The following is a 60948-nucleotide window of genomic DNA, read 5'->3' as shown; positions in this document are numbered from 1 at the left end:
CAGTCTGTAGGTCCTTTCTGCTTCTCGTGACAAACTAGTGAATTTACTGACACGTGAACAACAGCTGTTCAGCTCGTCAGGACTCCCCCCTTGTTCACGGAAGAAATTCACTTACTTAATTTAAAAAACCAAAAAACAGGACTGGCTGGCTCACCATTGTAAAATAATACTCTTCCTGTATTATTTTTTTCTACTGAGGACTTCTCAAAGTATCAATATCACGATATTTTTATAAAAAATGTATCTATTTATTCTTGGATTGTCCATTAAAAAGAATCAGATTGCAGCAGGTACATACAATAATTAGTTATAAAGTAATTGTCCATTTGTCCATAATTTGCTTAATTGTTGAGATTCACCCATCTTTCCTTGGATCCTGGCTGGTAAATCATGTCTTTGTCCAGCATGTGTCCAGGCCTACATGTCATCTGCTTCTCAGCATGAAGATTCTGTGTCTTGTGGGGTGGGCAGAGTAAGAGAGCCCCCCCTTTCTGTACCATGGGCTTTTATAGCCAGTCATATGGACACCTGTTCTACATATGGTAGTGAACCAAAAATACACACACAAATAGCGCATGTCAACTAGACACGATGGCTGAGGCATAGAACTCAGAAAAATGATTATCGATTAACATTCCAAATGAATTTCCATAATTAACCATTTAACATTTCCCCCTTTTTTGAGAATAAAAGGACTTTAACTGAAATTTCTCAAAAGAAGATACATTCATCAATCATTTTTTCTTTCCTTCTTCCTTGGCAATATCATTAAATTTCCATAATAATAATAATAATAGTAATAATAGTATCAATATCGGATTATTGTTATATAATGATGTGAATTCATGTTATGGTAAGCCGTGACTAAAATTCATTTAATATGTATAATTATACTTCCCTATATCTAAATTGAAGCAATCGCGGGTTCAATCGTCATCATCTGATGTCATCGGGTCGTCGTCTCGTCTTCTTCTTGGTTCTTTTATAACAGTCTTTAGGTGAAAACTCCTTTGAAATAAATTACAGCATGTAGATATTGTACAGTCCATAATTGTGTTCATTATTGTTCAGTCCATAAACTGTACTCTTTATTAGAAAGATCATGTGTGTCAGTTGATAAGAAAACAAAGTCCATGGATCAAATGTAGCTTTAATATCTGTGCAGTGTCACCTGGACTTACGTTGGATCGTCTTTGGAATCTTCCGTGTGTCCGCACTGGTCTCGTGTCACTTTTGGAACAGATGTGACGTCTTTGGTCAGTAAAGCAAGGGTTAACTTGACACTTTCCTGCTTTATATAGCACCATAACCAGTACTCAGTCCTTTATATACAGGACACATATGCCAGGTATTACCTGTTCACCAGCTTTCATTGAAGCGTTGCAGGTGATAAGAAACCACTGGAACGTGATGAAACTTAAACACAACACAGTACATATAGGATCATCGTCCTCTGCCGTCCTGGTGATCAGTGGTGTGAATTGTATTGTATGTAATGGACACAGTCTATTATAACACTCAGCATTCACACCTGTTACCTTCTGAGACATCCGGATATCAGTTGCTTCTTCTTGTAACTTTTGAGAATCTCTTTGATTTATAAAAATTAAAAGTCTTTATTAAGATAGAATTCATAATTGCGATGTCTTGATTGAAGTCTTCATTCCCTAATCTGATACCAAATCTGGCAGTTTTTCCTAACCTATAATATCACAGCGTACCATAGCAATCAGTAATACCATCTAATTATTATCAAAATATTAAAATAAATTATGTTTGGAATAATAAACAATAATAGATAATAATTCATTATCAATCAAGTTCTCCATATGATAGAACATTTTTATGTCATAGGTGTAATTACCTTTTCCAACCCATAGGTGTCAGTGTATTTTTAAAAAACAAGTTTTTATATCTTTATTAAACCAATAATATCAAAGAATGTATACTCCTGAACCAAAATGAATAAATATATGAATATATGAATGATTGAATGAATAAATGAATGAATGAATTGTTGTGTTTACTCAGAAAATGTAAAAATTTTTTTCCTTAGCAATATATATTTAATGAAGCAATACTCTTGTATTAGACATTACTTTATTAAATATTAATGAGTTTTCTCAATTGAGATATTGAACTCAAATAAAATCAAATGAGAATTAAAAAATGAAAAAATAGAAAAATAAGAAGTATAAAGTAAGAATAAAATTTTAAAAATGGAAAATAAAATTAAGAGTAAAAATAAGAATAAAAATAAAAATAAGGCCTTTAAATTTTAATGACAAATGCAGAGTAATTATATTCTCCATAAAAAATACCCTTATATCTCCATTATCTGGATGATTTCATATTTGTCCTAACCTTGTACCACCAAAAAATATTAAATTATGCAACTTTGCATGTAATACCCTTCTTAATTATACCATAGTACCTTATTATTATTTCTTCTTTATTAAAATGTGTGGAAAATAAGTATTGATCAAAATTGATTATGTAATCAGGAACAAAAACACATTTTCCCCCTTAATACCAAAAATATTATTTTATAAAATTTATGTATATATCAGAACCAAATTAAAAATAATTATTCTTCTAGAAATATTGTGCATAAATTTCATATCGATGAGTAGCATAGATTTGACTAAAGAGAGGTGTGTACCTATTTAGGTAACCATTAAAAATAATATTATAGTTATTCAAGAATATTATCATGTGGAAAATTATTCTAAATATAAATTTGCTTTGTAAACCATTTTGATCTGTGGTTGCTCTTATCCACTATTAGTTAAATCAAGAAATAATAATTATTAAAGAAATATAGAAATATATATATGTAGATACTGTAATACCTAATTATGTATTATTATTTCCTCAGAATTAAATATATTTTTGTACCTTCACATAAAGAAACATTTTTTTTTTCAAACATACAAACATACGAGGCCTCTGTCACATCAATCACACTTAGCAGCTGCTGATTTACTCAACTGTCACCTTCACTCTGACATTCACAGATCTGTTCAACTCAAACATTCCACATATGAAGTTTTATATATATATATATATATATATATTTAACCCAAAATTGTTGTATCCCAATTTATTAATGCGCATTACCATATCAATTGAATATCTTTATATTTCTTTGAATATTCCCCAAGTACATATTATATAATATGAGAGTAAGTCACTGGAATTTCAGACACTTGAAAAAACTCTTGTCTTAGATTCTTTTTTCACTGGCTGCCCGGTCTTAAGTTACATCAGTTGAAAATAGAATGAATGGGATCCTATACTATTAGCTCAAAGTTCAAAGGCCGCAGCTGTCACACGTCATGCTGTAAAGCTACTTTAATTTGCACGAACACTTCATGCACAGAAAATATTAGCAACACAAAAGAATTAATAAGTATTACATATATATTATAGTTCAACTAGATATATTGTTATTATTTTAAAATGTTATACACATAAAATCATGCAATTTTTTCACTTCCGGTGTGAATAAAGAAATAAATCCATTTTTAGAGTTCTTTGATCAAATCCTGCTTTGGAATGAAAACTCTAAGGAAATATAAGAAAATAAAATTAAATATCAAATTCATACAGAAACAGAATTATTTAAATATCTTATACATATATTGGTTGGTTCTAATGTAATTCAAAATATTGCTACTTAAATTTATATATATGAAGTTCTAATTTATTAATTAATATATATATATATATATTATAAACGTATATATAAATACAATTATACGCAATCTCTACTTAGACAAGTGTGTATATATATATATATATATATATATATATATGAACTATTAGAAACTATGTAACTACAATTTTACTGTATAAGATTATAAATAAATATTGAGACATTGTATTACATTTTGATACAACATTATAATTACAGTTTTTCCTTAGCCACTCCCTAAACCAAATCTTCTGTCTCTCTCAAATATCTCCAGGAACGCCCTATTTAGGAAAGACATTTTTCTATCCTTCAAAACCTCAGAGAGCTGCCTGTTCTTCTGTCCACATTCCATGACGTCACTGTGAGTTGGTCGTCTCACCTGTCTCTGTCCATCAGTTTCAGCCATTTTCCTTTTTAGAGAATCACAGTTCTGACTGAGAATTAACTCATTCTGTGGAGAGATGGATCTTTGCACTGGCTGATATGGCTTATAACATATATGAAATCTTCTGCGTATTTGATAGAGTTCACTATGGGGATGACTCAGTCTAGGAGAGTTTGATATTGGCTTTTGGTAAGATTTTACCTTTCCTGGTTTTATAAATTTAGCTTGATTTATTTTCTTTTCACGATTCTCATGTTTTCTAACAAAATCCAGCATCTGCGGACATTCAAATAATGAATTTTTTTGTGATGCCATAACTTGGGAAACTGAATTTAGGAATTTGAATTTTTGTACAAAAGTTGTTATCATATGTTGTACTTTTCCATTTTTGATGAGAGCTTTGTACAACCGTTCAAATATGGAAATGAATGTATATGTACATTCCTTCCTACCAATCCTTCGTTTCTGAAGATCTTCTATGTTGGGAAAATCCTTTGGGACACAATAAATTAAATATCTTAATCTGTCCGAATCATTTTCCCATCCATTAGGAGAGTCATTTTCACAGGGAATTAAATGTAAACGTCTGGACAATGTCACAGGAATCCATATTTTAAATAATTGATTCCTCTCCTCATTGGATAAATCAAACTTATCAGAGAAGCTCTCAAATGTCTCTGAATTTCTACAGGCATGGATTTTGACATCATATTTTGGCATGATTTTGTATAATTTCAGCAAATTTTTCCTCATTTTAATTTGGAGTTGAGCCTGGGTAATTCCAGAATTCTCTGATATTTTTAGTGGCTCTTGTACGTCCGTTCCTCCTACGTCACTCACGTCTCCTCCCACATCACCTAGTATGTCGGTTTCTCGTATGTCAGTCATGTCTCCTCCCATGTCAGGTTTCTGTATGTCCGTCTCTTGGTCAGACCCAAGGTCACCTTCAGTTACAGACACGTGTCTTACTTCTTGTTCATTTTCCACATTACAGTCAGAATCAGTATCACCGTCTGACACTTCTACACTATTTTCCTGCTTAGAAATCTCTAACACAAGACTATGAAAAAAATCTACCAAATGTAGATTATTTCTCAATTTCTGTTTGTCTCTTTTTACCAATTTAGAAGTTAACTTTAAATTCTGCAATTCACATTCTTTGTATAAACTGAGCCACAAAACTTCTATGTCATCTCCTATATTAACTTTGAAATTAATATTACTTTGTTTAGCAAAAGAAGAAATTATATCCATATTTTGCTTACCTTAAGATTCCTTGGCTTCTCTTCATCAGCACGTCCTGTCTTCAGTTCGTCTGATTCTTTTCCTGTGTGATTCTGTTCCTTGTTAGTACCTCTGCTTCCTGTCTTTCCTCAGTCTGTAGGTCCTTTCTGCTTCTCGTGACAAACTAGTGAATTTACTGACACGTGAACAACAGCTGTTCAGCTCGTCAGGACTCCCCCCTTGTTCACGGAAGAAATTCACTTACTTAATTTAAAAAACAAAAAAACAGGACTGGCTGGCTCACCATTGTAAAATAATACTCTTCCTGTATTATTTTTTTCTACTGAGGACTTCTCAAAGTATCAATATCACGATATTCTTATAAAAAAATGTATCTATTTATTCTTGGATTGTCCATTAAAAAGAATCAGATTGCAGCAGGTAAATACAATAATTAGTTATAAAGTAATTGTCCATTTGTCCATAATTAGCTTAATTGTTGAGATTCACCCATCTTTCCTTGGATCCTGGCTGGTAAATCATGTCTTTGTCCAGCATGTGTCCAGGCCTACATGTCATCTGCTTCTCAGCATGAAGATTCTGTGTCTTGTGGGGTGGGCAGAGCAAGAGAGCCCCCCCTTTCTGTACCATGGGCTTTTATAGCCAGTCGTATGGACACCTGTTCTACATATGGTAGTGAACCAAAAATACACACACAAATAGTGCATGTCAACTAGACACGATGGCTGAGGCATAGAACTCAGAAAAATGATTATCGATTAACATTCCAAATGAATTTCCATAATTAACCATTTAACAGAGACCGCCTGGGAATGCCAGGTGCTGTAGGCTTTTGCTTTTTCCTTCCTTCCACCAGCAGGGGGCACTCTCTTCTATGCCTTTTTTCCATTCCCTTTCACAAGTGCACACATTCATTCTCTTTTCTTTTTTTCATTTGCTTTCTCTCTTGCGCTATTTCATCTCTGCAAAATACCAGCATCCTTCTGATCACCGTGGGCCTCCAGCATTGTTGCTTCTTTACTTTTAATACTAGGCTCCTTTTCACCAGGACCAGCGTCTCCCGCGTGCCTGGAGGCAACCACCAGTAAACCCAAGCAGAAGACCTTTGCAGGCAACACGACCCTCCCCCCTGAAGAGCAGCTCAAAGTCACTGGCAACCATCTCACCCTCTTCCTTCATTCACCCCTGGATGTCTCGCTCCGCCCCCAAGTTACGGGTCCAGCTTGCTCTTTCTGTAACATTAACGCGATGAAGGGTTTAGCCTGCAGGAGACCCTGCGCCGAGACATTTTTGAAGACACCTGATGCGGCGGGTGAATCACTGCTAAACAAACCACACCTGTAGGGAAGGCACAGCCTTTGCATGGACCCTTCGGAGCCCGCCCCATCACGGCCAGATTGCTCGCCAACAAGCGATCCTAGGAAAGGCTGGCCAGGCGATGGATCGTGCAGCGCCTACTGGCCATACCACCTTGGATACGCCTGATCTCGTCTGATCTCGGAAGCAAAGCAGGGCTGGGCTTGGATAGTACTTGGATGGGATACCTCCTGGGAACACCGGGTGCTGTAGACCATTTTGATGACGTTTTGCCCTACTGCCCAGCTCGGCTAGCATGGAACGGCGCCTTGCCGGACACCGACCTTAAGTAACTTAGATGATGGAAGCCCCAAGGCCTCTGAGCCAGTTGGCAGCTAAGTACGCTACCCCGCCGCCCTTCACGCAGGCCTGACACCGAGCTCCTTGTCACGGCTAGGAGTGCTTATTGACTCCGCAGCTCGCCGTGTGGAAATGATGGCGTTAAAAGCACCCGGGGCCGTGAAGGGGCCAGGCTTACAGCAGGTGCCCAGGGAAGGTTTTGGATGCCGGCCGCCTAGCGAGGGCCAGCAGAAGTAACATGTTTCTCTGCAAAGAAGCTTGTGTAACCAAGCCAGACGGCTGACAAAGAGCTAACCTCAGTGCAAGGAAGGCAAGGAAGGTGCGGAAGGAATTGGGGAGGGGGGGGATTCCTGCTAGGGCCCTGAAATCATCAAACAGGCAGGAGAGTCTGACGCATGGTGACGTAGAGGTTGTAGGGGCAGATAGGGGGTGTTGTCACGTGCGAGCACGTGTGCATGCTGGCTTGTGTGTGAGAGTGCGCTTCCTAGGTGTGGCGCACTGCAGACAGTCAAAGGGATTGTTCCCTTTCATTAAAAGTTAATCCCCGGCTGCAGGCTATTAGAAAGCAACTAACCGCGCTCTACTCACCCTACCCGGGTCTACTGTTGAGTCTCGCCTCTGCTCCCGGCCTGTGGCATTGGCCGTGAAGCTGACGTTCCATCGAGAGCGCTCCAGCCGATCAGTGAGATCAGTGGCTCTGAGTGGGGCGTTCTGTCTACAAGACCTTTTAAGGAAGCCAGCAAAAAAATTGAAGAGAAGGGAAAGCACAAAAGGACCTGGTCTTGCTGAACACTGGAAAGGGCATCCGGCAGCCAGACTTCAAAGTAGAAAAGCAGCAAGTGAGAGGCTTGTCTGTGCCTTCAAAGTAGAAAAGCAGCAAGTGAGAGGCTTGCCAGTGCCTACGGCCAAACCACCCTGAACACGCCCGATCTTGTCTGATATTGGAATCTAAGCACGGTTGGGTCTGGTTAGTATTTGGATGGGAGACCACCTGCAAATACCAGGTGCTGTAGGCTTTTGCTTTTTCCTTCCTTCCACCAGCAGGGGGCACTCTCTTCTATGCCTTTTTTCCATTCCCTTTCACAAGTGCACACATTCATTCTCTTTTCTTTTTTTCATTTGCTTTCTCTCTTGCGCTATTTCATCTCTGCAAAATACCAGCATCCTTCTGATCACCGTGGGCCTCCAGCATTGTTGCTTCTTTACTTTTAATACTTGGCTCCTTTTCACCAGGACCAGCGTCTCCCGCGTGGCTGGAGGTAACCACCGGTAACCCCAAGCAGAAGACCTTTGCAGGCAACACGACCCTCCCCCCTGAAGAGCAGCTCAAAGTCACTGGCAACCATCTCACCCTCTTCCTTCATTCACCCCTGGACGTCTCGCTCCGCCCCCAAGTTACGGGAAAGGCTTGCTCTTTCTGTCACATTACCGCGATGAAGGGTTTAGCCTGCAGGAGACCCTGCGCCGAGACATTTTTGAAGACACCTGATGTGGCGGGTGAATCACTGCTAAACAAACCACACCTGTAGGGACGGCACAGCCTTTGCATGGACCCTTCGGAGCCCGCCCCGTCACGGCCAGATTGCTCGCCACCAAGCGTGTTACAACTCTCCTGTTAGTTTTTTTTTAGTTTGCTGGTCACATGACCATTTTGCCTATTTAATCCGGCTCCGCCCTCCTGGCTTTGCTGGACTTCATTTGTATTTACTACTGTTGAGCTAGCTTGTTGCTCTGTTGCTGTTCTCTGTTAGTTTTGCTAGGTCTTCTGACCCCTATGCCTTTTTGTTGTGTGTTTGTCTTTGACTGCTACTATTTCTGCTAGGAGGTGTCCAACTTTTCCCAGTCCCTAGATCTTGTAGGGATCCCTCCCTCACATCTATAGGTCTGCGTTCAGACTAGCCGAGGACTTTAGCGGGTCTGATCGCAGGATCAGGTTCCCCGTTACATCGTAGGGATCTAGTTTAGTTCTATTGTAGGGATAGATCTCCTTTCTTTCCTTAGTCTCTGTAGCAGATCATAACAGTAATTCCAGCCATAAAAAAAAAAAAAAAAAAAAAAATTCTCTAAGGAAAGACCTCCAGTTTTCCATCATGGTCTCGGTGCAAGATTTGGCTCAACGCTTGCAGGGACTCTCTCTGGAGGTGACCAAGCTCCAACAACACGTGAGTAGCTGTTCTGGAGCGCATTTTGTGGAACCTAAGGTACGTCTGCCTGATCTATTTTTTGGCAAACAACAAGATTTTTTTTCTTTTAAAAATGCTTGTCTATTATATTTTCGTTTGAGACCCGGATCCTCTGGTGATGAATCACAGCGCATAGGGATCATAGTGTCACTTTTGCGCAAAGATCTTCAGGGATGGGCCTTCTCTCTCCAACCTAGTGATCCGTGCTTTAGATCAGTGGATAGTTTTTTTGCTGCTTTGGGTTTGTTGTATGATGATCCTGATCGTGTCTCATCTGCTGAGTCTGAATTAAGACGTTTGAGGCAGGGATCAGGTAATGTGGAAAAATTTTGTTCTCACTTCCGTCGGTGGTCTGCCCAGGTGGGGTGGAACGATTCTGCTTTGAAAAGCTTGTTTCTTGCAGGGCTGTGTGAAAGGGTAAAGGATTTACTGATTGCTTATCCCACACCTGGAAACTTGCAGGAGGCAATGCAATTAGCTATACGGGTGGACAGGAGACTGCGTGAAAGGGTTAATGAGAGCAAATCCTCTGCTATGTCAGCTTCGAGTCCTGAGAGGTTCTGTGCTGACAATGGAGAGCCGATGGAAATTGAGGCGATGGCACCCCGCTCTCAGGAAAAAGACCGCCGACTTTCTGAAGGCTTGTGTTTCTATTGCGGAAATTCTGGTCATTTTATTAAGAGCTGTGTGCTTCGTAAGAAGAAAGAAAAAAAAATGGTCAGTCATGCTCGTATTGCCTGTTTAAATTCTAAGGGAGTATTCCTATCTGCCACTACTGCTGCTCAGGATGAATTAATTGAATTTCGGGTATTTGTGGATTATGGATCTACTCTGAATGTGATTGATGGGGGATTCTTGGAAAAACTTAGATTAGAACCTAAAACTTTGACATCCCCTATTGCTGTGGTTTCTGTCGATGGCTCTCCCTTGAAGAGTGTTACTCACAAGGTCTGTGAATTTCCCTTCACTATTAATGGTATTCATCAAGAGAATTTGGATTTGGAGGTATTGGATAATTTGCCTTCTCCAGTAATATTGGGGTTACCCTTTTTAAAATTGCACAATCCTGTACTGGATTGGTCTACCAATGAAATTAAGTCCTGGAGCCCTAAGTGTTATGACAAGTGTTGTACCGGGCACATTGCTGCTGTGGATAGAGGGGAATTGCCTGTACCTATTCAGGATTTTTGGAGAGTTTTTTCTGAGGAGGAGTCGCAGGTTTTGCCTCCCCATAGAGACTATGATTGTACCATTGAATTTGTCCCTGGCGCGACTCTTCCTAAGAGTCGTTTATTTAATCTTACTATTCCTGAAAGAAAGGCTTTGGAAGAATACATACAGACAAGCTTGGCCGCCGGTCACATTAGGCCTTCCAAGTCTCCTGTGGCTGTTGGATTTTTTTTTGTAAAAAAAAAAGATGGCGGTTTACGTCCTTGTCTGGACTTTCGTGAGATTAATAAAATTACTGTACGCAATCCTTACCCACTGCCATTGATTCCTGATTTATTTAACCAGTTAGTGGGGGCCAAGTGGTTCTTTAAAATTGATCTCCGGGGGGCATACAATTTGTTGCGCATGAAGGAGGGTAATGAATGGAAGACTGCTTTTAACACTCCTGTGGGTCATTTTGAGAATCTGGTTATGCCTTTTGGTCTCACCAATGCTCCAGCATTTTTTCAGAATCTTATTAATGATATCCTTAGACCTTTAATCGGCAAAAATGTGGTTGTGCATTTGGATGACATTTTGATTTAATCGCCGGATCTGGAGTCTCATTGGCGGAGCGTACGTGAGGTATTACAGTTATTAATGGACAATTCGCTTTTTGCTAAGCTGGAGAAATGTGAGTTCGCTGTACAGAGAATTAGTTTTTTGAGCTACATTATCTCCAGTGAAGGTTTTGAGATGGACCCGGTTAAAGTTCAAGCTGTGCAGGAATGGCCTAGGCCTATTGGTTTGAAATCGATACAGAGGTTTTTGGGTTTCGACAATTATTACAGAAAATTCATAAAAAAAATTTCTATTATTGTCAAACCGCTGACCGATCTCACCAGGAAAGGTGCTAATGCGGTTCAGTGGACTTCTGAGGCCATTGAAGCTTTTGTGTTTCTAAAGGAGAGGTTCACCTCTGCTCCCATCCTTATGCAGCCTGATGTGACTAAGCCGTTTTTGGTTGAGGTTGATGCTTCTTCGGTGGGGGTTGGTGCGGTGTTGTCTCAGGAAAACAAGGATGGAGTACATCCCTGTGCCTTTTTTTCAAAAAAATTTTCCGAGACTGAACTTAATTACGATATTGGTAATCGGGAATTGCTGGCGATTAAACTCGCATTTGAACACTGGCGTCATCTCTTGGAAGGTGCTGAATTTCCCATTCATGTTTTCACTGATCATAAAAATCTGATCTATCTTGATGCTGCCAAGCGCTTGAATGCCCGTCAGGCTAGGTGGGCACTTTTTTTCTCGCGGTTTAATTTTTCCGTTACTTACATCCTGGGTACCAAGAATGTTAAAGCGGATGCTTTGTCTCGCAGCTTTTCTCCCATGGTCGGTGTTGAGGAGGAAGAGGAGTCCATTTTACAAGAAGGTGTTGTGATTGCTGCTTTGGACTCCGTTTTGGAGGATGAGATTCTTAAAGCACAGGAGAATGCCCCATCTAACACTCCCCATGGGAGGTTGTTTGTGCCTAGGACCTTTAGGAGAGATTTGTTTGTTGAGTGTCATGAGTCTCGGTTGGCAGGTCATCCAGGAATTTCTGAGACCAAGAGACTTGTGGGTCGCAGTTTTTGGTGGCCTGGATGGCAGAAGGAAGTCATTAAGTGGGTGCGCCAATGTACTGTGTGTGCAAGATCCAAGTCTTCGCATGCTCCTGCTGTGGGGTTGCTTTGCCCTCTGGAGGTTCCTAGTGCACCTTGGACACATCTGGCTATGGACTTTATTACTGACCTTCCTCCCTCTGAAGGTTTCACGGTCATCTGGGTGGTCGTGGACCGTTTTAGCAAGATGTGTCACTTGGTTCCCTTCATCAAACTGCCTTGCGCTAAGACACTCGCTAAGGCCTTTGTCAAGGAGATTGTCAGACTACATGGTGTTCCTACTAACATTGTTTCTGAAAGGGGACCTCAGTTCGTGGCTCGTTTTTGGCGTGCCTTTTGTGACAGGTTGGGAGTTCATTTGTCGTTTTCATCCGGATATCATCCTGAGTCTAATGGCCAGACAGAAAGGAAGAACCAGGATGTTGAGCAGTTCTTGCGTTGTTTTGTGGCAGACAATCAAGAGGGGTGGTCTGAATTTCTGCCACTTGCTGAATTTGCTCTTAACAACCATACATCCTCTTCTGCTGGGTGTTCGCCTTTTTTTTGTTGTTCTGGGAGACATCCGTCTTTTGGGTCATTTTCCAAATTGGTTTCGGCTGTGCCTGAGGAGGATAGTTTTTCCGGTGATTTGGAGAGAGTTTGGACGGATGTGCGTGGTAATCTTCAGGAGGCTAACAAAAAATCTAAGAGGTACTTTGATAGGAAACGGCAAGAGGTTTTGTTTGCGGTTGGTGACATGGTTTGGTTGTCCTCTAAGAATCTGCGATTGAGGATTCCTTCTAAAAAATTGGGTCCCAAGTTCGTAGGGCCCTTTAAGGTACTTCAGATAGTTAACCAATCTGCTGTTAGGCTGGAGGTTCCTACGTCCTGGAGGATTAATACGGTGTTTCATGTTTCTCTGTTGAAAAAACCTGATGTGTCGGATGGTGACGCCTCTGCCACTGTTCCTCCGGTGGTGGAGGACGGGGAATATGAAATTTCCCGCATCCTAAATTCTAGACGGTATAGAGGGAGTTTGCAGTATCTCGTCGCTTGGAAGGGTTTCGGACCTGAGGATAACTCATGGGTGAGAGCGGATTATGTTTCTGCCCCCAGACTTGTCCGAGCGTTTCACAGCAGGTTTCCTGGTAAGCCTGGGCCTAGGGGATCCGGAGGATCCTCTTAGAAGAGGGGGTACTGTTACAACTCTCCTGTTAGTTTTTTTTTAGTTTGCTGGTCACATGACCATTTTGTCTATTTAATCCGGCTCCGCCCTCCTGGCTTTGCTGGACTTCATTTGTATTTACTACTGTTGAGCTAGCTTGTTGCTCTGTTGCCGTTCTCTGTTAGTTTTGCTAGGTCTTCTGACCCCTATGCCTTTTTGTTGTGTGTTTGTCTTTGACTGCTACTATTTCTGCTAGGAGGTGTCCAACTTTTCCCAGTCCCTAGATCTTGTAGGGATCCCTCCCTCACATCTATAGGTCTGCGTTCAGACTAGCCGAGGACTTTAGCGGGTCTGATCGCAGGATCAGTTTCCCCGTTACATCGTAGGGATCTAGTTTAATTCTATTGTAGGGATAAATCTCCTTTCTTTCCATACTCTCTGTAGCAGATCATAACAAAGCGATCCTGAGAAAGGCTGGCCGGGCGATGAATCAAGCAGCGTCTACTGGCCATACCACCTTGGATTCGCCCGATCTCATCTGATCTCGAAAGCAAAGCAGGGCTGGGCTAGGACAGTACTTGGATGGGAAACCTCCTGGGATCACCGGGTGCTGTAGACCATTTTGATGACATTTTGCCCTACTGCCCAGCTCGGCTAGCATGGAACGGCGCCTTGCCGGACACCGACCTTAAGTAACTTAGATGATGGAAGCCCCAAGGCCTCTGAGCCAGTTAGCAGCTAAGTACGCTACCCTGCCGCCTTCACGCAGGCCTGACACCGAGCTCCTTGCCACGGCTAGGAGTGCTTATTGACTCCGCAGCTCGCCGTGTGGAAATGATGGCGTTAAAAGCACCCGGGGCCGTGAAGGGGCCAGGCTTTCAGCAGGTGCCCAGGGAAGGTTTTGGATGCCGGCCGCCTAGCGAGGGCCAGCAGAAGTAACATGTTTCTCTGCAAAGAAGCTTGTGTAACCAAGCCAGACGGCTGACAAAGAGCTAACCTCAGTGCAAGGAAGGCAAGGAAGGAATTGGGGAGGGGGGGGGGGTGATTCCTGCTAGGGCCCTGAAATCATAAAACAGGCAGGAGAGTCTGACGCATGGTGACGGAGAGGTTGTAGGGGCAGATAGGGGGTGTTGTCACGTGCGAGCACGTGTGCATGCTGGCTTGTGTGTGAGAGTGCGCTTCCTAGGTGTGGCGCGCTGCAGACAGTCAAAGGGATTGTTCCCTTTCATTAAAAGTTAATCCCCGGCTGCAGGCTATTAGAAAGCAACTAACCGCGCTCTGATCACCCTACCCGGGTCTACCGGTGAGTCTCGCCTCTGCTCCCGGCCTGTGGTATTGGCCGTGAAGCTGACGTTCCGTCGACAGCGCTGCAGCCGATCAGTGAGCTCAGCGGCTCTGAGTGGGACGTTGTGTCTACAAGACCTTTTAAGGAAGCCAGCAAAAAAATTGAAGAGAAGGGAAAGCACAAAAGGACCTGGTCTTGCTGAGCACTGGAAAGGGCAGCCGGCAGCCAGACGTCACAGTAGAAAAGCAGCAAGTGAGAGGCTTGTCTCTGCTTACGGCCACACCACCCTGAACACGCCTGATCTCCTCTGATCTTGGAAGATAAACAGGGTTGGGCCTGGTTAGTACTTGGATAGGAGACCGCCTGGGAATACCATGTGCTGTAGGCTTTTGCTTTTTCCTTCCTTCCACCAGCAGGGGGCACTCTCTTCTATGCCTTTTTTCCATTCCGTTTCACAAGTGCACACATTCATTCTCTTTTCTTTTTTTCATTTGCTTTCGCTCTTGCGCTATTCCATCTCTGCAAAATACCAGCATCCTTCTGATCACCGTGGGCCTCCAGCATTGCTGCTTCTTTACTTTTAATACTAGGCTCCTTTTCACCAGGACCAGGGTCTCCCGCGTGGCTGGAGGCAACCACCAGTAACCCCAAGCAGAAGACCTTTGCAGGCAACACGACCCTCCCCCCTGAAGAACAGCTCAAAGTCACTGGCAACCATCTCACCCTCTTCCTTCATTCACCCCTGGACGTCTCGCTCCGCCCCCAAGTTACGGGTCCAGCGTGCTCTTTCTGTCACATTACCGCGTTGAAGGGTTTAGCCTGCAGGAGACCATGCGCCGAGACATTTTTGAAGACACCTGATGCGGCGGGTGAATCACTGCTAAACAAACCACACCTGTAGGGACGGCACAGCCTTTGCATGGACCCTTTGGAGCCCGCCCCGTCACGGCCAGATTGCTCGCCACCAAGCGATCCTGAGAAAGGCTGGCCGGGCGATGGATCAAGCAGCGGCTACTGGCCATACCACCTTGGATACGCCCGATCTTGTCTGATCTCGAAAGCAAAGCAGGGCTGGACTCGGACAGTACTTGGATGGGAGACCTCCTGGGAACACCAGGTGCTGTAGACCATTTTGATGACCTTTTGCCCTACTGCCCAGCTCGGCTAGCATGGAACGGCGCCTTGCCGGACACCGACCTTAAGTAACTTAGATGATGGAAGCCCCAAGGCCTCTGAGCCAGTTGGCAGCTAAGTATGCTTCCCTGCCGCCTTCACGCAAGCCTGACACCGAGCTCCTTGCCACGGCTAGGAATGCTTATTGGCTAGGAATGCTTATTGACTCCGCAACTCGCCGTGTGGAAATGATGGCGTTAAAAGCACCCGGGGCCGTGAAGGGGCCAGGCTTTCAGCAGGTGCCCAGGGAAGGTTTTGGATGCCGGCCGCCTAGCGAGGGCCAGCAGAAGTAACATGTTTCTCTGCAAAGAAGCTTGTGTAACCAAGCCAGACGGCTGACAAAGAGCTAACCTCAGTGCAAGGAAGGCAAGGAAGGTGCGGAAGGAATTGGGGAGGGGGGGGTGATTCCTGCTAGGGCCCTGAAATCATAAAACAGGCAGGAGAGTCTGACGCATGGTGACGGAGAGCTTGTAGGGGCAGATAGGGGGTGTTGTCACGTGCGAGCACGTGTGCATGCTGGCTTGTGTGTGAGAGCGCGCTTCCTAGGTGTGGCGCGCTGCAGACAATCAAAGGGATTGTTCCCTTTCATTAAAAGTTAATCCCTGGCTGCAGGCTATTAGAAAGCAACTAACCACGCTCTACTCACCCTACCCGGGTCTACTGGTGAGTCTCGCCTCTGCTCCCGGCCTGTGGCATTGGCCGTCAAGCTGACGTTCTGTCGACAGTGCTGCAGCCGATCAGTGAACTCAGCGGCTCTGAGTGGGGCGTTCTGTCTACAAGACCTTTTAAGGAAGTCAGCAAAAAAATTGAAGAGAAGGGAAAGCACAAAAGGATCTGGTCTTGCTGAGCAGTGGAAAGGGCAGCCGGCAGCCAGACTTTAAAGTAGAAAAGCAGCAAGTGAGAGTCTTGTCTCTGCCTACGGCCACAACACTCTGAACATGCCTGATCTCGTCTGATCTTGGAAACTAAGCAGTGTTGGGACTGGTTAGTACTTGGATGGGAGACCACCTGGGACTACCAGGTTCTGTAGGCTTTTGTTTTTTCTTTCCTTCCACCAGCAGGGGGCACTCTCTTCTGTGCCTTTTTTCTATTCCCTTTCACAAGTGCACACATTCATTCTCTTTTCTTTTTTTCATTTGCTTTCTCTCTTGCGCTATTTCATCTCTGCAAAATACCAGCATCCTTCTGATCACCGTGGGCCTCCAGCATTGTTGCTTCTTTACTTTTAATACTAGGCTCCTTTTCACCAGGATCAGCGTCTCCCGCGTGGCTGGAGGGAACCACCGGTAACCCCAAGCAGAAGACCTTTGCAGGCAACACAACCCTCCCCCCTGAAGAGCAGCTCAAAGTCACTGGCAACCATCTCACCCTCTTCCTTCATTCACCCCTGGACGTCTCGCTCCGCCCCCAAGTTACGGGTCCAGCTTGCTCTTTCTGTCACATTACCGCGATGAAGGGTTTAGCCTGCAGGAGACCCTGCGCCGAGACATTTTTGAAGACACCTGATGCGGCGGGTGAATCACTGCTAAACAAACCACACCTGTAGGGACGGCACAGCCTTTGCATGGACCCTTCGGAGCCCGCCCCGTCACAGCCAGATTGCTCGCCACCAAGCGATCCTGAGAAAGGCTGGCCGGGCGATGGATCGAGCAGTGTCTACTGGCCGTACCACCTTGGATACGCCCGATCTCGTCTGATTTCGAAAACAAAGCAGGGCTGGGCTCAGACAGCACTTGGATGGCAGACCTCCTGGGAACACCGGGTGCTGTAGACCATTTTGATGACGTTTTGCCCTACTGCCCAGCTCGGCTAGCATGGAACGCCGCCTTGCCGGACACCGACCTTAAGTAACTTAGATGATGGAAGCCCCAAGGCCTCTGAGCCAGTTGGCAGCTAAGTATGCTACCCCGCCGCCTTCACGCAGGCCTGACACCGAGCTCCTTGTCACGGCTAGGAGTGCTTATTGACTCCGCAGCTCGCCGTGTTGAAATGATGGCGTTAAAAGCACCCGGGGCCGTGAAGGGGCCAAGCTTTCAGCAGGTGCCCAGGGAAGGTTTTGGATGCCGGCCGCCTAGCGAGGGCCAGCAGAAGTAACATGTATCTCTGCAAAGAAGCTTGTGTAACCAAGCCAGACGGCTGCCAAAGAGCTAACCTCAGTGCAAGGAAGGCAAGGAAGGTGCAGAAGGAATTGGGGAGGGGGGGTGTGATTCCTGATAGGGCCCTGAAATCATAAAACAGGCAGGAGAGTCTGATGCATATGACTCGCCCCCTGGGCCGTGGGGCACTCGGATCCGGGCAATAGGGAGACGATGGGGGTAGTAGTGGCGACCCGGTTCCGTGGCTCAGGGTGGTCAGGCCAATGGTAGTCTGCTACGTTCTGCTAATAATGTCCGACTACGCCACCCGTGGATTGCGGTTATTAGGAACCACTCCTGCATGCAGACCGCTGGGGCTGATGAGTTGTGCAGCTAGGATAGTGTGACTCCCCACGGGAAGAGTGCAGCCCCAGGGCAGTATAATGGATGGTGGGAGTGATGGTAGTGAGAATCCCAGTGCTGATAGTGCGGGAGGAGCAAGGAGCACACATACAACAAGTTGCAGTCCAGGGTCTTTACTACAACAGGTAAACTGACCCATAAACAGTCCCGGCTAGGAGGGGACCTGGACGTCTGAGAGCAACGGGGAAATTGGCCCTGGTCAGGGTGAGGGTGTAGGCCTACAGTGCTTTCTGCGCTCCTTCTGGCTATCTCCTCCTGATAGGGTAACAGCCCACGTTTCCGAGCTTTCCGTGTATTCTCGCCTGTATGGCCTGCGACGTGGGTTCCTTTCTGCTCCCAGCCTTGTACGGCTTTACTGGTCCCTTCAGTTGTGGCAGGGCCTCCAGGCTTCTTAGGCCAAGGAATGTACAGTCCCTTGCGGACTGGTTCTCTGCTGGGGGATGTGGAATCCTTCCAGCCTCAGACACCAAAGTCTGGTAAAATTAAGTCTTTTCTCTGCCAAGACAGACTCTCTTCGCCTCTTGTCTCTGGCTTGTGGCTCTCCTCCTGCCACACTTCCTCTTAGGTGCAATCAACTTTCTGTCCCTGCTCCACTCTGGGACACGTCTCAGAGCTGAGACAGGCAATCCAGTTCTCTCTAACCCTGCCCCCAGCACCAGCTTTTATAGGGGCAGCCTGCTCCCCCTACTGGCCTGAGACAGGAGGCATTGCATGCTAATGTTCCCCTGACCAGAGAACCTCCCCCTTGCTCTCAGACACAGCTTTAATACATTTTGTGGCATCCAGGCCAGGGTGACACATTCCCCCCTAGTGAAATTTAGTACTCCGGGACTAAACAATAAACAAAGACAATATGCATAACAATAAAACATTAATAGACAGACGACGCACAAATTGAGTTCTTAAGGTCACAGTGTGGCCTGTGACCGGGTGTCCATATCACCAATACAACGGGAGCCTTAACCAGGTGGGGGTCTGTCCTACCCCAAGTCCTTCACAGTCTTAGTTCATTCCTGGGTTAGGCTCAGAATGCAGTCCATACAAGGTCCCGGTTATAAAAAGTCCATAACCTGTGAGTCCTTACGGTAGCTGCAAGAAACTGAAACACACTATTAATAAACATGCAGGTAACTTGGCAAACATTTCAACATTTGGCAACAGGGTTATTTACAATCTTAGTACACTCTATATTCTCCAGCGAGCGGGCATCTGCCCCTTTGTGCTCCTGGTTGACCTCCTTAACCCACTGTCTGGTGGTGGACCAACCTGGCTTTCCCCACTAGCGTTAGGGGTACAGCTACCAGCTGGGTGTACAGGTAGGGCAGGCAGCTGTCTGCGGGTTCTTTGGCTTACCGCAGGCATGGCAGGCTCACTGTCAGCAGAGGGTTGACTCTCCTGGGCTGCTGGTACAGGCTCTTCTGCCTCTGGAACTGCTGGCTCCTCTTCACCTTCCGGCTCTGGTGTTGGTTGTTGCTGGGCCGGTTGCAGGAAATGCAGGACGGGTACCACTATGGCATCATTTATGCAAGTCCAGGACTGAGGGAACTCTCCGAGAATGGTGCTGATCATTTCTTCCTTGTCCTCTGCGGGTTCAAGGTCACTCTGATCCTCTTCTGCACTACGGAGTTGCTCGGGGCACCTTTTGAGGTGGTCTCTGGAGACGACACTAGTGGTTTCTCCTCCGTCCTTGGTGATTACGCACACCTTTGGGTTGTCGTGGTCAGACTGCAGTACGGTGTAGGGTTCCCTTTCCCACTGGTCGTCCAACTTATGTAGCCTTCTTTTTCGCTTTAGGACTTGCTCACCAGGTTCTAGGGGACCAGCAGGGGCGTGTTGATTGAAGAGTCTTTCTTGCTTCTCTCTCACCTGGGCCAGGCTCTTCTCCACACTCTCCTGTACCATCTTGTACTGCAGTTGCCTTTCCGTATCCCAGTCCGCATCCGGGGAGGTGTCCTCAGGTATTAGGACTCCCATCTCCAGGTCTACGGGCAGCTTACCCGGTCTGGCTCGCATCAGGTAAGCCGGGGTGCAGTTGGTAGCATTCACCGGGATATTGTTGTATAGGTCTATCAGGTCCGGCAGTTTTTCTGGCCACAGGCTGCGTTCCTCCAGGGGCAACGTCTTCAGGAGATCAATGACTATATTGTTCATCTTCTCACACATCCCGTTGGTTTGTGGATGGTAAGGTGTTGTCCGAATTTTCTTACAGCCATAGAGGTTGCAGAACTCCTGGAAGATTTCAGCCTCGAACGCTGGACCCTGGTCTGTCAGGACCTGTTCCGGATACCCGTGTGGACGGCAGAAGTATTGCTGGAAGGCTCTGGCCGCTGTTTGGGCTGTCAAGTCCTTTACCGGGACCACCACTAGAAAACGGGAATAGTGGTCCACGATTGTCAGGGCATAGATGTATCCTGACCGGCTGGGAGCCAATTTGACATGGTCCAGAGCTACCAGCTCAAGAGGCTGCGTGGTGACGATGGGCCTCAAGGGTGTCTTCTGGCTGGTGCGGTCCTTCCTCCTCAGGTGACAAGGGCCACAGTCTCTGCACCATTTTTCTACAGCTCCTCTCATGCCGACCCAAAAGAACCTTCCTCTTAGTAGGAACTCCAGTTTCTTCCAACCGAAGTGTCCCGCTCTGTCATGGAAAGCCCCCAGAACCATAGCTGCATCTCGCCTTGGGACCACGACTTGCCAGGTCAGCTCGTGCGTCCGGTGGTTGACAATCCTTCTGCACAACTTGCCTTCGTAGAGGAACAGCTTGCTCTTCTCCTTCCATAGCTGCTTGGCTTCCTCTGGGGCATCTGGATCTAGGCGGGCGTCTTCCCGGGTCAGCAGATCTTTCACCAGGCGGACTGCAGGGTCACTATCTTGGGTCTCGGCCCAGCTGTGGTGAAGTAGGGGATTCATCATCACAGTTGTTAGATCCTCCTCCTTCACGCGGTGAGAGTGTTGAGCGGCTCCATACCGGTGAAACGCGGGGAGTTCTACCTCCTCCAGCTCTTCTGGGTCTTCGTCACCTTCAGGTAAGTGAGGCATTCTTGATAGGGCGTCCGCGTTGGCGTTGGTTTTGCCTGCCCGGTACTTGATCACGAAGTCATAGTTGGAGAGACGGGCCATCCACCGCTGTTCCAGGGCACCCAGTCTTGCATTGTCCAGGTGTGTCAACGGGTTGTTGTCCGTGTACACGGTGAACTTTGCGGAGGCCAGGTAATGCTTAAAGCGTTCCGTCATGGCCCACACCACCGCCAAGAATTCTAGCTTGAAGGAGCTGTAATTCTCCGGGTTCCTCTCGGTGGGCCTCAGCTTCCGACTGGCGTATGCGATCACCCGTTCTCTGCCCTGTTGGTTTTGGGACAGTACGGCTCCCAGTCCCACATTACTGGCATCTGTGTGGAGAATGAAAGGCTGGCCGTAATCAGGGTAGGCCAGGATCTCATCCCCCGTGAGGGCCATCTTTAGCTGGCGGAAGGACTCCTCTTCCGGTTTATCCCACTTGAAGGGTGGCTTTTGACTTCGGGACTTAGACTGTCTGATCAGGAGGTCCTGCATAGGAGCTGCCATCTTAGTGAACCCGGGGATGAACCTTCGGTAGTAGCCTACCAACCCGAGAAACTGTCTCACCTCTTTGATGTTCGAGGGGCTTGGCCAGCTCTTGATTCCCGTGACTTTGTCAGGGTCGGGGGCCACTCCTTCCGCGCTTACCACGTGCCCTAGGTACTGGACCTTTGGTTTCAGCAGGTGATACTTCCATGGTTTCACCTTCAGGCCATAGCCTGCCAGGGCTTCGAACACCTCGGCCAGGTGCTTTAGATGGTCCTCGTAGGTCTTCGAATAGACGATCACGTCGTCCAGGTAAAGGAGGACCGTATTGAAGTTTCGGTGCCCTAGACAGCATTCCATCAGCCGTTGGAAGGTCCCTGGTGCGTTGCAGAGCCCGAAAGGCATACAGTTGAACTCGCTCAGTCCCATCGGGGTGGTGAAGGCGGTCTTCTCCTTGTGAGCCTCTGCCACAAGAACCTGCCAGTACCCGCTAGTAAGGTCCAAAGTAGAAAAGAAGTTAGCAGATTTTAGTGCGGCTAAAGACTCCTCTATTCTAGGCAGCGGGTATGCGTCTTTGTGGGTGATACGGTTGATTTGTCTATAGTCCACGCACATTCTCATGGTGCCGTCTTTCTTTTTCACCAGAACCAAGGGGGCTGCCCAGGGGCTACAGCTATCTCTAATGACCCCAGCTTCCTTCATCTCTCTTAGCATGCCCTTGGCGTTCTGATAATGTGCAGGGGGTACAGGCCTGTGTCTCTCTTTTATTGGTGGGTGGCTCCCTGTCGGGATGTGGTGTTCTATCCCCTTTACTCTGCCGAAGTCCAGCGGGTGCTTACTAAAGACTCTCTCGTACTCCTGTACCACCCGGTAGACTCCTTGTTTTTGGTGCAGGGGAGTGGAGTCAGCACCCACATGGAGTTTCTGGCACCAGTCCTCCTTTTGTTTCTGGGAGCCATTACCCTCCGCCTGAGGAGATGGAGGCAAGGGTTCCACGGCCCTGATAGCTTGGTGTTCGACAACAAACAGTTTGGCGAGTGTAGCGTACCTGGGTAAGTGTACTTCCCTCTCCCCAATGTTGAGGATGCGGACGGGCACCCTCCCATGACGGACATCAACCACCCCCCGGGCTGTCAAAATGGTGGGCCTGCTGTCTGAGTACACGAGTTCTACCATGGCTTGGTAGTCTCTACCTCTCAACCCGATTGCAGTCCGACACCAGATCATCATTTCACTTTTGGGAGGCATGGAAATGGGGAATGGGTCACTCAGTCTTACACTACCGATCTCACCACCAGACAGTTCTACCTGCTGCCGTCTCATCAGGGCTTTTATCTCCTTGTTGAGGACCCTCTGTTGGCTGGAACTAGCATTCACCGCCACCTGTTGTAGAATTACAATTACCTCTGAAAGACAATTTTCAATTATGTTAGTACCCACAGTTATTTTAGGATGACTTTCATGACCGTCAATGTCCACAATAATCACTCCCTGTGCCGGCAGTTCAACTTTACCAATTTTAATGGTCATCTCCTTGAACCCCATCTGCGGCACGGGTAAGCCATTACTGGCGATGATGCTCAAGTTACTGTCTGGATACCGTGTGATATCAGCATCAGTCCAATACTGCTTAAAAAGTACATAAGGGATTGTGGTTACTTGCGACCCAGTATCCAGCAAGGCGCTCATGGGGATACCGTCCAGCACCACGGGTAAAACTGGGTGCCCCCCAACGTACTTATCACGCCAATTATAAGGGCCTGGTGATCTTATGCCTGGGGGTCGGCCCTCTGCCCCAGGTTGGACCCGTTTAAATTACAGTACCTGGAAATGTGTCCGGGCTGGTTGCATCGACGGCAAATGGGCTGTCCATCCTCTGCGTAGCGGTCTGTGGGCTTGAAGCCAGCTCGATGGGTCTTGACGGGTCCACTTGCAACGCCTGGACGGTTCTGGTCAACGCCGCGACGCTCCTGGTTAGCTCCTGGACTTGGTGGTGCAGGCCTTTCGACGGGGCTTGGTTCAGGGCCTGTGCATCAGCCTCCACGGAGTCCATAGAGGAGGGCGCCGCCTCCTGGTGGTAGGTGATAGCAGGGCGCGGGGGTTTATAGCGCCACTGGTTACAGATTCACGGAGCACCCTTATGGCCCTGTCCTTAAATTGGGCAAAGGTCAGGTCGGGGTTCTGAAAGAACATGAGGCGCAGTTGGGCCCTGTGGGCGCTAGACAGCAGACCTTCTATGAATTGTTCTGTTAGCAGCTTATCGGTTTCCTGCACACTGCCAGGGTCAGTTTGTTGAATAGCCCTCAAGGCTTCCTGCAGATTTAGGGCATAGTCTCTAATGCTGTCCTGTGCCCGCTGCCTACATCCATAGAACCTCATTTTAATCTCAGGGGAGGTACGTGTATCAAAGGTACCCCGAAGCCGGGCCAGGATACCCTTCACAGTCCTTTTCTCCTCAGTGGGCCATGATTTTACCTCCCTTTGGGCTGCGCCAGTTAACTGCCCTGTCAATATGCTGACCTTCTGCTCCTCTGTCAGGGGGTAAACCTGGAACAAACTCTATAGCCTTTCCTTAAAGTCAGTTAGGGCATGGGGCTCCCCTGAGTATTTGGGCAGCCAGGCCGCTCCAGGGATGTAGGGCAGGGAAAAGGGCATCACTGCTGCTGCAGCTGCGTTGGTGGTAGTGGGCGCCTCTGTGTCTGACATCTTCCTCCCCCCTAGTTAAGCGTGGCCTACCTTCCGGCGATCCTCTTCTGTAGGCCGCGGCTCCGCTGCTGCTGCTATGGACGAGGACCTGGCGTCGCGTCCTGATGACGTCAGCGTCGCTCTCTCTCCCTTCCAGGACCTTGCGCAGCGTCGGAGCGTGGGGCGGAGCTTCGGATCTCGCGCGGTTTTGACGTCCACGCCCCTCTTCTTCCCGCGCGGCGTCCTGAAGATGGCGTCCGATGGCGGGAAGCAGCTGCGGATGGCGGGAAGAAGGCAGAAGACGGCGGGAAACGGTCCAAGATGGCGTCCGATGGCGGGAATCGGCTCCGGATGGCGGGAAACTTCGCCACAGGTAAGTTTACAAAAGTCTTTTTCAGGCACGCAGTACCCGGTGGTTGCGGGCACGAAATCCTGCTGACTACGCCAAAGCTGACTCGCCCCCTGGGCCGTGGGGCACTCGGATCCGGGCAATAGGGAGACGATGGGGGTAGTAGTGGCGACCCGGTTCCGTGGCTCAGGGTGGTCAGGCCAATGGTAGTCTGCTACGTTCTGCTGATAATGTCCGACTACGCCACCCGTGGATTGCGGTTATTAGGAACCGCCGCTGCATGCAGACCGCTGGGGCTGATGAGGTGTGCAGATAGGGTAGTGTGACTCCCCACGGGAAGAGTGCGGCCCCAGGGCAGTATAATGGATGGTGGGAGTGATGGTAGTGAGAATCCCAGTGCTGATAGTGCGGGAGGAGCAAGGAGCACACAGACAACAAGTTGCAGTCCAGGGTCTTTACTACAACAGGTAAACTGACCCATAAACAGTCCCGGCTAGGAGGGGACCTGGACGTCTGAGAGCAACGGGGAAATTGGCCCTGGTCAGGGTGAGGGTGTAGGCCTACTGTGCTTTCTGCGCTCCTTCTGGCTATCTCTTCCTGATAGGGTAACAGCCCACGTTTCCGAGCTTTCCGTGTATTCTCGCCTGTATGGCCTGCGACGTGGGTTCCTTTCTGCTCCCAGCCTTGTACGGCTTTACTGGTCCCTTCGGTTGTGGCAGGGTCTCCAGGCTTCTTAGGCCAAGGAATGTACAGTCCCTTGCGGACTAGTTCTCTGCTGGGGGATGTGGAATTCTTCCAGCCTCAGACACCAAAGTCTGGTAAAATTAAGTCTTTTCTCTGCCAAGACAGGCTCTCTTTGCCTCTTGTCTCTGGCTTGTGGCTCTCCTCCTGCCACACTTCCTCTTAGGTGCAATCAACTTTCTGTCCCTGCTCCACTCTGGGACACGTCTCAGAGCTGAGACAGGAAATCCAGTTCTCTCTAACCCTGCCCCCAGCACCAGCTTTTATAGGGGCAGCCTGCTCCCCCTACTGGACTGAGACAGGAGGCATTGCATGCTAATGTTCCCCTGACCAGAGAACCTCCCCCTTGCTCTCAGACACAGCTTTAATACATTTTGTGGCATCCAGGCCAGGGTGACACACATGGTGACGGAGAGGTTGTAAGGGCAGCGTGTGCATGCTGGCTTGTGTGTGAGAGTGCGCTTCCTAGGTGTGGCGCGCTGCAGACAGTCAAAGGGATTGTTCCCTTTCATTAAAAGTTAATCCCCGGCTGCAGCCTATTAGAAAGCAACTAACCGCGCTCTACTCACCCTACCCGGGTCTACCGGTGAGTCTCGCCTCTGCTCCCGGCCTGTGGCATTGGCCGTGAAGCTGACGTTCCGTCGACAGCGCTGCAGCCGATCAGTGAGCTCAGCGGCTCTGAGTGGGGCGTTGTGTCTGCAAGACCTTTTAAGGAAGCCAGCAAAAAAATTGAAGAGAAGGGAAAGCACAAAAGGACCTGGTCTTGCTGAGCACTGGAAAGGGCAGCTGGCAGCCAGACGTCAAAGTAGAAAAGCAGCAAGTGAGAGGCTAGTCTCTGCCTACGGCCACACCACCCTGAACACGCCCAATCTCGTCTGATCTCAAAAGCTAAGCAGGGTTGGGCCTGGTTAGTATTTGGATGGGAGACCACCTGGGAATACCAGGTGCTGTAGGCTTTTGCTTTTTCCTTCCTTCCACCAGCAGGGGGCACTCTCTTCTATGCCTTTTTTCCATTCCCTTTCACAACTGAACACATTCATTCTCTTTTCTTTTTTTCATTTGCTTTCTCTCTTGCGCTATTTCATCTCTGCAAAATACCAGCTTCCTTCTGATCACCGTGGGCCTCCAGCATTGTTGCTTCTTTACTTTTAATACTAGGCTCCTTTTCACCAGGACCAGCGTCTCCCCCGTGGCTGGAGGCAACCACCGGTAACCCCAAGCAGAAGGCCTTTGCAGGCAACACGACCCTCCCCCCTGAAGAGCAGCTCAAAGTCACTGGCAACCATTTCACCCTCTTCCTTCATTCACCCCTGGACGTCTCGCTCCGCCCCCAAGTTACGGGTCCAGCTTGCTCTTTCTGTCACATTACCGCGATGAAGGGTTTAGCCTGCAGGAGACCCTGCGCCGAGACATTTTTGAAGACACCTGATGCGGCGGGTGAATCACTGCTAAACAAACCACACCTGTAGGGACGGCACAGACTTTGCATGGACCCTTCGGAGCCCGCCCCGTCACGGCCAGATTGCTCGCCACCAAGCGATGCTGAGAAAGGCTGGCCGGGCGATGGATCGAGCAGCTTCTACTGGCCATACCACCTTGGATACGCCTGATCTCATCTGATCTCGGAAGCAAAGCAGGGCTGGGCTCGGAGAGTACTTGGATGGGAGACCTCCTGGGAATAACGGGTGCTGTAGACCATTTTGATGACGTTTTTACCTACTGCCCAGCTCGGCTAGCATGGAACGGCGCCTTGCCGGACACCGACCCAAAGTAACTTAGATGATGGAAGCCCCAAGGCGTCTGAGCCAGTTGGCAGATAAGTACGCTACCCCGCCGCCTTCACGCAGGCCTGACACCGAGCTCCTTGCCACGGCTAGGAGTGCTTATTGACTCCGCAGCTCGCCGTGTGGAAATGATGGCGTTAAAAGCACCCGGGGCCGTGAAGGGGCCAGGCTTTCAGCAGGTGCCCAGGGAAGGTTTTGGATGCCGGCCGCCTAGCGAGGGCCAGCAGAAGTAACATGTTTCTCTGCAAAGAAGCTTGTGTAACCAAGCCAGACGGCTGACAAAGAGCTAACCTCAGTGCAAGGAAGGCAAGGAAGGTGCGGAAGGAATTGGGGAGGGGGGGTGATTCCTGCTAGGGCCCTGAAATCATAAAACAGGCAGGAGAATCTGACGCATGGTGATGGAGAGGTTGTAGGGGCAGATAGGGGGTGTTGTCACGTGCGAGCACGTGTGCATGCTGGCTTGTGTGTGAGAGTGCGCTTCCTAGGTGTGGCGCGCTGCAGACAGTCAAAGGGATTGTTCCCTTTCATTAAAAGTTAATCCCCGGCTGCAGCCTATTAGAAAGCAACTAACCGCACTCTACTCACCCTACCCGGGTCTACCGGTGAGTCTCGCCTCTGCTCCCGGCCTGTGGCATTGGCCGTGAAGCTGACGTTCCGTCGACAGCGCTGCAGCCGATCAGTGAGCTCAGCGGCTCTGAGTGGGGCGTTGTGTCTACAAGACCTTTTAAGGAAGCCAGCAAAAAAATTGAAGAGAAGGGAAAGCACAAAAGGACCTGGTCTTGCTGAGCACTGGAAAGGGCAGCCGGCAGCCAGACGTCAAAGTAGAAAAGCAGCAAGTGAGAGGCTTGTCTCTGCGTATGGCCACACCACCCTGAACACACCCGATCTCATCTGATCTTGGAAGCTAAGCAAGGTTGGGCTTGGTTAGTACTTGGATAGGAAACTGTAAAACAATACTCTTCCTGTATTATTTTTTTCTACTGAGGACTTCTCAAAGTATCAATATCACGATATTCTTATAAAAAAATGTATCTATTTTTTCTTGGATTGTCGATTAAAAAGAATCAGATTGCAGCAGGTACATACAATAATTAGTTATAAAGTAATTGTCCATTTGTCCATAATTAGCTTAATTGTTGAGATTCACCCATCTTTCCTTGGATCCTGGCTGGTAAATCATGTCTTTGTCCAGCATGTGTCCAGGCCTACATGTCATCTGCTTCTCAGCATGAAGATTCTATGTCTTGTGGGGTGGGCACAGCAAGAGAGCCCCCCTTTCTGTACCATGGGCTTTTATAGCCAGTCGTATGGACACCTGTTCTACATATGGTAGTGAACCAAAAATACACACACAAATAGCGCATGTCAACTAGACACGATGGCTGAGGCATAGAACTCAGAAAAATGATTATCGATTAACATTCCAAATGAATTTCCATAATTAACCATTTAACATTTCCCCCTTTTTTGAGAATAAAAGGACTTTAACTGAAATTTCTCAAAAGAAGATACATTCATCAATCATTTTTTCTTTCCTTCTTCCTTGGCAATATCATTAAATTTCCATAATAATAATAATAGTAATAATAGTATCAATATCGGATTATTGTTATATAATGATGTGAATTCATGTTATGGTAAGCCGTGACTAATATTCATTTAATATGTATAATTATACTTCCCTATATCTAAATTGAAGCAATCGCGGGTTCAATCGTCATCATCTGATGTCATCGGGTCGTCGTCTCGTCTTCTTCTTGGTTCTTTTATAACACAGTCTTTAGATGAAAATTTCTTTGAAATAAATTACAGCATGTAGATATTGTACAGTCCATAATTGTGTTCATTATTGTTCAGTCCATAAACTGTACTCTTTATTAGAAAGATCATGTGTGTCAGTTGATAAGAAAACAAAGTCCATGGATGAAATGTAGCTTTAATATATGTGCAGTGTCACCTGGACTTACGTTGGATCGTCTTTGGAATCTTCCGTGTGTCCGCACTGGTCTCGTGTCACTTTTCGAACAGATGTGACGTCTTTGGTCAGTAAAGCAAGGGTTAACTTGACACTTTCCTGCTTTATATAGCATCATAACCAGTACTCAGTCCTTTATATACAGGACACATATGCCAGGTATTACCTGTTCACCAGCTTTCATTGAAGCGTTGCAGGTGATAAGAAACCACTGGAACGTGATGAAGCTTAACACAACACAGTACATATAGGATCATCGTCCTCTGCCGTCCTGGTGATCAGTGGTGTGAATTGTATTGTATGTAATGGACACAGTCTATTATAACACTCAGCATTCACACCTGTTACCTTCTGAGACGTCCGGATATCAGTTGCTTCTTCTTGTAACTTTTGAGAATCTCTTTGATTTATAAAAATTAAAAGTCTTTATTAAGATAGAATTCATAATTGCGATGTCTTGATTGAAGTCTTCATTCCCTAATCTGATACCAAATCTGGCAGTTTTTCCTAACCTATAATATCACAGCGTACCATAGCAATCAGTAATATCCATCTAATTATTATCAAAATATTAAAATAAATTATGTTTGGAATAATAAACAATAATAGATAATAATTCATTATCAATCAAGTTCTCCATATGATAGAACATTTTTATGTCATAGGTGTAATTACCTTTTCCAACCCATAGGTGTCAGTGTATTTTGAAAAAACAAGTTTTTATATCTTTATTAAACCAATAACATCAAAGAATGTATACTCCTGAACCAAAATGAATAAATATATGAATGTATGAATGAATGAATGAATGAATAAATGAATGAATGAATTGTTGTGTTTACTCAGAAAATGTAAACATTTTTTTCCTTAGCAATATATATTTAATGAAGCAATACTCTTGTATTAGACATTACTTTATTAAATATTAATGTGTTTTCTCAATTGAGATATTGAACTCAAATAAAATCAAATGAGAATTAAAAAATGAAAAAATAGAAAAATAAGAAGTATAAAGTAAGAATAACATTTTAAAAATGAAAAATAAAATTAAGAGTAAAAATAAGAATAAAAATAAAAGTAAGGCCTTTAAATTTTAATGACAAATGCAGAGTAATTATATTCTCCATAAAAAATACCCTTATATCTCCATTATCTGGATGATTTCATATTTGTCATAACCTTGTACCACCAAAAAATATTAAATTATGCAACTTTGCATGTAATACCCTTCTTAATTATACCATAGTACCTTATTATTATTTCTTCTTTATTAAAATGTGTGGAAAATAAGTATTGATCAAAAGTGATTATGTAATCAGGATCAAAAACACATTTTCCCCCTTAATATCAAAAATATTATTTTATAAAATTTATGTATATATCAGAACCAAATTAAAAATAATTATTCTTCTAGAAATATTGTGCATAAATTTCATATCGATGAGTAGCATAGATTTGACTAAAGAGAGGTGTGTACCTATTTAGGTAACCATTAAAAATAATATTATAGTTATTCAAGAATATTATCATGTGGAAAATTATTCTAAATATAAATTTGCTTTGTAAACCATTTTGATGTGTGGTTGCCCTTATCCACTATTAGTTAAATCAAGAAATAATAATTATTAAAGAAATATAGAAATATATATATGTAGATACAGTGCCTACAAGTAGTATTCAACCCCCTGCAGATTTAGCTGGTTTGATAAGATGCAAATAAGTTAGAGCCTTCAAACTGCAAACGAGAGTAGGTTTTATGAACAGAAGCATAAATCTTACAAACCAAAAAGTTATGTTGCTCAGTTGAATTTTATTAAATTTTAAACATAAAAGTGTGGGTCAATTATTATTCAACCCCTATGTTTATTATTTTGTGGAATAACCCTTGTTTGCAATTACAGCTAATAATCGTCTTTTATAAGACCTGATCAGGCCGGCACAGGTCTGTGGAGTTATCTTGGCCCACTCCTCCATGCAGATCTTCTCCAAGTTATCTAGGTTCTTTGGGTGTCTCATGTGGACTTTATTCTTGAGCTCCTTCCACAAGTTTTCAATTGGGTTAAGGTCAGGAGACTGACTAGGCCACTCCAACACCTTGACTTTTTCCCTCTTGAACCAGGCCTTGGTTTTCTTGGCTGTGTGCTTTGGGTCGTTGTCTTGTTGGAAGATGAAATTACGATCCATCTTAAGATCCTTGATGGAGGAGCGGAGGTTCTTGGCCAAAATCTCCAGGTAGGCCGTGCTATCCATCTTCCCATGGATGCAGACCAGATGGCCAGGACCCTTGGCAGAGAAACAGCCCCACAGCATGATGCTGCCACCACCATGCTTGACTGTAGGGATGGTATTCTTGGGGTCGTATGCAGTGCCATCCAGTCTCCAAACGTCACGTGTGTGGTTGGCACCAAAGATCTCGATCTTGGTCCCATCAGACCATAGAACCTTAAACCAGTCTGTCTCAGAGTCCTCCAAGTGATCATGAGCAAACTGTAGACGAGCCTTGACATGACGCTTTGAAAGTAAAGGTACCTTACGGGCTCGTCTGGAACCGAGACCTTTGCGGTGGCGTACGTTACTTATGGTATTGATTGAAACCAATGTCCCCACTGCCATGAGATCTTCCCGGAGCTCCTTCCTTGTTGTCCTTGGGTTAGCCTTGACTCTTCGGACAAGCCTGGCCTCGGCACGGGAGGACAACTTCAAAGGCTGTCCAGGCCGTGGAAGGCTAACAGTAGTTCCATAAGCCTTCCACTTACGGATGATGCTCCCAACAGTGGAGACAGGTAGGCCCAACTCCTTGGAAAGGGTTTTGTACCCCTTGCCAGCCTTGTGACCCTCCACGATCTTGTCTCTGATGGCCTTGGAATGCTCTTTTGTCTTTCCCATGTTGACCATGTCTGAGTGCTGTTCACAAGTTTGGGGAGGGTCTTAAATAGTCAGAAAAGGCTGGCAAAAGAGATCTTTAATCCACACATGTGAAGCTCATTATTCTTGGTGCCTGAACTACTTCTTAATACTTTAGGGGGACCAAACAGAATTCTTGTGGTTTGAGGGATTGAATAATAAATGACACTCTGAATTAACTTTTAACGTTTTAAAAAAACAAAAAAACAAAAAAAAGTTGCTGCAGTGCATTTCCCACTTCCAGGCTGATCTACAGTACAAATGTCACAATGCCAAGTTAATTCCGCATGTGTCAACCACCTAAATCTGCAGGAGGTTGAATACTACTTGTAGGCACTGTAATACCTAATTATGTATTATAATTTCCTCAGAATTAAATATATTTTTGTACCTTCACATAAAGAAACATTTTTTTTTTCAAACATACAAACATACGAGGCCTCTGTCACATCAATCACACTTAGCAGCTGCTGATTTACTCATCTGTCACCTTCACTCTGACATTCACAGATCTGTTCAACTCAAACATTCCACATATGAAGTTTTATATATATATATATATATATATATATATATTTAACCCAAAATTGTTGTATCCCAATTTATTAATGCTCATTGCCATATCAATTGAATATCTTTATATTTATATACTGGATTTTGGCTGTTGGAGCTGAAAAGAGGATATTGGTAAACCAGGGGAGGAGTCCTGAGGAGATAATTTGCATATTCCCACTGCATTTTGGGGTAAGTGAAGAGTCTCCGCGAGCTCAAAGAACACTGGATTTTGGCTGTTGGAGCTGAAAAGAGGACATCGGTAAACCAGGGGAGGAGTCCTGAGTAGATAATTTGCATATTCCCACTGCATTTTGGGGTAAGTGAAGAGTCTCCGCGAGCTCAAAGAACACTGGATTTTGGCTGTTGGAGCTGAAAAGAGGACATCGGTAAACCAGGATTAGGAGTCCTGAGGAGATAATTTGCATATTCCCACTGCATTTTGGGGTAAGTGAAGAGTTTCCGCGAGCTCAAAGAACACTGGATTTTGGCTGTTGGAGCTGAAAAGAGGACATCGGTAAACCAGGGGAGGAGTCCTGAGGAGATAATTTGCATATTCCCGCTGCATTTTTGGGTAAGTGAAGAGTCTCCGCGAGCTCAAAGAACGCTAGATTTTGGCTGTTAGAGCTGAAAAGAGGACATCGGTAAACCGCGCGCCTACTGGCGCGCGCATTTTGACGCTTTTTTTTTAAGCTTTTTTCACTGTTTTCTGAACATTAACAATAAGAACATGTAAGAGTCCAGGAGCCATTTGGTGAGCTGCATATCCTGCTACATGTTCACAGACTTGCCAGTGGAAAAGCCAAACTTCACATGCCAGAAATGCAAGCTTGTGTCCCTGTTGGAGGAAAAGTTGCGAAATCTAGAAGAGAGGTTAACTACCTTGAAAATCATTAAGGAAGGTGAAAAGTTCTTAGACAGAGCAGAATTATCTCTTCATGATTCAGAAAGAGAAGAAATTCGAACTGCACCTGACGAAACAGAGGAATGGAAGCATGTGACCCACAGAAGCAGGAGGATCGAGAGGCAGTCAGCACCCATACTGCTCAGGAACCAGTACCAGGCTCTCACGCAGGAGAATCATGAAGAAATACAGCAAAATAAGACTTTGCCAGCAATGAATAACCTTGTAAGCCCTCAGAATCCTCCTGGATGGAAAAAGAAGAATGTTGTGAAGAAAAAATGGAGAGTGGTGGTCATGGGGGATTCCCTGTTAAGAGGAACAGAGGCCGCTATCTGCAGACCAGACATAACCTCAAGAGAAATCTGCTGTCTTCCAGGAGCAAAAATTAAAGATGTGTCTGACAGGATATCAAGATTCTTCAGACCTACAGATCACTACCCATTCCTGCTACTACATGTGGGGACAAATGACACCGCAAGAAAGGACCTGGAAACCATCTGCAGTGACTTTGAAGACATAGGCAAGAAAGTGAAAGAATTGGGAGTGCAGGTGGTCTTCTCATCCATCCTCCCAGTGGATGTCCATGGAACAATGAGGTGGAATAAGATTCTACAGGTGAACAACTGGCTACGTCGATGGTGCCGTCAACAAGGATTTGGATTTCTGGATCACGGAATGAATTACCTATACGATGGACTACTTGCTAGAGATGGGGTGCACCTTACGAAGACTGGAAAACATGTATTTGGAAGTCGCCTTGCTACACTCATCAGAAGAGCTTTAAACTAGAACAATGTGGGAAGGGAAGCAAAAGGCCAGAAAAAGCCATACAGCTGACAAATACTATTGAGATCTCTGCTACTGGAAGTGGAAAGGAAGAACAAAGACAAAACAATTTAAATAATAAAAATATGGGAGGAAGAGAAACCAATCACAAACTAAAATGTTTTTATACAAATGCACAAAGCATGGGCAACAAACAAGGAGAATTGGAACTACTAACGCAGGAAAAGGAATATGATGTCATTGGAATCACTGAAACTTGGTGGGACGATACACATGATTGGAATAAAAAGCTAAAAGGATACAACTTATTTGCAAGAAACAGACTTGATAAACGAGGAGGAGGTGTTGCATTGTATGTTAGAAAAGCGTATATCTGCACAGAGATTGAAGCTTCAGAGACTGGGAGTTCTGTGGAAACTGTTTGGGTAAGAATACAAGGAGAGAACAATGGAAAGGACACCATTGTAGGCATTTACTACAGGCCACCTGGGCAAGCTGAAGATATGGATGAACTCTTTATGTATCAAATGACCAAGTTCTCCAAAAAATATGACGTAGTGGTCATGGGAGATTTCAACTATCCAGACATTTGTTGGGAATCTCTGTCAAGTAAAACTAACAGGTCAAGCAAATTCTTATCCTCTCTTGCTGACAACTTTATCTTCCAAAAGGTAGGGGAGAAAACAAGTGGTCCTGCTACTTTGGATCTAATCCTTATAAACAGGGAGGAAATGGTTGAGGAGGTAAAGGTGGCTGGGACCCTAGGAGGCAGCGATCATGCTATTATAGAATTTTGGATAACTAGAGGAGGAAGACATGTGAAGACTCAAACTTCAAGGTTAGATTTTAGAAAGGCAGATTTTAAGAGACTCAGAAAGAGAATAGGAGGGATCCAATGGCTGGATGTCCTTAAGGACAAAAATGTCCAGGAAGGATGGGAAATTTTTAAAAATGAGATTCTCAAAGCACAATCGTTAACAATCCCGAAAAGTAGGAAGAATGGGAAGCATTTAAGGAAACCAGGATGGATGAACACAGAACTTAAACACATGCTAAAAAGAAAGAAAGAAATGTTTATTAAATGGAAAGAGTGAGGCATATCTAAAGAAGATTATAATGCAGTCTGCAGATCCAGTAGGGCACGTATCAGGTTAGCTAAAGCTGACAATGAATTAAGGCTTGCAAGAGATGTCAAAAGCAATAAAAAAGGATTTTGGGGGTATGTCAAAAGTAAAAGAAAAGTCAAAGATGCTATAGGATTTTTACAGGATGAAAATGGAGAAATGGTAAGAGAGGATGTTGAGAAGGCCGAACGTTTTAATTCTTATTTTGCATCTGTTTTCTCTCAGAAAGAAAATGTAACATCAACTGATCTCCACTGTCCTTTTAAAGGAATAGAGGAATCCAAGTTATCTGTAAACAGAAAGATTGTGAGGGAATATTTAGCTAACATAAATGAGTTCAAGTCTCCAGGTCCAGATGAATTACACCCCAGAGTACTGAAGGAGATCGTAGAAGAAATTTTAGAACCACTCTCCATAATCTTTGAAAATTCTTGGAGAACAGGAGAAGTCCCAGAAGACTGGAGAGGAGCAAATGTTGTTCCTATCTTCAAAAAGGGGAAGAAGGTGGACCCAGGGAACTATAGGCCGGTGAGTCTGACTTCTATACCAGGAAAGATCTTTGAACAAATTATTAAACAACATGTATGTAAGTACATGGATAAGAATGAAGTGATTAACCAGAGTCAGCATGGGTTTGTAACTAACAAGTCATGTCAGACTAACTTAATTTCCTTCTATGACAGAATCACTGACTGGGTGGATCAGGGAAATGCTGTAGATATAGTATATCTTGACTTCAGCAAAGCATTTGACAAAGTATCTCACACCATCCTTATTGAAAAAATGACCAAGTATGCAATGGACCAGGCAACTGTTAGGTGGATTCATAACTGGCTTAGTGATCGGACTCAAAGGGTGGTTGTAAATGGCTTCACATCCAGCTGGATGAATGTCTCAAGTGGGGTAACACAGGGCTCCGTCCTGGGACCTGTATTGTTCAACATCTTTATCAATGATTTAGAGGAAGGAATTGAGGGTAAACTGATTAAATTTGCTGATGACACAAAGCTAGGAGGGATAGCTAATACTAGAGAAGAGAGAGAGAGGATTCAAAAAGACCTAAATAAACTGGAGCAGTGGGCAGCAACCAACAGAATGGTTTTTAACAGGGAAAAATGCAAAGTACTACATCTGGGCAATAAAAAATGAAAAAAGCATATACAGAATGGGAGGAATAGAGCTAAGCAACAGTACATGTGAAAAAGACTTAGGTATACTAATAGATCATAGACTGAACATGAGTCAACAGTGTGATGCAGCAGCAAAAAAGGCAAATACAATTCTGGGATGTATTAACAGAAGCATACAGTCTAGATCACGTGAAGTCATTATCGGTCTTTACTCCTCTTTGGTCAGACCTCATCTGGAATACTGTGTACAGTTTTGGGCACCACATTTTAAAAAAGACATAGACAAACTGGAGCAAGTTCAGAGAAGAGCGACCAGAATGGTGACTGGTCTGCAAACCATGTCCTATGAGGAACGGTTGCAGGATTTGGGAATGTTTAGCTTGCAAAAAAGAAGACTGAGAGGAGACTTAATAGCTGTCTACAAATATGTCAAGGGCTGTCACATTGTAGAAGGATCATCTTTATTCTCGTTTGCACAAGGAAAAACTAGAAGCAATGGGATGAAACTAAATGGGAGGAGACACAGATTAGATATTAGAAAAAACTTTTTGACAGTTAGGGTGATTAATGAGTGGAACAGGCTGCCACGAGAGGTGGTGAGTTCCCCTTCAATGGACGTCTTCAAACAGAGGCTGGACAGACATCTGTCTGAGATGATCTAGTGAATCCTGCTTTGAGCAGGGGGTTGGACCAGATGACCCAGGAGGTCCCTTCCAACTCTACCATTCTATGATTCTATGATTCTATTTCTTTGAATATTCCCCAAGTACATATTATATAATATGAGAGTAAGTCACTGGAATTTCAGACACTTGAAAAAACTCTTGTCTTAGATTCTTTTTTCACTGGCTGCCCGGTCTTAAGTTACATCAGTTGAAAATGGAATGAATGGGATCCTATACTATTAGCTCAAAGTTCAAAGGCCACAGCTGTCACACGTCATGCTGTAAAGCTACTTTAATTTGCACGAACACTTCATGCACAGAAAATATTAACAACACAAAAGAATTAATAAGTATTACATATATATTATAGTTCAACTAGATATATTGTTATTATTTTGAAATGTTATACACATAAAATCATGCAATTTTTTCACTTCCTGTGTGAATAAAGAAATAAATCCATTTTAGAGTTCTTTGATCAAATCCTGCTTTGGAATGAAAACTCTAAGGAAATATAAGAAAATAAAATTAAATATCAAATTCATACAGAAGCAGAATTATTTAAATATCTTATACATATATTGGTTGGTTCTAATGTAATTCAAAATATTGCTACTTAAATTTATATATATGAAGTTCTAATTTATTAATTAATATATATATATATATATATATATTTTATAAACGTATATATAAATACAATTATACACAATCTCTACTTAGACAAGTGTATATATATATATATATATATATATATATATATATATATGAACTATTAGAAACTATGTAACTACAATTTTACTGTATAAGATTATAAATAAATATTGAGACATTGTATTACATTTTGATACAACATTATAATTACAGTTTTTCCTTAGCCACTCCCTAAACCAAATCTTCTGTCTCTCTCAAATATCTCCAGGAACGCCCAATTTAGGAAAGACATTTTTCTATCCTTCAAAACCTCAGAGAACTGCCTGTTCTTCTGTCCACATTCCATGACGTCACTGTGAGTTGGTCGTCTCACCTGTCTCTGTCCATCAGTTTCAGCCATTTTCCTTTTTAGAGAATCACAGTTCTGACTGAGAATTAACTCATTCTGTGGAGAGATGGATCTTTGCACTGGCTGATATGGCTTATAACATATATGAAATCTTCTGCGTATTTGATAGAGTTCACTATGGGGATGACTCAGTCTAGGAGAGTTTGATATTGGCTTTTGGTAAGATTTTACCTTTCCTGGTTTTATAAATTTAGCTTGATTTATTTTCTTTTCACGATTCTCATGTTTTCTAACAAAATCCAGCATCTGCGCACATTCAAATAATGAATTTTTTTGTGATGCCATAACTTGGGAAACTGAATTTAGGAATTTGAATTTTTGTACAAAAGTTGTTATCATATGTTGTACTTTTCCATTTTTGATGAGAGCTTTGTACAACCGTTCAAATATGGACATGAATGTATATGTACATTCCTTCCTACCAATCCTTAGTTTCTGCAGCTCTTCTATGTTGGGAAAATCCTTTGTGACACAATAAATCAAATATCTTAATCTGTCCGAATCATTTTCCCATCCATTAGGAGAGTCATTTTCACAGGGCATTAAATGTAAACGTCTGGACAATGTCACAGGAATCCATATTTTAAATAATTTATTCCTCTCCTCATTGGATAAATCAAACTTATCAGAGAAGCTCTCAAATGTCTCTGAATTTCTACAGGCATGGATTTTGACATCATATTTTGGCATGATTTTGTATAATTTCAGCAAATTTTCCCTCATTTTAATTTGGAGTTGAGCCTGGGTAATTCCAGAATTCTCTGATATTTTTAGTGGCTCTTGTACGTCCGTTCCTCCTACGTCACTCACGTCTCTTCCCACATCACCTAGTATGTCGGTTTCTCGTATGTCAGTCATGTCTCCTCCCATGTCAGGTTTCTGTATGTCCGTCTCTTGGTCAGACCCAAGGTCACCTTCAGTTACAGACACGTGTCTTACTTCTTGTTCATTTTCCACATTACAGTCAGAATCAGTATCACTGTCTGACACTTCTACACTATTTTCCTGCTAAGAAATCTCTAACACAAGACTATGAAAAAAATCTACCAAATGTAGAATATTTCTCAATTTCTGTTTGTCTCTATTTACCAATTTAGAAGTTAACTGTAAATTCTGCAATTCATATTCTTTGTATAAACTGAGCCACAAAACTTCTATGTCATCTCCTACATTAACTTTGAAATTAATATTACTTTGTTTAGCAAAAGAAGAAATTATATCCATATTTTGCTTACCTTAAGATTCCTTGGCTTCTCTTTATCAGCACGTCCTGTCTTCAGTTTGTCTGATTCTTTTCCTGTGTGATTCTGTTCCTTGTTAGTACCTCTGCTTCCTGTCTTTCCTCAGTCTGTAGGTCCTTTCTGCTTCTCGTGACAAACTAGTGAATTTACTGACACGTGAACAACAGCTGTTCAGCTCGTGAGGACTCCCCCCTTGTTCACGGAAGAAATTCACTTACTTAATTTAAAAAACAAAAAACAGGACTGGCTGGCTCACCATTGTAAAATAATACTCTTCCTGTATTATTTTTTTCTACTGAGGACTTCTCAAAGTATCAATATCACAATATTCTTATAAAAAAATGTATCTATTTATTCTTGGATTGTCCATTAAAAAGAATCAGATTGCAGCAGGTACATACAATAATTAGTTATAAAGTAATTGTCCATTTGTCCATAATTAGCTTAATTGTTGAGATTCACCCATCTTTCCTTGGATCCTGGCTGGTAAATCATGTCTTTGTCCAGCATGTGTCCAGGCCTACATGTCATCTGCTCCTCAGCATGAAGATTATGTGTCTTGTGGGGTGGGCAGAGCAAGAGAGCCCCCCCTTTCTGTACCATGGGCTTTTATAGCCAGTCGTATGGACACCTGTTCTACATATGGTAGTGAACGAAAAATACACACACAAATAGCGCATGTCAACTAGACACGATGGCTGAGGCATAGAAATCAGAAAAATGATTATCGATTAACATTCCAAATGAATTTCCATAATTAACCATTTAACAGAGACCGCCTGGGAATGCCAGGTGCTGTAGACTTTTGCTTTTTCCTTCCTTCCACCAGCAGGGGGCACTCTCTTCTATGCCTTTTTTCCATTCCCTTTCACAAGTGCACACATTCATTCTCTTTTCTTTTTTTCATTTGCTTTCTCTCTTGCGCTATTTCATCTCTGCAAAGTACCAGCATCCTTCTGATCACCTTGGGCCTCCAGCATTGTTGCTTATTTACTTTTAATACTAGGCTCCTTTTCACCAGGACCAGCATCTCCCGGGTGGCTGAAGGCAACCACCGGTAACCCCAAGCAGAAGACCTTTGCAGGCAACACGACCCTCCCCCCTGAAGAGCAGCTCAAAGTCACTGGCAACCATCTCACCCTCTTCCTTCATTCACCCCTGGACGTCTCGCTCTGCCCCCAAGTTACTTGTCCAGCTTGCTCTTTCTGTCACATTACCGCGATGAAGGGTTTAGCCTGCAGGAGACCCTGTCCCAAGCCATTTTTGAAGACACCTGATGTGGCGTGTGAATCACTGCTAAACAAACCACACCTGTATGGACGGCACAGCCTTTGCATGGACCCTTCGGAGCCCGCCCCGTCACGGCCAGATTGCTCGCCACCAAGCGATCCTGAGAAAGGCTGGCCGGGCGATGGATCAAGCAGCGTCTACTGGCCATACCACCTTGGATATGCCCGATCTCGTCTGATCTCAGAAGCAAAGCAGGGCTGGGCTCAGACAGTACTTGAATGGGAGACCTCCTGGGAACACCAGGTGCTGTAGACCATTTTGATGACGTTTTGCCCTACTGCCCAGCTCGGCTAGCATGGAACGGCGCCTTGCCGGACACCGACCTTAAGTAACTTAGATGATGGAAGCCCCAAGGCCTCTGAGCCAGTTGGCAGCTAAGTACGCTACCCGGCCGCCTTCACGCAGGCATGACACCGAGCTCCTTGCCACGGCTAGGAGTGCTTATTGACTCCACAGCTCGCCGTGTGGAAATGATGGCGTTAAAAGCACTCGGGGCCGTGAACGGGCCAGGCTTTCAGCAGGTGCCCAGGGAAGGCTTTGGATGCCGGCTGCCTAGCGAGGGCCAGCAGAAGTAACATGTTTCTCTGCAAACAAGCTTGTGTAACCAAGCCAGATGGCTGCCAAAGAGCTAACCTTACTGCAAGGAAGGCAAGGAAGGTGCGGAAGGAATTGGGGAGGGGGGGTGATTCCTGCTAGGGCCCTGAAATCATAAAACAGGCAGGACAGTCTGACGCATGGTGACGTAGAGGTTGTAGGGGCAGATAGGGGGTGTTGTCACGTGCGAGCACGTGTGCATGCTGGCTTGTGTGTGAGAGTGCGCTTCCTAGGTGTGGCACGTTGCAGACAGTCAAAGGGATTGTTCCCTTTCATTAAAAGTTAATCCCCGGCTGCAGGCTATTAGAAAGCAACTAACCGCGCTCTACTTACCCTACCCAGGTCTACCGGTTAATCTCGCCTCTGCTCCCGGCCTGTGGCATTGGCTGTGAAGCTAACGTTCCGTCGACAGCGCTGCAGCCGATCAGTGAGCTCAGCGGCTCTGAGTGGGGCCTTCTGTCTACAAGACCTTTTAAGGAAGCCAGCAAAAAAATTGAAGAGAAGGGAAAGCACAAAAAGACCTGGTCTTGCTGAGCACTGGAAAGGGCAGCCGGCAGCCAGACTTCAAAGTAGAAAGGCAGCAAGTGAGAGGCTTGTCTGTGCCTTCAAAGTAGAAAAGCAGCAAGTGAGAGGCTTGTCTGCGCCTTCAAAGTAGAAAAGCAGCAAGTGAGAGGCTTGTCTGTGCCTACGGCCAAACCACTCTGTACACGCCCGACCTTGTCTAATCTTGGAAGCCAAGCAGGGTTGGGCCTGGTTAGTACTTGGATGGGAGACTGCCTGGGAATACCAGGTGCTCTAGGCTTTTGCTTTTTCTTTCCTTCCACCAGCAGGGGGCACTCTCTTCTATGCCTTTTTTCCATTCCCTTTCACAAGTGCACACATTCATTCTCTTTTCTTTTTTTCATTTGCTTTCTCTCTTGCGCTATTTCATCTCTGCAAAATACCAGCATCCTTCTGATCACTGTGGGCCTCCAGCATTGTTGCTTATTTACTTTTAATACTAGGCTCCTTTTCACCAGGACCAGCGTCTCCCGCGTGGCTGGAGGCAATCACCGGTATCCCCAAGCAGAAGACCTTAGCAGGCAACACGACCCTCCCCCCTGAAGAGCAGCTCAAAGTCACTGGCAACCATCTCACCCTCTTCCTTCATTCACCTCTGGACGTCTCGCTCAGCCCCCAAGTTACGGGTCCAGCTTGCTCTTTCTGTCACATTACCGCGATGAAGGGTTTAGCCTGCAGGAGACCCTGCACCGAGACATTTTTGAAGACACTTGATGCGGCGGGTGAATCACTGCTAAACAAACCACAGCCTTTGCATGGACCCTTCGGAGCCCGCCCCGTCACGGCCAGATTGCTCGCCTCCAAGCGATCCTGAGAAAGGCTGGCCGGGCGATGGATCGAGCAGCGTCTACTGGCCATACCACTTTGGATACGCCTGATCTCGTCTGATCTCGGATGCAGTGCTGGGCTCGGACAGTACTTGGATGGGAGACCTCGTGGGAACACCGGGTGCTGTAGACTATTTTGATGATGTTTTGCCCTACTGCCCAGCTCGGCTAGCATGGAACGGCGCCTTGCCGGACACTGACCTTAAGTAACTTAGATGATGGAAGCCCCAAGGCCTCTGAGCCAGTTGGCAGCTAAGTACGCTACCCCGCCGCCTTCACGCAGGCCTGACACCGAGCTCCTTGCCACGGCTAGGAGTGCTTATTGACTCCGCAGCTCGCCGCGTGGAAATGATGGCGTTAAAAGCACCCGGGGCCGTGAAGGGGCCAGGCTTTCAGCAGGTGCCCAGGGAAGGTTTTGGATGCCGGCCGTCTAGCGAGGGCCAGCAGAAGTAACATGTTTCTCTGCAAATAAGCTTGTGTAACCAAGCCAGACGGCTGCCAAAGAGCTAACCTCAGTGCAAGGAAGGCAATGAAGGTGAGGAAGGAATTGGGGAGGGGGTGTTGTGATTCCTGCTAGGGCCCTGAAATCATAAAACAGGCAGGAGAGTCTGACGCATGGTGACGGAGAGGTTGTAGGGGCAGATAGGGGGTGTTGTCACTTGCGAGCACGTGTGCATGCTGGCTTTCAGTGTGAGAGTGCGCTTCCTAGGTGTGGCGCGCTGCAGACAGTCAAAGGGATTGTTCCCTTTCATTAACAGTTAATCCCCGGCTGCAGGCTTTTAGAAAGCAACTAAACACGCTCTACTCAACCTACCCGGGTCTACTGGTGAGTCTCGCCTCTGCTCCCGGCCTGTGGCATTGGCCGTGAAGCTGACGTTCCGTCGACAGCGCTGCAGCCGATCAGTGAACTCAGCGGCTCTCAGTGGGGCGTTCTGTCTACAAGACCTTTTAAGGAAACCAGCAAAAAAATTGAAGAGAAGGGAAAGCACAAAAGGACCTGGTCTTGCTGAACACTGGAAAGGGCAGCCGGCAGCCAGACTTCAAATTAGAAAAGCAGCAAGTGAAAGGCTTGTCTGTGCCTACGGCCACACCACCCTGAATGCGCCTGATCTCGGAAGCTAAGCAGGGTTGGGCCTGGCTAGTATTTGGATGGGAGACCACCTGGGAATACCAGGTGTTGTAGGCTTTTGCTTTTTCTTTCCTTCCACCAGCAGGTTGCACTCTCTTCTGTGCCTTTTTTCTATTCCCTTTCACAAGTGCACACATTCATTCTCTTTTCTTTTTTTCATTTGCTCTCTCTCTTGCGATATTTCATCTCTGCAAAATACCAGCATCCTTCTGATCACCGTGGGCCTCCAGCATTGTTGCTTCTTTACTTTTAATACTAGGCTGCTTTTCACCAGGACCAGCATCTCCCGCGTGGCTGGAGGCAACCACCGGTATCCCCAAGCAGAAGACCTTTGCAGGCAACACGACCCTCCCCCCTGAAGAGCAGCTCAAAGTCACTGGCAACCATCTCACCCTCTTCCTTCATTCACCCCTGGACGTCTCGCTCCGCCCCCAAGTTACGGGTCCAGCTTGCTCTTTCTGTCACATTACCGCGAAGAAGGGTTTAGCCTGCAGGAGACCCTGCGCCGAGACATTTTTGAAGACACCTGATGCGGCGGGTGAATCACTGCAAAACAAACCACACCTGTAGGGACGGCACAGCCTTTGCATGGACCCTTCGGAGCCCGCCCCGTCACGACCAGATTGCTCGCCACCAAGCGTGTTACAACTCTCCTGTTAGTTTTTTTTTAGTTTGCTGCTCACATGACCATTTTGCCTATTTAATCCGGCTCTGCCCTTCTGGCTTTGCTGGACTTCATTTGTATTTACTACTGTTGAGCTAGCTTGTTGCTCTGTTGCCGTTCTCTGTTAGTTTTGCTAGGTCTTCTGACCCCTATGCCTTTTTGTTGTGTGTTTGTCTTTGACTGCTACTATTTCTGCTAGGAGGTGTCCAACTTTTCCCAGTCCCAAGATCTTGTAGGGATCCCTCCCTCACATCTATTGGTCTGCGTTCAGACTAGCCGAGGACTTTAGCGGGTCTGATCGCAGGATCAGGTTCCCCGTTACGTCGTAGGGATCTAGTTTAGTTCTATTGTAGGGATAGATCTCCTTTCTTTCCTTAGTCTCTGTAGCAGATCATAACAGTAATTCCAGCCATAAAAAAAAAAAAAAAAAAAAATTTCTCTAAGAAAAGACCTCCAGTTTTCCATCATGGTCTCGGTGCAATATTTGGCTCAACGCTTGCAGGGACTCTCTCTGGAGGTGACCAAGCTCCAACAACACGTGAGTAGCTGTTCTGGAGCGCATTTTGTGGAACCTAAGGTACGTCTGCCTGATCTATTTTTTGGCAAACAACAAGATTTTTTTTCTTTTAAAAATGCTTGTCTATTATATTTTCGTTTGAGACCCGGATCCTCTGGTGATGAATCACAGCGCATAGGGATCATAATGTCACTTTTGCGCAAAGATCTTCAGGGATGGGCCTTCTCTCTCCAACCTAGTGATCCGTGCTTTAGATCAGTGGATAGTTTTTTTTCTGCTTTGGGTTTGTTGTACGATGATCCTGATCGTGTCTCATCTGCTGAGTCTGAATTAAGACGTTTGAGGCAGGGATCGGGTAATGTGGAAAAATATTGTTCTCACTTCCGTCGGTGGTCTGCCCAGGTGGGGTGGAACGATTCTGCTTTGAAAAGCTTGTTTCTTGCAGGGCTATGTGAAAGGGTAAAGGATTTACTGATTGCTTATCCCACACCTGGAAACTTGCAGGAGGCAATGCAATTAGCTATACGGGTGGACAGGAGACTGCGTGAAAGGGTTAATGAGAGCAAATCCTCTGCTATGTCAGCTTCGAGTCCTGAGAGGTTCTGTGCTGACAATGGAGAGCCGATGGCACCCCGCTCTCAGGAAAAGACCGCCGACTTTCTGAAGGCTTGTGTTTCTATTGCGGAAATTCTGGTCATTTTATTAAGAGCTGTGTGCTTCGTAAGAAGAAAGAAAAAAAATGGTCAGTCATGCTCGTATTGCCTGTTTAAATTCTAAGGGAGTATTCCTATCTGCCACTACTGCTGCTCAGGATGAATTAATTGAATTTCGGGTATTTGTGGATTGTGGATCTACTCTGAATGTGATTGATGGGGGATTTTTGGAAAAACTTAGATTAGAACCTAAAACTTTGTCATCCCCTATTGTTGTGGTTTCTGTCGATGGCTCTCCCTTGAAGAGTGTTACTCACAAGGTCTGTGAATTTCCCCTCACTATTAATGGTATTCATCAAGAGAATTTGGATTTGGTGGTATTGGATAATTTGCCTTCTCCAGTAATATTGGGGCTACCCTGGTTAAAATTGCACAATCCTGTACTGGATTGGTCTACCAATGAAATTAAGTCCTGGAGCCCTAAGTGTCATGACAAGTGTTGTAACGGGCGCATTGCTGCTGTGGATAGAGGGGAATTGCCTGTACCTATTCAGGATTTTTGGAGAGTTTTTTCTGAGGAGGAGTCGCAGGTTTTGCCTCCCCATAGAGACTATGATTGTACCATTGAATTTGTCCCTGGCGCGACTCTTCCTAAGAGTCGTTTATTTAATCTTACTATTCCTGAAAGAAAGGCTTTGGAAGAATACATACAGACAAGCTTGGCCGCCGGTCACATTAGGCCTTCCAAGTCTAGTGTGCTGTTGGATTTTTTTTTGTAAAAAAAAAAATGGCGGTTTACGTCCTTGTCTGGACTTTCGTGAGATTAATAAAATTACTGTACGCAATCCTTACCCACTGCCATTGATTCCTGATTTATTTAACCAGTTAGTGGGGGCCAAGTGGTTCTCTAAAATTGATCTCCGGGTGGCATACAATTTGTTGCGCATGAAGGAGGGTGATGAATGGAAGACTGCTTTTAACACTCCTGTGGGTCATTTTGAGAATCTGGTTATGCCTTTTGGTCTCACCAATGCTCCAGCATTTTTTCAGAATCTTATTAATGATTAGAGATGAGCGTTGTTCTACTCGAACTGTTCGCCAATCTCAAATTCGAGCTGTTTTGGGCGGTGTTCGAGCCGGTCGGCGAACACGAACAATTTGAGAAAAATTCGGCTGTTCGAGGTTATGTTCGATAACTGTTCGTGCACCAAAATCATAACTGGATTTTTTCTCAGTAATGATGAAAATTAATGTTAATACGCAGTTTGAGTGTACAGCGGGGCCGGGGGAGGGGCAGGGGATGGATCTCTGCAGGAACAATGAAGATCTCCATTTTTTTTCTCTTTCCCGCATTTGCAGTGGGGAGGTGCAATCTGTCAGCCTATCAGCAGCGCACACACGGAGCGAAGTGCTTTTTTTCACACAAGCAAGGGCATGTGTGATTGGCAGTGTATGTCACATGTCCTTGCCCTATAAGACCAAGCCATTTTCCCCGTCGCCACCATTTTCTCACTGCTGCAGCTGCGTGTTAGACGGCACCGCTGTTGCTGTGTGCGCTATACCTTGTTAATTTCAAGCCAATTTTCGCACAAATATACAGATAGTTGGGAGTAGGGAATGGTTGTGATTGCAGTCCTTTTAAAGACTAGGTTACAGCATTTCCTACGACTTTTATCAGGCAGGTCTGTGCTCTTAAATAGATAGATTGTGGGTGTAAAGACTAATTGTAATTGGAGTCCTTTTCAGGACTAGGTTACATCAGTTCCTATCAGTTTTTGCCAGGCAGGTCTGTGCCAGTGCTGTGCAAGTTTTTTTCACACCATTTGGCTGAATCTAGCAAAGCTAATCCTTTTTGGCCTATTGCAGAGTGTGTTAGTCAGTGGAGTAGCCTATCTGTGTTGCAAGATATACCACCTGTGTATAGAATACCAATTTTTTTACTGCACCTAGTGAAGTAAAATCTTTTGGGCATAGCATCATTCTATTAGTCCATCTATACTGACCTCCATCAGGTTGCAAACTGAATATAATTTTTTTCTGCATCTAGCTCTGAAAAAATATTTGGGCTTCTAGCAGTGTGTGGGACTTGGTCTATTAGTCCATCTATACTGACCTCCATCAGGTTGCAAATTAAAAATAATTTTTTTCTTCATTTAGCTCTGAAAAAATATTTGGGCTTCTAGCAGTGTGTGGGACTTGTTCTATTAGTCCTTCTATACTGACCTCCAGCAGGTTGCAAATTGAATATAATTTTTTTCTGCATCTAGCTCTGAAAAAATATTTGGGCTTCTAGCGGTGTGTGGGACTTGGTCTATTAGTCCATCTATACTGACCTCCATCAGGTTGCAAATTAAAAATAATTTTTTTCTGCATCTAGCTCTGAAAAAATATTTGGGCTTCTAGCAGTGTGTGGGACTTGGTCTATTAGTCCATCTATACTGACCTCCATCAGGTTGCAAATTAAAAAGAATTTTTTTCTTCATTTATCTCTGAAAAAATATTTGGGCTTCTAGCAGCGTGTGGGACTTGTTCTATTAGTCCATCTATACTGACCTCCATCAGGTTGCAAATTAAAAATAATTTTTTTCTGCATCTAGCTCTGAAAAAATATTTGGGCTTCTAGCAGTGTGTGGGACTTGGTCTATTAGTCCATCTATACTGACCTCCATCAGGTTGCAAATTAAAAATAATTTTTTTCTGTATCTAGCTCTGAAAAAATATTTGGGCTTCTAGCAGTGTGTGGGACTTGGTCTATTAGTCCATCTATACTGACCTCCATCAGGTTGCAAATTGAATAAAAAAAATTTCTGCATCTAGCTCTGAAAAAATATTTGGGCTTCTAGCGGTGTGTGGGACTTGGTCTATTAGTCCATCTATACTGACCTCCATCAGGTTGCAAATTAAAAATAATTTTTTTCTGCATCTAGCTCTGAAAAAATATTTGGGATTCTAGCAGTGTGTGGGACTTGGTCTATTAGTCCATCTATACTGACCTCCATCAGGTTGCAAATTAAAAATATTTTTTTTCTTCATTTAGCTCTGAAAAAATATTTGGGCTTCTAGCAGTGTGTGGGACTTGTTCTATTAGTCCTTCTATACTGACGTCCAGCAGGTTGCAAATTGAATATAATTTTTTTCTGCATCTAGCTCTGAAAAAATATTTGGGCTTCTAGCGGTGTGTGGGACTTGGTCTATTAGTCCATCTATACTGACCTCCATCAGGTTGCAAATTAAAAATAATTTTTTTCTGCATGTAGCTCTGAAAAAATATTTGGGCTTCTAGCAGTGTGTGGGACTTGGTCTATTAGTCCATCTATACTGACCTCCATCAGGTTGCAAATTAAAAATAATTTTTTTCTGCATCTAGCTCTGAAAAAATATTTGGGCTTCTAGCAGTGTGTGGGACTTGGTCTATTAGTCCATCTATACTGACCTCCATCAGGTTGCAAATTAAAAATAATTTTTTTCTTCATTTAGCTCTGAAAAAATATTTGGGCTTCTAGCAGTGTGTGGGACTTGTTCTATTAGTCCTTCTATACTGACCTCCAGCAGGTTGCAAATTGAATATAATTTTTTTCTGCATCTAGCTCTGAAAAAATATTTGGGCTTCTAGCGGTGTGTGGGACTTGGTCTATTAGTCCATCTATACTGACCTCCATCAGGTTGCAAATTAAAAATAATTTTTTTCTGCATCTAGCTCTGAAAAAATATTTGGGCTTCTAGCGGTGTGTGGGACTTGGTCTATTAGTCCATCTATACTGACCTCCATCAGGTTGCAAATTAAAAATAATTTTTTTCTGCATCTAGCTCTGAAAAAATATTTGGGCTTCTAGCAGTGTGTGGGACTTGGTCTATTAGTCCATCTATACTGACCTCCATCAGGTTGCAAATTGAATAAAAAAAATTTCTGCATCTAGCTCTGAAAAAATATTTGGGCTTCTAGCGGTGTGTGGGACTTGGTCTATTAGTCCATCTATACTGACCTCCATCAGGTTGCAAATTAAAAATAATTTTTTTCTGCATCTAACCCAGCCAATAGTTTTGGCCTAATACCACAGTTTGGCCACTCAGCTCTGCTCGGTTACCATCCATTGTTTTTTTGTGCAAACAACTCCAGAGTTGTGAATTAGTTAACCACCAAAATGAGTGGAAAAAGGCCTGCTGCTGGTGGAAAGGGGAATAGGCGTGTTGGGAAGGGGAAAAAAGGTTGTGTCCGTGGGTTAGGTGCAGAAGAAAGACCATCTTCCAGCCAAACTAAAATGTCTACTTCTTTTAGCGGACAATGTGATAAGATCCCTTTCTTACGGCCACGCCAATCGCTACAAATTCCAGATGAGGCACAAAAACAGCAGGTGCTTCAACGGATATCATGTGCTCCTTTAAGTGGGCTCTCCTCCACATCAACTTCAACATCACAAATACTCCAGTCCTCAAAGGTGTCACCCAAATCGCACTTGCTTCCTCACAGCTCCCAAATCTCCAGCTGCCCGTCTGAGTATGAGGTAGAACAGATGGTTGAGTCTGCAGAGCTGTTTACTCATACTATAGCCTGGGAATCAGAGGTCGACTCCAGCGCTTCTGTGAATCCAGACGAGGAAATGATCTGCACTGATGCCCAGAATCTTTATGAGTCGGATCCAGGACCAGACGCAGAAGGTTCTGACCATAATGTAGACCCTCATTCCCAAACTGTAACTCCTGTTGGTGGAGACAATGAGGAAGACGATGATAAGACTCAAATACCTGATTGGAGCGACAACTTTAGTTTTTTGTCAGGGCAGGAACAGGTTGGCTCTGAGGACGACGGGTGTGATAACGCACAGGGTGATGATGATGAGGTCGGAGATCCCACTTACTGTCAACCCACAGTCAGCCAAGAGATGAGGTCAGCAGAGGAGGTGGAGGAAGATGCTAGTGACGACGAGGTCAGGTTGCGCCTTCCTGGACAGAGACGTAGTACTGGAAGCACGTCAACAACTGCATCCTCAAACACAACTCTGCCTCTCACCACAAGTCGTGGTGGCTCTTCAGGTCGCATGGGTGCTAAGCCTTGCATAGCCTGGGCATTTTTTCAGATCGATAAAGATGACCCAACTCGTGTTATCTGTAACATTTGTCAGCAAAAGCTAAGTAGAGGCCAAAAAATACATAGTTTGAGTACTTCATGCATGAACCGGCACATGGACATGAAGCATAAGTTGCAGTGGGAAGCTCAGTGTGCTACAATGCGGTCTAGCCGGCCGGGCCAACCACCGTCTGCCATATCTTGTGCATCCGCGGCCTCTTCATCCTCTGTGACTGGGGGGACAGCAGTCACACCTGTTTTGGGGCGCAGACCTGCCACCTCTTTACCCGCAACAGCCAGCGTGATTGGCAGGTCATCATTTTCTTTGGAGGTGGTAACACCAGCTGGTCTTGAGCGCTGTCCGACATCGATAGCACCACCTTTGGATCAAGGCAACCTAACATGTCCGCCTGCATCTTCCTCACAGACCGGCAGTTTGCCGGGGACACCCTTATCAACCCCGTCTTAGCACAATAGCCAGCCCTCGGTCCCTCAGATGTGGACAAGTAAAAGACCATTTCCTCCTAGCCATGAGAAAGCTAAGAGGTTGAATTTCACCATCTGCAAGCTCTTGGCTACAGAAATGCTGCCTTTCCGCCTGGTGGACACAGAGGATTTTCGAGACCTTATGTCCGTCGCAGTGCCCCAGTACCAGATGCCCAGTCGGCACTACTTCTCAAAGAAAGGTGTGCCTGCGCTCCACCAGCATGTCGCACACAACATCACCGCTTCTTTGAGAAACTCTGTGTGTGACAGGGTGCATTTCACCACAGACACTTGGACGAGTAGGCATGGACAGGGGCGTTACATGTCGCTGACTGGGCACTGGGTAACTATGGTGACAGCAGGACAACGGGCTGCTGTCCAAGTCTTGCCGTCCCCACGAGTTGTGCGTCAATCCTCTTTATGTCATTTTTCCTCCACTGCTTCTGCCTCCTCAACCTCCTCTCGGTCTTCCACCTGCACCCAAAGCCTGTCTGGTCATGCCACAAGCTTTCTAACTGCGCAGAAGGGATCCTGCACACCTCCTTACTATGCTGGCAGTAGGGCTCAACGTCATCAGGCGGTTTTTACATTGAAATGTCTGGGAAATGTGAGTCACACAGCTGAGGAGTTGTGGTCAGCTCTGGAGAACCAATTTCATGAATGGTTGTCTCCACTGGACCTGAAACCAGGGAAGGCCGTGTGCGACAATGCTGCAAACCTGGGTGCGGCCCTTCGCCGGGGCAATGTCACACACGTGCCTTGTATGGCTCACGTGTTGAACCTGGTTGTCCAGCAATTTTTAGCCCACTATCCCAGACTAGATGGCCTTCTGCAGAGGGCACGGTCGCTGTGTGCTCACTTCCGCCGTTCGCATCCCGCAGCTCAGCGACTTACATCTCTACAGAAGTCGTTGGGCCTGCCACTTCACCGGCTAAAATGCGATGTGCCTACCCGGTGGAATTCAACTCTGCACATGTTGCAGCGACTGTGGCAGCACCGACAAGCCCTGGTGCAATACGTTCTGACGTATAGCCTGGGCCAACGAGATTCAGAGGTGGGGCAAATCACGCTGGAGGAGTGGTCTCAGATCAGGGACCTATGCACCCTTCTGCACAGTTTTGAAATGGCGACGAAGATGTTTAGTGCTGACGATGCCATTATCAGCATGACTATTCCGGTGATTTACATGCTGGAGCACATGTTAAACAGAATTCGGAGTCAGGTGGTGGCACAAGAGGAGGTGGAGGAAGTAGAGGAGGAGGAGTTGTATGCGGAAGGGCTAACATCTGCAAGGTCCAGACGGTCGGCAGCACCAAGGCGGCAGGCATGTGAGGGTGGGGGAGATGATTTTACCAGGGCGCATGGTAGCAGCCAAACTAGTGAGGAAGGTGCAGGAGCCCAGGAAGAAGTGGAGGACGAACTGATGGAAGACTCATCAGATGAGGGAGACCTTGATCACATTTCTGTTGTGCGAGGTTGGGGGGAGAGGACAGAGGAAGGAAGCATGATTGCTACCTCGCCACCAACACAACAGCGACTTGGTGCTCCTGGATGCGCAACACACATGAGTGCCTTCTTGCTGCACTACCTGCAACATGACCCTCGAATTGTGAGAATTAGAAATAATCCTGATTACTGGGTTGCCACACTGTTAGATCCCCGGTACAAAAGTAAATTTGCAGAAATTATTCCTGCCATAGAAAGGGATGCACGCATGCAGGAGTATCAGCAGAGACTGTTGCAGAATCTTACATGTGCTTTTCCACAAAATACCAGTGGTGCACGTAGTGAATCTCACAGTTCCAACTTGCCAACCGTGGGACCGTCAAGTGTTCAGCACTCAAACCGTAACAGAACCACAGTATCTGCTGGTAACATCAATTTTGCGGAATCATTTCACCACTTTTTTAGCCCATCCTTTGCAAGGCCACAGGAGACAAGAAGTCTGACACATAGTCAACGCCTAGAGACGATGGTACAGGAGTATCTCCAAGTAAACATTGAAGCCACGACTGTGTCACTGGACCCTTGCTCTTTTTGGGCTTCCAATCTGGATAAATGGCCGGAGCTAGCCACTTACGCCTTGGAGATCTTGTCATGCCCCGCAGCCAGCGTTCTGTCTGAACGTGTGTTCAGCGCTGCTGGTGGTGTGCTGACAGATAAGCGCACGCGGCTCTCCACTGATAATGTAGACAGACTCACGTTCATAAAGATGAACAAATCATGGATCCGAAACGACTTTTCTACCCCTGTGTCATCCTGGGGAGAGTAAAAGCTTGATGATTGGTTAAAATCACCCTACCAACCGTTTTAAGCTTTCAAATTACTAATCATGTTTATCTGTATCTTGACTGGAAAATAATTTGGGCTTTGTAGCAGTGTGCAGCACTGATCCTATTAGGCCATCTATAATAAGCTTCACCAGATTTAAAATTAAAAATAATTTTTAGCTGCATCTAGCCCGGAAAATAATTTTGGGGCTCCGAGATGCGCAAGACACATAAGTGCCTTCTTGCTGCACTACCTGCAGCATGACCCTCATATTGTCAGAATTCGAAGTAATCATGACTACTGGGTTGCCACACTCTTAGATCCCCCAAACTTTTCGATCAACCTTTTCATTTTAATAAAGACCAAAAAAATGGTCATTTTTGAAATTATAAGCATTAGCAGGTTGTTAGAAACTGAAATCAAACAGTTTTCAACTCAAAACTTTATTCTAGGTGATGTTACATTTTCACATAGGACCCCTTGTTCGAAAGGAGCTTCTGAACTCTCTCGTCCATTGAATTTGTTAGGTTTTGGATGGTTTCTGCTTCAATTGTTTTGCATGAGGACAGAATACCCTCCCAGAGCTGTTGCTTAGATGTGAACTGCCTCCCGCCATCATAGACACTCCTTTTAATGATGCTCCAAAGGTTCTGAATGGGGTAGAGGTCAGGGGAGCATGGGGGTCACACCATAAGTTTGTCCCCTTTTATGCCCATATCAGCCAGAGATGCAGATGTTTTATGTGCAGCATGAGATGGTGCATTATCATGCAGAAAAATGATCTTGCTGTGAAATACACGGTTCTTCTTCTTGAACCATGGCAGGAAGTGCTGTTTGAGAAAATCCACATACATTATGGAGTTCATCTTTAGCGCCTTCAGGGATCCTAAAGGGGCCGACAATCTCTCTCCCCATGATTCCAGCCCAAAACATTACTCCACCTCCTCCTTGTTGGCGCTGTAGCCATGTTTGCGTGGGGTGTCCATCAACCAGCCATCCTCCACTCCATTCATCTGGACCATCGAGCGCTGCACGGCACTCATCCGTGAACAAAACAGTTTTGAAATCAGTCTTCATGTAATGTTTGGCCCACTGGAGCCGTTTCTGCTTGTGTGAAGTGGATAGAGGAGGTCGACAGGATGGCATATGCACAGCTGCAAACCTCTGAAGGACCCTGCATCTTGTTGTTCGGGGGACGTTGGAGGCACAAGCAGCTTCAAAAACTTGTCTGCTGCTATGACAAGGCTTTTTTGCCGCTGCTCTTTCAACCTGACGTAATTGCCTGTAGGAAAGAGTCCTCAATTTGCCCTTATCAGCACGCACACGTGTGTACTGTGAATCAGCTACATACTTCTTGATTGCCAAGACACTTCATCCTGATCATCGCACAATGTTGATTGTAGTCATGCCTTGACCTAAACACTCCACAATTTGTTGCTTCTCAGCAGCCGACACATCCTTTTTCTTTCCCATTTTGGCAGAAAATGTAGGCTGCTTAATAATGTGAGAGAGCCTTCTTAAGTAGTCTTGCCTTTCATTGGACACACCTGCCAAACTAATTAGCACAGGTGTCTGCAATTGCTTACAGTGATATAAAGAGCCCTGACACACATCACCATCAATGAGTTTAACTGACAAACAAACAAATTCTTCCCTTATCACTCCTAAACACTTTTTGCATAATAATTTGGAACGCGGTGTACATGTGCTTTTCCACAAAACACCAGTGGTTCACGTAGTGAATCTTACAGTTCTAACTTGCCAACCGTGGTCTGTATGGAATTGTTCAATAAAGGGCCCAAAATTAAGATAACATAGATGGGAGAGGTCTCTATGAATAGGAATTCCTAAGTATTTGATACCCTGTGAGGGCCAGGCAAAGGGAAAGTTGGACTGGATGGAATCCTATATGGATTTAGGGAGGGAGACATCGAGGGCCTCAGACTTCACTGCATTGATTTTAAAATTTTACCATGTAACAAAGTGATCTATTTCAGCCATAACAGCAGGGATGGATATATGTGATTGAGTGATATATACTAGGACATCATCAGCAAATAGAGAGCACTTGTACTCGGTGCCTCCCACCTCAATCCACCTAATATTGGGGTTATGGCGAATTGATGAGAGCAGGTGCTCCGTCACTAGGATGTATAAGAGAGGGGACAGAGGACATCCCTGCCTTGTCCCATTGGTGATTGTGAAAGGTGATGAAAATGTTCTGACGCACCCCCTGGGCCTTGGGACACCCGGAGCCGGACCCTTTTTGGTGGATGCTGGTGGTTGTAGTCTTCGTGGCGGCGATCCGGTTCCGTGGCTCAGGGCGGTCAAACCAGTGGCGGAACTATTTATGTGGTTTTGATGTTTAAATGTCCGACTACGCCACCCGTGGATTGCGGTCAGAGTGAACCGCCGCTACAGGGCAGACCGCTAAGGCTGGTGTTGTGGGTGCAGCAGAGCGTAGCATAACTCCCCACGGGAGGAGTATAGCCTCAGGGCAGTGTATGCGGAGGATGGGGGTGATGGTGCAGGGCAGCAGCAGTAACGACACGGAGTCAGTGATGCAGTTCAGGGCCTTTACTCACAGTTCTTATTATCCAGACCACGTCTGCAGGTAACGGCTGCCCACGTCGTACTGTGCTCACCAGGTGAGGGGCTCAGACAACTCCCAGATAACTTTGGAGCGCTTCTCAGGACCCCCTTTGTGTGTCCTTTGTCTGGCCTTTCTTACCAACACTTCTGTCCGGCTGCCTCGGGCCTCCTCTTGGTAAACTTGGCGCCAGTTTCCCTGACCCTATGTGGTGCCTTCCTAGCGGGTGGAGCAAGGGGCTGCGCCACATAAAATGTCAGAGCCTCCGGTTTCTAGCTGAGGGTCGTTTCCTGCCTCCACTAGTTCGGGGACCGGTCTCCCCCTTTGGCCTGACCCCTCCACGCAGGTGGATTCGGGCGTGCGGTGGCAACTCGCCCGTCCGCACCCCTGTGATCCCTTCATTCCTCGTTCCTGGAGCCTTTTCCGCTCCTCTTCCTTCCTTCTCCCTCTTGCAGGCCTGGGCCTCTGTTAGTAGGCCCGCCTCCGGAGCAGAGCTCATGCAGAGCCCCTGCTCCCTGCCACTTCTGCTCAGACTTCTCTGCACTGAACTAAGATGGTGCCCACCTTTTATACTCCCTTCTCAATGCACCCAGGAACTGCTTCCTCCCTGCTCCTGCACTGCAGGGTTCCCCTTCCTCAGTGTTCCCTCCCCCCACTCCAGCCAGGGACAGGGACTGTCGTGCCCATCTCAGGGGCATATTGGTTGCCCTGCCCCACGGCAATGTGGTGTAATGCATGCAGGTGTCGGGTCCTGATCCACACTCCATCCTTATCTGAGAGTGAGATATCACACCTCTGGGTGAGGTGCAATACGTCTGTAGCAACCGTGCCCTCGGTGCTACAGTTCCATTTATCTTCAGCCTAGGTGATGTATTGTGATACAGGGCCGTGATTTTGGCTATAAAAGGGTCCCCTAGACCCCTACCCCAAGCTTTTTAAGAGAATCATATATGGCGTGCCAGGAGACTCTATGGAATGCTTTCTCAGCATCCAACGAGAGTATCTACTTACAAATTTTTAACTGCATCTAGCCCAGGAAATACTTTGTGCCTAGTAGCAGTGTCTGCTAGTCAGCGGATTATCCCGGCTGTTAAGCAAGCTACACCACCTGTAGTTTGGACACTTAATTTTTTCAAAGGAAATGCTTCGGGACCACGGGATACTTAGTGAAGAGCATCAGGAGGCACCCCAAGGCATAGGGGCTGGGACTGGCACTAGGATGCCTTGCGGTGGACAGCCGAGCTCGATCCTTATAAAAGCTTTTTAACTGCAGCAGCTTTAGTGGACGCTACTGGAGCTGGAATTACGCGGCTGCTGGCATGAGACTTGCCCTCCAATAGATCCTTGTAAATGGATTTAAAGTGTATTCATTCAAATTAGAGGGACAATTTAAATTAAAAAGCTTAGAGCTGCCTCCACCACAGGGGGGCTCTCTCGACCCACCAGCGGACAGGCACCAGTATTGGGAGAGGGGAGCTGGCCGTCAGGGTTCACCGCGGCTCTGGCACAAACCCGGCGACACGGAGGTGGCACGGGCAGGAGCGGACTGGCCGTCTTGGCTTCTCACTTTTTGGATTTTAGAAGGGCATGACATGCCTATATCTGTGTCTCCCCCTCGTTTTACTCCTCCACCTCTTTTCTTTTCGCATGACTATATGTACTTGTCACTTTTCCATGTGTTAGTTGTGTCTTCTGAGCAGTTTGTCAGCTTTTGGACACCTTTGAAGGTGTTTTCTATGTGTTTCTATGTGTTTTTGTCTGCCTGCCATTGGTTTTAACGGTGTTCGAAGGTGTTCGACGAACAGTTCGACGAACAGTTCGGCGAACACACGGGTGTTCGACGAACCGAACCGAACTCGAACACTACGGGGGTGGCTCAACACTATTAATGATATCCTTAGACCTTTAATCGGCAAAAATGTGGTTGTGTATTTGGATGACATTTTGATTTATTCGCCGGATCTGGAGTCTCATTGGCGAAGCGTACGTGAGGTATTACAGTTATTAATGGACAATTCGCTTTTTGCTAAGCTGGAGAAATGTGAGTTCGCTGTACAGAGAAATAGTTTTTTGGGCTACATTATCTCCAGTGAAGGTTTTGAGATGGACCCGGTTAAAGTTCAAGCTGTGCAGGAATGGCCTAGGCCTATTGGTTTGAAATCGATACAGAGGTTTTTGGGTTTCGCCAATTATTACAGAAAATTCATAAAAAAGTTTTCTATTATTGTCAAACCGCTGACCGATCTCACCAGGAAAGGTGCTAATGCGGTTCAGTGGACTTCTGAGGCCATTGAAGCTTTTGTGTTTCTAAAGGAGAGGTTCACCTCTGCTCCCATCCTTATGCAGCCTGATGTGACTAAGCCGTTTTTGGTTGAGGTTGATGCTTCTTCGGTGGGGGTTGGTGCGGTGTTGTCTCAGGAAAACAAGGATGGAGTACATCCCTGTGCCTTTTTTTCAAAAAAATTTTCCGAGACTGAACTTAATTACGATATTGATAATCGGGAATTGCTGGCGATTAAACTCGCATTTGAACACTGGCGTCATCTCTTGGAAGGTGCTGAATTTCCCATTCAGGTTTTCACTGATCATAAAAATCTGATCTATCTTGATGCTGCCAAGCGCTTGAATGCCCGTCAGGCTAGGTGGGCACTTTTTTTCTCGCGGTTTAATTTTTCCGTTACTTACATCCCGGGTACCAAGAATGTTAAAGCGGATGCTTTGTCTCGCAGCTTTTCTCCCATGGTCGGTGTTGAGGAGGAAGAGGAGACCATTTTACAAGAAGGTGTTGTGATTGCTGCTTTGGACTCCATTTTGGAGGATGAGATTTTTAAAGCACAGGAGAATGCCCTATCTAACACTCCCCATGGGAGGTTGTTTGTGCCTAGGACCTTTAGGAGAGATTTGTTTGTTGAGTGTCATGAATCTCGGTTGGCAGGTCATCCAGGAATTTCTGAGACCAAGAGACTTGTGGGTCGCAGTTTTTGGTGGCCTGGATGGCAGAAGGAAGTCATTAAGTGGGTGCGCCAATGTACTGTGGGTGCAAGATCCAAGTCTTCGCATGCTCCTGCTGCGGGGTTGCTTTGCCCTCTGGAGGTTCCTAGTGCACCTTGGACACATCTGGCTATTGACTTTATTACTGACCTTCCTCCCTCTGAAGGTTTCACGGTCATCTGGGTGGTCGTGGACCGTTTTAGCAAGATGTGTCACTTGGTTCCCTTCATCAAACTGCCTTGCGCTAAGACATTCGCTAAGGCCTTTGTCAAGGAGATTATCAGACTACATGGTGTTCCTACTGACATTATTTTTGATAGGGGACCTCAGTTCGTGGCTCGTTTTTGGCGTGCCTTTTGTGACAGGTTGGGAGTTCATTTGTCGTTTTCATCCGGATATCATCCTGAGTCTAATGGCCAGACAGAAAGGAAGAACCAGGATGTTGAGCAGTTCTTGCGTTGTTTTGGGGCAGATAATCAAGAGGGGTGGTCTGAGTTTCTGCCACTTGCTGAATTTGCTCTTAACAACCATACATCCTCTTCTGCTGGGTGTTCGCCTTTTTTTTGTTGTTCTGGGAGACATCCGTCTTTTGGGTCATTTTCCAAATTGGTTTCGGCTGTGCCTGAGGAGGAGAGTTTTTCCGGTCATTTGGAGAGAGTTTGGACGGATGTGCGTGGTAATCTTCAGGAGGCTAACAAAAAATCTAAGAGGTACTTTGATAGGAAACGGCAAGAGATTTTGTTTGCAGTTGGTGACATGGTTTGGTTGTCCTCTAAGAATCTGCGATTGAGGATTCCTTCTAAAAAATTGGGTCCCAAGTTCGTAGGGCCCTTTAAGGTACTTCAGATAGTTAACCAATCTGCTGTTAGGCTGGAGGTTCCTACGTCCTGGAGGATTAATCCGGTGTCTCATGTTTCTCTGTTGAAAAAAGCTGATGTGTCGGATGGTGACGCCTCTGCCACTGTTCCTCCGGTGGTGGAGGACGGGGAATATGAAATTTCCCGCATCCTAAATTCTAGATGGTATAGAGGGAGTTTGCAGTATCTCGTCGCTTGGAAGGGTTTCGGACCTGAGGATAACTCATGGGTGAGAGCGGATTATGTTTCTGCCCCCAGACCTGTCCGAGCGTTTCACAGGAGGTTTCCTGGTAAGCCTGGGCCTAGGGGATCCGGAGGATCCTCTTAGAAGAGGGGCTACTGTTACAACTCTCCTGTTAGTTTTTTTTTAGTTTGCTGGTCACATGACCATTTTGCCTATTTAATCCGGCTCCGCCCACCTGGCTTTGCTGGACTTCATTTGTATTTACTACTGTTGAGCTAGCTTGTTGCTCTGTTGCCGTTCTCTGTTAGTTTTGCTAGGTCTTCTGACCCCTATGCCTTTTTGTTGTGTGTTTGTCTTTGACTGCTACTATTTCTGCTAGCAGGTGTCCAACTTTTCCCAGTCCCTAGATCTTGTAGGGATCCCTCCCTCACATCTATAGGTCTGCGTTCAGACTAGCCGAGGACTTTAGCGGGTCTGATCGCAGGATCAGGTTCCCCGTTACATCGTAGGGATCTAGCTTAGTTCTATTGTAGGGATAGATCTCCTTTCTTTCCTTAGTCTCTGTAGCAGATCATAACAAAGCGATCCTGAGAAAGGCTGGCCGGGCGAAGGATCGAGCAGCGTCTACTGGCCATACCACCATGGATGCGCCTGATCTCGTCTGATCTCTGAAGCAAAGCAGGGCTGGGCTCGAACAGTACTTGGATGGGATACCTCCTGGGAACACCGGGTGCTGTAGACCCCTGG

The 60948-nt window shown here is 45.6% G+C and overlaps 1 non-coding gene and 12 pseudogenes across 1 annotated transcript; all 13 read left to right on the top strand.

Moving 5' to 3' along the window:
• Positions 1 to 6779: 6779 nt before the first annotated feature.
• Positions 6780 to 6899, top strand: LOC141267461 (5S ribosomal RNA; annotated as a pseudogene).
• Positions 6900 to 7880: 981 nt separating this feature from the next.
• LOC141268996 (5S ribosomal RNA) lies at positions 7881 to 7999 on the top strand (annotated as a pseudogene).
• Positions 8000 to 13622: 5623 nt separating this feature from the next.
• Positions 13623 to 13742, top strand: LOC141268295 (5S ribosomal RNA; annotated as a pseudogene).
• A 935-nt stretch (positions 13743 to 14677) lies between these two features.
• On the top strand, positions 14678 to 14796 carry LOC141267813 (5S ribosomal RNA; annotated as a pseudogene).
• A 621-nt stretch (positions 14797 to 15417) lies between these two features.
• Positions 15418 to 15537, top strand: LOC141268575 (5S ribosomal RNA; annotated as a pseudogene).
• Positions 15538 to 16495: 958 nt separating this feature from the next.
• LOC141269699 (5S ribosomal RNA) lies at positions 16496 to 16614 on the top strand (annotated as a pseudogene).
• A 9617-nt stretch (positions 16615 to 26231) lies between these two features.
• On the top strand, positions 26232 to 26350 carry LOC141266945 (5S ribosomal RNA). Its single transcript, XR_012320964.1, has one exon. It is a non-coding gene; the product is annotated as a 5S ribosomal RNA (ribosomal RNA).
• A 621-nt stretch (positions 26351 to 26971) lies between these two features.
• Positions 26972 to 27091, top strand: LOC141267733 (5S ribosomal RNA; annotated as a pseudogene).
• A 13856-nt stretch (positions 27092 to 40947) lies between these two features.
• Positions 40948 to 41067, top strand: LOC141268507 (5S ribosomal RNA; annotated as a pseudogene).
• Positions 41068 to 42089: 1022 nt separating this feature from the next.
• Positions 42090 to 42208, top strand: LOC141269496 (5S ribosomal RNA; annotated as a pseudogene).
• A 604-nt stretch (positions 42209 to 42812) lies between these two features.
• LOC141270255 (5S ribosomal RNA) lies at positions 42813 to 42927 on the top strand (annotated as a pseudogene).
• A 944-nt stretch (positions 42928 to 43871) lies between these two features.
• LOC141268094 (5S ribosomal RNA) lies at positions 43872 to 43980 on the top strand (annotated as a pseudogene).
• A 16843-nt stretch (positions 43981 to 60823) lies between these two features.
• LOC141267973 (5S ribosomal RNA) lies at positions 60824 to 60943 on the top strand (annotated as a pseudogene).
• The last annotated feature ends 5 nt before the right edge of the window (positions 60944 to 60948 follow it).

The sequence above is a fragment of the Phyllobates terribilis genome, unplaced genomic scaffold (genome assembly GCF_046119375.1).
Source record: "Phyllobates terribilis strain yellow unplaced genomic scaffold, ASM4611937v1 Scaffold_4__5_contigs__length_816908805, whole genome shotgun sequence".
Taxonomy (NCBI): Eukaryota; Metazoa; Chordata; class Amphibia; order Anura; family Dendrobatidae; genus Phyllobates; species Phyllobates terribilis.
Note: the sequence above shows the minus strand (reverse complement) of the source record. Positions and strands in the feature narration are given on the sequence as shown.